Genomic DNA, 71815 nt, shown 5'->3' on the forward strand with positions numbered 1-71815 from the left:
TTTTTTTGTATCATCATCTTTGAAATGCAAGAGAAATGTCATAATGTATTATTCCAGCCCAGGCGCAATTTAGATGTTGGCCACTAGATGGCAGCAGTGTATGTGCAATGTTTTAGACTGATCCAATTTCTATAAAAAATGTATCAAGACTGCCCAAATGTGCCTAATTGATTTAGTAATAACTTTAAGTTCATAACTGTGCACTCTCCTCAAACAATGTAATAGCTACTGTAAATTGGACAGTGCAGTTAGATTAACAAGAATTTAAGCTTTCTGCCAATATCAGATATGTCCATGTCCTGGGAAATGTTCTTGTAACTTACAACCTCATGCTAATCACATTAGCCTACGTTAGCTCAAACGTCCCGTGGGGGACCAACCAATCCTGAATTAAACCATGCCAGACCTCGCTGTTTGTATCTATCAAATCAGATTTCCTCCCTCTTGCAAAGTTTGCGTCATCATCCCCTTCGTTTAAGGAAGACGACTAATTCAATATTTTATTAATCAAATGTGTAATTTCTCAAAAAATGTTAAAATATATCATATTGCACATTTAGTAATGACAATGCATTTTCAACTTCACGCAATGTAATACTTGTGTGACTTAATAAAACCACGCCGAAGCACACCAAGACAGCATTAACGACAAGTAATAAAATAAAGACGGCACTTATTAGCGTATTTGTGTCACCATAGCCTGCTGATTTTGCAAGACAACTTTTCTTTCCTTTTGATTTCGACCCAAATGAAAATGTGGCACTTACTCTCCCATGGATGGATGTTTCAGCATTGTCTCAACGAAGAGTTCGACGTTCGACTTGCCATGTGCTACATGCACGTGCATTTACAAGCCTGCTAAAATGTCAGTTCACCCTGATAAGGAACCTTTCAGACCTACTAGGTTGCCCAGGATGGTCCAGTTCCATTGCTAGAGGGCCGAAACCCTTTTATCTTCTACCTGGTACTTAATTGCACTCACCTGGTGTCACCAGGTGAATAAAGTCCCTGATTAGAAGGAGAGGATGAAAACAAGGAGTAGTCCTTTCTAGGGGCGATGGTTATATCTGGCAAACAGTGTAGAAATGAAACCGGAGATAGTCATTCCACATGACCATTATTTAACTTTATCTCAGTGCCCTGCAACTGTAGGTTTCATTTGCCTAACACAAACACAAAACATGGGTTCCAATGATCTACCAATCATTTTCATTGTCAGAACATTAAAAAGGCAGGTATCTATCGCTCAAAGGTAACGCTTTTTGTGTCATGCGGAAAAAAAACGGGAAAAAAAACAGGCCAACATTGTTCAACAGAAGAGGAAAGACAAAATATACAGGTTGTTTTCGCAAGATAAAAAATAAAAATGTATTTTTCAAGAAATTATCATATTATATACACTTCTTCTGAACATAAATATAATCTAACACCCAAAAAATGGAATGATATAAAGCATGCCCATTGTCACACACTAACAAGGAGGCCAGCAATATTACTTCTGCATTCTCTTAATATTGGCAGTAATCTACCCCATAATCCAACCTTTTAACACATCTGATCAGAGTTGGGAATGATTTTGGCCTTTGCATCCTATCAGAATTGGATATCGCGTCAGACCATTGGAAGATTGACAGTTTCGTACATTTCCTTAACATTAGTCAACTTATCAAAAGTGTTTGTGATATCTATACCATGCAATATAAAGTGAGCAGGATATTGTCGATGATAACTTAGTATATAGGTGTGAGAAGTTTGTGAGTTGAGAAAGATTACAACTTGGCTTGCAAAGGGGTCATGATGACCGACTTTGTTCAAATGAATTTCTTGCATATAGGATGCTAAATCCACAAACCTCAGAAACAAAAGGAAAATGTATACAATGCACCAGTGGACAGCGTACACATAGCACCATGGTAGCATCGCTCCTTGTGACATTGACTATTTAACTGGAAGCTCATGAAGATAGTTCCGTATGGTTCCTCTTGTAAAAGTTGTTGTCATGGTCTAGTTAGTAGAGGTACATGGTTTGGCTCAAAGAAGGTAATTGAAAGATAAAAAACGATGGGAAACCGCATCAGTCTTAATTTGGGTCCGGGCTGGAGCTTTTTGAAGCTTTGAGTCTTTCTGAGGACAACAGAGAAGCATATGCGTTTCTTCCCAGTGAATCTGTTTACTATCTCGCGGCAGCCATCTTGTCCCCTGTGCTTTGTTTCGCTTTGGCAGGGCCCGTGGATTTGGCTCGGATTCTGGCAGGCATAGTGGTGGACACCTGGGTAAAGGGGTCCTGTGAGTTGGCCCGTTTTATGGTGGTAGTAGTAGTAGTAGTAGTATTAGCCCTGGGATGGAGGGGAGGGGCAGTTGTGGGCCGGACAGAGAGGGACTGTCTAGTTGGATGTAGACGCTGGGGGGAGGGGCTGTCTGTCCTGCAGTGGGAGGTGCTTAGGCTGCGTTGGGTCACGAAAACGCAGCGCAGGGGCATTCGGGGGCTGCCGCAGGGCTGGGCGGGGACAGGACAGGGCCTTGGACAGGAGGAAGAAGAGGAGCCGGTCTGCAGAGGTTTAGACCGCCTCTGGGTTGGGAGAGTGCTTAGTCCTATTTTCTGAACTTGGAGCCTGAAATGAGAATATGTGGAATAAGAGTTAATCCTTCCCCTCGGAAACCTTTGATAAGTCATCATTTTCAAGTGTTTTCACAAAAATCATAAAACTTTACAGTAACATGAACGACAGAAATCAGACCATCTTTGACAGAAATGGCAATGGCTAAACTCTTGATATTTGGCACCGCAAAAAATAGTTCTCATAAATTATAGTAAAACAATCAAGGGTCTTTTCATTTACTATTGTAACCAATGAGCCATACAATGTTAGAATGTTATGTTTGCAAACATGATGTTGTGAAGACTACCTACCCATTACCAAAGGTGGATGCATCTCTACAAATGCCCGATCCTGGCAGAGCAAGAGGAGAGGACACGGCGGCCAGCAGCCGCCCTGAGGGCCTCTTGATGGGGGTGACAGGCCTGGGGATCCTGCTGTGCCACTCCGTCTGGCCCTGGTCTCCTCCAGCCCCTGCCCTGGCCTTCAGACAGGACCTCCTTCTGGCCAGAGACTCGTCCGAGGCATGGGTGTCTTCCTCCAAGCCGGTAGTGGAGAGCGTCTCGGAGGCCCTCCCGTCACCGGAGGACAGCGAGGAGGATGTCCCCGAGGGCAGCCTCATCCAGCGGCCCTGCTGCTTCTGCACCACCAGGCGTGCCAGGTCCAGTTTCCGGGCTCTCTTCCGTAGTCGCGCCCGGGCAGAGAGCGAGGCTGAACGCTCCGAGCCTGTGTCCTCTTCAGACAGTAGAACCGGGATGCGGCTTTTGATCCTCGGCCTGAGGGTGGTATGCGGTAGTTCAGCATTGGCAATACCTTCGGTAAACAATGGCCCCTTGTTGGGATCTGCAGAGAGAGTTTTGTGTTCCAGAATGGGCGACATGGCTTCCGGGACAGGCTCCAAAGACTTGATGAAGACCAGCGGTGGGCGGTCGTCCGGTTTGGTGCGCGTGACACCATTCTCCAGGGTCACGTCTGGGATAGAATGGGCTTGGGGCTCTCTGGAAGGACTCTGGGATTCCTCACCCTGTTCGACATGTCCGGTCTGTTCACGGGCGTCTCCTTCCCATGGTGAGGCCTCCTGGGTAACGGCTGAGAGGTCGCAGTGGTCGCTGCTCTCCTTTGCGGTCTGACCTCTGGAAGACATGATGTTAAAGTGGGAAGTCTCGGAGATGTGGACAAAGGTGAGCTCAACTTTGGTGAAGGGGGGAGATGCGGGGGCGATAGGGGTGGATGGCCTCAAGTCCGACCTCAGTGTGAAGGAGAGCTCTGGCTGGCTGCCCGCACCCACCAGAGGCATATCGTTCCTAGGGGTAGAGGCAGACGGTGTCCCGAAGTCAACCTCGAGCAGGAAGTGTTCTCCCCCAGTGGATGGAGACTTCCGGGGATCCCCCGGCGAGAACAGAACCAGGGTCTTGGAGCCGTCCTCCAAGTCAGGGTCAGCATCTGCGGCCGAGGCAGGTTCCCGGGGGCCGGCCATGAGGGTATCAGGGGCCCCATCCTGGCTCCGCTCTGTGCTTTTTTGGCTGGCCTCGCTGTTCGACTCACTCTTGGTCACATCATCGTCCCGCGGGCCCTGGGGCTCCTGGACCTCGTTCTCTGCCGACAGAGCTGCTGGGAAGGTTCGCCGCTGAGGAAGGGTGCCGGTCAGCATGACAGTGAGGAAGTCGGCCCTCTTGACCTGGAGCTGGGGAAGGATGTGGAAATGCTCCTTCTCGTCCATCTGGCCCTTGGTCCTGAAGTCTTGACAGGGCTGATATAGGCCATTGTGCTCAGTCAGAGACATGATCACCTGCAAAAGATGCAATTAAATAATTACTTTTGCACTTGGAACAAGAGGCATGCTGGAAATATGGTCAAGGCAAAAAATATAAAACCACAACTATTTAGGAAGATATGGCCCGTGTCACATGATGTAAATGGGGACAAAACTGTGAAAACACCCAAGATTGTGTAATGTGAACATATCTAAGATAACTTCATAAAGAACGAAACGAGGGACAGCATTTTCCCCCCAAACAATTTAATGTTTTTTTGGTTATACACGGGCTTTTAAAGATTGTCTAGATTACATACATTTTTAGAAAAGGCACAAAAATGCTTTGAAGAGTTTTCCCTTTTAGATACACAGTCCAATATCTTGTGATTTTCAAGTGTTTCAATCTTCATAAAGATTTAACACACAGTACTGTAATATATACACACTAAAACCAACTATCTTGCATGCTACTCCAGATTACTTGAGAACTCAGTAGTCAAACTGGTTAAAATTACGTCTTTTCAACCAGTTTTAATGTTAAAAATACATCATTTCAACCAGTTTTGCCCATTGGGAATGGAATATTTATTGAGTTGTATGTATATACTGTATGTACATACGTTTTGTTGATATCCAAAAAGTTTAAAATACATGCTTTTTACCTGTAAATATTACAAGCAGACTGTACAATTGTATTGTGATACAAAAAAATGCTTAGACATGTATATACAGTGTATCATACATCTAAAAGACAGTCATGGATCACACTTGACAAATACTGCAGTTATACTCACTATTTCTTTCTTTGACAATTATATCATACAGTACCTTCTACTATCTCATGAGCCCTCTATTTTTATTGCAAGTATTTTCAAGAGCTGACAAACACAGACAATGAATAGGCCAGTGTCTCCAAATGTGAAGATGAATGCTTATTCATTTAAAACATTTTGACAGAAATGTGTCCATTTCTTTAGGTTGTGCATGTGAATGTACTGAAATGGAGATGAGTGTTTTTTGAGGGACACCAAATAAAATAAAATAAACATACAGAAACTTAATAGATTATCCAAATTGGTCATTGCAGCTTCATTGAACAAATTCATAACATCTATCTCTACAAATGCAATCAATCACATGATGCACTATACCCTGTTTTTCAAAAAATATGGACGGATATCCACTTTTTAAATCTGGTCAGATGAAAAACTATGTACCGTACAACTTCAAGTAATAGACCAGGCATTTATGTGCCTACATTAGAGCCCTGCACGGGCATACATTTTGTAAACCTAAACCCATTTTAAGCCCAAACACTACCCAGGCCTGGTTGTTTCTGCCAAATTTCAGGCCCTAACCAAACCCCAAATCAGAAATAACCTCCTCCGTTAGTGTCCATTAGCTGCTCGTCTTTCTGTCACTCGCTCCCTGAGCTGCTGCATGCGATCTGTGCATGCACTCTGAATGCCTGTGCATACGACTCCGTGCATGCGGCTCTGTGCATGTGTAACAGTTTAACTTTAGTACGTCCCCTCGCCCCTACCCGGGCGCGAACCAGGGAGCTCTGCACACATCAACAACAGTCACCCACGAAGCATCGGTACCCATCGCTCCACAAAAGCCGCGGCCCTTGCAGAGCAAGGGGAACCACTACTTCAAGGTCTCAAAGCGAGTGACGTAACCGATTGAAACGCTATTAGCGCGCACCACCGCTAACTAGCTAGCCATTTCACATCCGTTACACATGTGCTTTGTCAATAGCAAAGCCTCTGCTTGCTGTTCTGCTCAATGACGAGACAGAGAGCAGTTAGCTGTTAAACTAGCTACTTTTCGTCACTCTAAACTCAAGGAACATTATTTTCAGTAAAGTAATCTCTCCTGTAGACTCAAACAATTTTATTGTCTTATATTTGACGAGGTTGAAGCACTTCTGACACCATGATATGTACTGTGCAGCAGAGCAGAAGCAAATGGCTCAGCTTCAAAATGTTAATGATACCCTAGTTATTTTTTCATTTCCTGCACTAATGTGTTATCATTTACACACTGTTCTTTTGTCTTAAAATGCAGCTATTTAAATTATAAAAATAAAACTTTTCCCTTGACAGAATAATTAATAATTATAATTATTTGACTGTTCATTTCCGGCAGTTCTTACTTTTCATCACTAGAGCACCCTCTAGTGACGAAAAGAGGGGTCTGTACTCCATGTTGTTGACTGTTTTTGTTCTCGCCAGTTAGCTAGCAGTTCTCAGCTGTTAGCAGCCAACGGCTAGCAGTTTCTTACTGGCCACAAAGATGGATGATTGTCATTTTTTTGAAGTCATTACTGAATTATTTAATGTAACAAATAAAATATGAAACCTTGTAAACAATTCACGGTAACCTTAAACAATTCATTTAGACCCGACGTTCATTTGAAACAAGCGTTTAATTTGCTGAAATGTGTGCCGTTGCCCAGCTATTAAAAGGGACAGGCGGCTATTTGAGACTGCGTCTAAATGAAGTTTTACGGTACATCTTTATTTTCAGGAAATTTTCCTTATGGAGATGCATAAAATATTCAAGCCATTCAACACCTAAGACTTATAGACTGAAAACGCTCTTTCAAATTCTAGGCTATGGTTGACAAACATGACTCTGCAATTCAAGTAATAACTGTTTACAAGACCAAGTCAGCTTTTATCTTAACTCAACTTGAAAGCCTTTTACACGGAACCCAAACCGGCTGTGCGCGCGTGCGCTATCGTGCATACATTTATTTTGCCCCCCCACACCAAACGCGATCACGAAACACAGGTTAAAATATCAAAACAAACTCTGAACCAATTACATTAATTTGGGGACAGGTCGAAAAGCATTAAACATTTATGGCAATTTAGCTAGCTAGCTTGCACTTGCTAGCTAATGTTAATTTGTCCTATTTAGCTAGCTTGCTGTTGCTAGCTAATTTGTCCTGGGATATAAACATTGAGTTGTTATTTTACCTGAAATGCACAAGGACCTCTACTCCGACAATTAATTCACACATAAAACGGCCAACCGAATTGTTTCTAGTCATTTCTCCTCCTTCCAGGCTTTTTCATCTTTGAACTTATATGGCGATCCATCTAAACTTTCATTGTATTACAACGACAACCGGCAACAAAGTTCGTCTTTCAGTCACCCACGTGGGCATATTTTCAATCACTCTTAGTCCATGGCTAAAAGGGATTTCTGCCGCAGTAAACAGTTTACAATATTTCACAACAGACACTTCGCCCATGTCCTGTGGATTTCACAGCAGATTTCTCAACCTATACTGCCATCTAGGTTGGACACCCAGCCTTGTGGAACAAGTCATTTTTCAGAATATAGGACAGGAAATGCAGAACATATGGAAGATGTGCTCATGAATCAGTGACGTGAACCGAATATGTTTAACTTGCAATCTGATCAATTCAAATAAGAAGGTGCGAATCACAGTCCCTCTTCGCTGCAACTTGAAATACATTTTTGATCCGTGAGTATACTCCCGAGTCAATATTCACATAATAATAATAATAAGGAATTGCACGCCCACAAATTCGTGAAAACAAACATTCTTTCCTTCGTCGTTGATTTTTAATTATACAGAAATAACAAAACATGCCGAAAAGCTGCTGTGTTGTTCAATGTATCATGTAACCAGATAAAAAAAATCCCAATTTATGGTTCGCATTGCTCCCGCGTAGGGAAATCGAGCATGCGAGAAGAGCCCTGTGGCTTCAGGCTATTTGGCGTGGGAAATGTGGGGAGCCGGTGTCCAAGTATGCTACACATAGCTATGTGTATGGAAAACGTTTCCTCACAGGTAAGACAGTTAACTTGTTAAATATAGTCTGCTTGTAACTCCATTCACTACTTGTAGCTGTATAGTCTGTGTTGGCTAGCTTAATGTCGCGGTCAGTAGCTAGCTAGCACCGTCATGAAAAGGGGCATGAGGGAAGCCCTACAATATTCTGTTTTTAAGAAGGCAATGTTGAAAAGTAATCTTTAGACATATTGTACTCTTCTTAAATGTAGTTTTGTAATTGACTAAAACAAGCAGACAAGAAAAGTGTGTTTGAAAAAGGTCACGTTTTTGCTGTGAGCCAATGGGGTAACCTAGGTAACTGCAGGTTGTTTTCCCCATAGGTGAGCAGGGCCGGGACCTTCTATCTCATACCGACTGGGACTATCCCTTTACCAGTGGTAATGTACTGTACATAACTCACAGAAAAAAAATACTGGGTTGTTCCACCAATTGGGTGCCCTTTGAACAAAACGAGAGTTCAGTTAACAGGGTTGACCTTAAAATAAGGGACAGAGGCACATAAATCACTGATCACATTAAATATATAATAATCTTTCAGAAATGACTTTGTCAAAGCATCAACATAACTATAGCTTTACAATGATGGTGTAGACTTGGGAATTTTGGGGGTTAAGTTGGTTAAAATCTTCCTAAACTCTGAAAAAGTTGAGGGACCTTTCAAAATGCTGGCACTTTAGCACGTCTTTATTTATATTATAAAACAGACTTATTGAATTGTCCATGTGGTCTATATTAAAGGGTACTTCATTGAATATAACAGGCTTTTAGAATTCAATTAGTGCACAATTATTATAATTGTTATATTTTATTTTTTACTTTTACCCCCAATTTCGTGATATCGAATTGGTAGTTACAGTTTTGTCCCATCGCTGCAACTCCCCTACGGACTTGGGAGAGGCGAAGGTCGAGAGCCATGAGTCCTCCGAAACGTGACCCTGCCAAGCCATACTGCTTCTTGACACGTGTTGGAGGAAACAGTCCAGCTGGCGACCGAAGTCAGCTTGCAGGCGCCCGGCCCACCACAAGGAGTCGCTAGAGCCGGATGGGACAAGGAAAAAATATTAAAGGGCACTTAAAAGGCACTCATTTCATAGAACAACCCTACTATACATTTATAGCCAGAGTTTGATCTTATTATATATCATGCAAATAGTGTTAGAAATATGAAAACAGTCTTGTACGATACAATTTCTCTGCAAGTCAATTTCAAAATTGCCTGCGTTATTTTTAGAGTTCGGTGACAATGTTTGACATCCTGATTGAGCGTATTATGGCGAGATTTGTTTTACCGAGAACGGACAAAAAAGTTCAAAAACAACATGTTTTTTAATAGCAGTGCCAATAATGTCAAGGAACAATTTGCATATGTGCGAAATTAAGTTTGGAGTTAGCAGCTAATCCACTCTCAGTACATTCACTGAGTAGTGCTCGTTGCGTGGTGCTACACACGCAAAACGACTAGGATGATTTGCAGAAAATCGTCAATCAAGCAGCGGGAAATTAACTGATGGAACAGTAATCTTTTCTAATCAGAGACAGAGGTGACATTCAGAGAGGGATGCTTGCTTGCTTCTTAGTGCCGTTAAGTAAATGCAAACGTCTTAAATGCAAAGCTTGGCAAAAGTAAAAGTGGTGCATATTTCTGTAAGCGTAGCCCTTTAGCGCATTCACAAAAGCAATCATAAAAGAAACATACGATCCTACTCATTGAGAATACCAAATAAGAAGGCTGTATGTGGTTATGCCATTTCAGAAATACAGTAGTATCGTTCCTCTTCACAATGGCTTCAGCAAAACAGGGAACACAAAGCCAAGAGATACATGGTTATTACAAGAAGACATCAGTAAAATATCAGCATTAAACATTCATTTAATGTTGAAAAGACGTCTAAAAAAACTTGGTGTCTAACAAAACCAGAATACAGTGCAGTGTGAAGCCTGTGATGTCACGGCTCTGAGGTGTAATTCTATACAATGAATTTCTATACTGTCATTTTATTTGCACTTGGCTACATCTACAATGCATGCCCTTTACATTAGAACTGCTACCCACTTAAGGGTCTGTTACCTCATTGGTTTTTCCGTTGGAGAGAAAGTGGCATAAAATGAGTGTGGAAATAACCAATACTCTCCCGAGTCTCCTTTCCTCTTAACCTTGTTTCTCCAAAATGGCGTAACATTTTTTCCCCCATAGCACCCTTAGCATATCTTATTTATTGCGTTTCTCATCTTTTGTATCAATATTTTCTACCTGGGCCCAATAGTGACCATGTTCTCCTGTTAAGTCCTTTATAAAGTGCAAAAGTGCAACAGTACAGTACTCAATGGACAATGGAGAAAGAAGTGCTATGCTGATGACTGATCTACACAAATATACTGTCACATACAACAGTCGATCCTGATATACAGTATGTAGCTCACTTCACTGCAAAAATGCACACCAAAACCCACAGAATTCCAATTGGCATTTTTGGCTAACTTTGGCTAATTTAATGAATGGTTATGCCATTCGAATGAATGGTTTATGCTATTCTGCAGGAAGATAGATAACACAAAGCCCCCCAGTGCAATCCAAACCCTAGCATTATCTATCTATCTATATGATCTAAATGATAAAGTTGAAGAGCTGAGCCAATACAATGGCAGAGATGCCATTCTATGGAGCTTAAACTGTAAGTGCCTGAAATATTTTGGAACCAGATTTCAATTCATAAAACACAGCTGTTTGCATAATACCTGCCTGACATCACAGCTCCTCTTGTTTAGCAGAAGTCCACCCTAACCACTGGTCCAGGGTCTACCCTCCTTATGGTTAAGGATAGGATTCAGGGTTGGGTGATCTTATCCTAGATCTGTGGTTAGAGGCAACTTCTATCTCAAGCAGGAAAATCACAGTCTCTCTGGGTAGAACTTTATACGTGCAAGTTTTCCTCCGTCAACATTCACACATAGCAGCTTTGCTACCGATTCCAGACGGTGACGTGATTTCACATTATGACCAAACGAACTTCAGACAACTGTGAAATAACTACTAGGGTGATCTGAAGCTGGAAGCAACGTCAGCACAAGAACTGTTCATCGGGAGCTTTATGAAATGGGTTTCCATGGCCGAGCAGCCGCACACAAGCGTAAGATCACCATGCACAATGCCAAGCGTCGGCTGGAGTGGTGTAAAGCTCGCCGCCATTGGACTCTGGAGCAGTGGAAACGCGTGGAGTGATGAATCACACTTCACCATCTGGCAGTCCAACGGACAAATCTAGGTTTGGTGGATGCCAGGAGAACGCTACCTGCCTGTATGCATAGTGCCAACTGTAATGTTTGGTGGAGGAGGAATAATGGCCTGGGTCTGTTTTTCATGGTTCGGACTAGACCCCTTAGTTCCAGTGAAGGGAAATCTTAACGCTACAGCATACAATGACCTTCTAGACGATTCTGTGCTTTCAACAGTTAGGGGAAGGCTATTTCCTGTTTCAACATGACAATGCCCCTGTGCACAAAACGGTCCCTACAGAAATGGTTTGTCGAGATCGGTGTGGAAGAACTTGACTGGTCTGCACAGAGCCCTGACCTCAAACCCATCACCTTTGGGATGAATTGGAAAGCCGACTGCGAGCCAGGCCTAATCGCCCAACATCAGTGCCCGACCTCACTAATACTCTTGCGGCTGAATGGAAGCAAGTCCTCGCAGCAATGTTCCAACATCTTGTGGAAAGCCTTCCCAGAAGAGTGGAGGCTGTTATAGCAGCAAAGGGGGACCAACTCCATATTAATGCACATGATTTTGGAATGAGCAGTTTGTCATGTACTGTAGCACATGTTAATAAATGCTATGCCACGTAACTGAATTAAGAACAGTTATATGAAAGGAGGTTTCACCATTTCTTGCATCATACCATTCGAATTCTGTTACTGTAGCAACAGTAACTTGTCATAAACTGACATGCCATGTTATAACAACATGATTTAGACACTGGTACAGTAAGTGTTATTACATTTGCAATACCTCAAGCCAAAGAGAACCATATAGAATTACACTAAAGTTATCTGTATGGGACAACTGATACGGTCTATAATTTCTATAGTTCAAGATGCCATTCTGGTCACAGTAGCCATAACGGAAATACAGCACAGATGTAGGATCTTAATTTGAGCCAGTATGCCATAGCATGAAAATAATCCTGCAGCAACAGGACATGCACATTATTATGTGGACATTTTTGTAGGGGTTGATACATTTTTCTGTTAGAACATTCAAATCTGAAATTCCAAAGCTTTTTTAAAAACTCAAATACATAACAAATTTAAATTCTCGGCAACAAAAGAGGTGATCAAATTAAGATTGTACATCTATACAGTACATTGAACTCAACCACGATAACGCTTGTTTTTACGACACTGAATATTAGAGAAAGGGAGTTTTCCTATTGCAAAACCCCACACCTAATATCCTCACCCTTCAGAAGCCTGCCCAATCCACTGCTTCAGAATTTCACCGCATAGAAAGCATGGATATGCAAGCAACCGACAGACAAAAACACCTCTATAAAAGTACACCAAAAGCAAGATAAGACATATAGAAAAGCGCCCTGTGCGATAAACATACAGAAGCTGAAATATTTCTGTTTAAACTCCACAAGAACTAGCCTGGTCCCAGATCTGTTTGTGCTGTCTTGCCAACTATGGTCATTGTTATGGTTATGGACGTGACAATGATCATAAGTGTTGGCAAGACTCCACAAACAGATCTGGGACCAAGCTACACAAGATCAGTGTGTAGACTGCAGAGCACTTATAGTAGCAACCTAGCATCACATGGCTTCTCTGGGGAATAATTTAACTCTAATGCTTTGTCACAAGACCCTCGTAACAGTGTCAGGAGCATGACCTAACTGATGCCTTGGGATAAACGAGGACAACGTATGACTCTACATTGTTATGACACCGTTGATAAAGTAGCTGGCCTAGTATGTACCTAAGTCACAGTTTCTGTTATGACTGCTTAAAGTCAGCTATCATTAGAGGCAGTAACTGCTTATGACATCTATATGTCAATATTATGACAGTGCACATAGGTCTTACAAGGAAATATTATTTAAGAAAAGTGTGGTAACTCTTAACTTGTGGCTTGCAGGTATAAAGCTTTATTACTAGTTATAAGCATGTATGAGCCTTTATAATGACTTACGTTGCATCATAACCTCATCATAATGCATTATACCTGCACGGGCAAACGGTGATTGGTACATCCATTTGAATATATACCCATTGATTCTTAAAGAATATAACTTATAATTGCTCAGTTCAACTGTCGTACCCCGTCAGAAGCCAAAATATAAGCCTGGTTTACTCCATTGTTTGTAAACAATGTCATTGTTAAACAGCATCCAAACATGGCTAAAACTACAAGTTTGATATCATGGATCTCTGTCTAGGAATTCAAGAATAGTTCTTCATCCCCATCCCTCAGCTGTTTACCAAAACAGTGGTGGGGTGTCCGCCTTGTTATTGTTTGATCAGAAGAGGACTGGCCACCCCTCATAGGTTCTGGCCTTTCTAGGGAGTTTTTCCTAGCCACCGTGCTTTTACACCTGCATTGCTTGCTGTTTGGGGTTTTAGGCTGGGTTTCTGTACAGCACTTTGAGACATCAGCTGATGTAAGAAGGGCTTTATAAATACATTGGATTTGATCTACAGATTGCCCCTTTAAGCAAAGTGTTACCGAAAGCGTTACTGAATTCCTTTAGCTACGCATCGCCGACATGACCTGCATTCGACGACAATCCCTCAAGCCTTCAGCATGAATGGAAAAAGAATGCAATGAAGTTGAACAGTCTCTTAACAGTCTCGGTTTTGTGACTCCTCCTCCGCACAGTACCATTAAATGATGAAGAGGAAAATGGGAAACCTCAAGTTTATACTTTATACCACTTTTTACTCAAATTGCACGCGCAATTTGCAAGGAGCAGACTTTTACGAGTTTATTACGCCAAAAATATTTTGCCGTCAGCACTTTTCTTATCTTCCCATTCACTAAAAAAAAAAATTAGTTACATTAAAGTGAGTTGTTTGAACTGTGTTTTAGTTCAGCAGGGTTTGTGTGTGTCTGAAAGATAATTTGTGTGCAAGCGTGCATGTGTTTGTGTTCTAACCAACCCGACAAAATAGGGCTCTTTGGGCTTCAAACTGCGAGTACGCCCCTGTGTATGTACATAATGGGTGAAAACGAGTCTACGCTAATGCATTTTGGCATGCAGAGTGCCCCTCCCTCAGCTCGTGTTCTTATTCATGAGCTTGGCAAGCAATTGCTGGATTTGCGTGCGCGACACGTTCAGGACCGAGTGCCTGCTCCGTGGGCTGCCCGGGCTCTGCAGGGGAGCGTGGCGCCGGTGTGTGGAAGAGTTCATGTGGGCGGGGCTGCTCTCGGCTGAGCGGCTCCGCTGGATGAAGGACCCTCCGGGGTGCGGGTACTGCTCCGTCTCCAGCGTGGATGATGAGAAGACGTAGGAGGCCAGCCTCCGCAGCTGATTGGGCCTCGGGTGGTGCCTGTCATCCTCCAGCTGCAGAAGAGACCAATCAGAAAACAGAAGGAGGGGCATTAGGATGGAAGGGGGAGGGACAACAAGGTCATGCTAACAGACTATAGACTAGTATTGGGTCACGTCCCAACACTCCTGAAACGGCTTCATTTCCTTGTCTTCTTACCCTTCCTCACCAGTATTCTAAAAGGGTTAGATAGTTGAGAGTTATAGGCTTGGGAGCTCAACTATCCAGTACCTTTCAGGTCAGCTGATAAGAGGGTAAAAGAAGGAGTCAAGAAAAGGGATCCATATGGAGTATTGGAACATATCGTCATACATCTCTCCTTCCCTGTGTGCATGCTGTAAGGGCTCTCGGATGTAGTCCAGAGAGAAACAGGGAGAGGAAGACTCTATGGTTGCCATTACAGCATGTTAAAATGATAGAAGACAGTATTCTACAAAAAACACTTAAGTAGGTTGCCAGATTGGAAGCAAATGAGAGTAGGTTTCCGTCTATCTCATAATCGAGGCACAGAGCACACATTCCCCAACAATGCCATTAAAAACACACACAAGTACTGCACATGTTCTTCTAGTATGTAAACACATTGAACCTGGGAAAATGCCTGGACACGATCAAATTTCATTACACTCAATTTGCAAAAAGTTTTTTTTTTTTTTTTTTTTTTAAATCACCAGTGGAAAATGCAAAATGAATAACACAAAATATAGATGGTCTCATCAAGCACACGAAACACAAACACACGACGAAGAAAAGGGGATAAATATGGCGCAACAAAAACAGGAGGAGTTCGAAACAGAAAGTAATTGAGGAAAAAAAACAACAGAGGTAAGGACTATCCTAAACTGTGCTTACCCCAAAACACCACTTTATTTCTTCGCTTGTTGTTCCCATGGCACCCTCGCTTTTTCTCCTCGGGTGAGCGCAACTTGACATACTGTACTTTTAAGTGATAGGTTGAGCAAATGCATCAGTTATATGTCAAGGAAGAGGTCGCAGGGCAAATAAAACGAGGGTCCTTGATCATGTATGCGATAGCGAGGCCTGCCGTACTAGGCACTTGCAGTGAAATCACAAATAAGGCTGGTAAAACGTGATTGGTGAGGTAAGAAAATCAACATTTTGGTTTTCTTTTACAGTAATCCATGACAAGGAAATACAACTGGCACAGGGCCTTGTGGTTTTGAAGGGTCCTTGTGCATTCAGGTTTTTATTCTTACCATACTCCTGAGCAAAACGTTCTTTAACATATTTCATGGACATACTGTAACAGTCAGAGAAAGACACTTACAAAAACGTACAAAAAGGTTAAATAGACATAAAATATAAACTTGATCAAATGGTACGCAGACTTGCATAATACAAGAGACCTTCAGGACTGGTTTCTAATTGATGCAGTGCTAACGGACCCTAGTGGTACATGGATTCTGGGTAATGTGTATTCAAAAAACAATCTGTAAGATTTCTTGTTCAAAGGTTTTTAGGCAGGGCAACAAGGTCAACAATTTTAAATTGTGGGAAAAACTGGTTGCCAGTGGGAAAAACTGGTTGCCAGTGGGAAAAACTGGTTGCCAGTGGGAAAAAGCCAGTGGGAAAAACTGGTTGATGTCAGGTTGTGTTCTGATTAACGTCTTTAAATAGTTGAAATCATCTGACCAGATAACAACCAAATTATGGTGCCTTTCCCAGGGCTGGATTACCGAACGAGTATGGAGGCACATGCCTGGGGAACCAACCTCCAGGGTGTCCTCCCCCCAAAAACTATTGAACACGTTGATTGGGGGCCCCCTGGAAATGTTCTCAGCCTCATGGCAAAATGTATAGAATAGCATGAAATTTGCTATAAAACTGCAAATGTTTCTGTCTGCCCCATGGCAAAATGTGTAGAATTGCAGGAAATTAGCTTTAAATCAGGTTTAATATGATCTGAGCTAGTTTATGTATTTTTATTCAAATTGAAGAGATTGCAGTGGGTATAATCGGTTGAAAAGACATCAAACTAACGTTTGAGACATTATGGTCAGGTTGATAAAGGAAGGATTACATGTCTTTTTGCACCTGGATGTAATCTGATGTTGGTTCAACAACATAACCTATATAGTCTACATTTATCCCAGGGTTGTTGATGTTGTCATAACAAAGATGCCTTTTCCTGGTTGTAATCTGATTATCTGACTTCGCTTCAACCAGATTTCAACAAAAGGAAACCTTACAAAAGCATGTTGTGTGAAGTTTTGGATTTGTATACAAAATAGTTTGAGTGTGTGTATTTTGTTCAATAAAAATAATAAAAACAAATTTGATTTCGGTTTTCAAAGTACAAGGATTTGCTCCAAAATGAAAATAAAAAATTTGAAAAGTAATTCTTCCACAGTGCATTTAAACTCCATTTAAATTCCACTCAATCGAGCCAATGAGTGAAAACTGGGTCGTTACATGAAATGAGTCCCTTTTGGGTAGTGTAATTTGGTGAAAGTTTTATTTTACCTCATTGTAACATTGTCATGATGAGCACATGTTCAACTAAAAAAGAGGACTATAGTAAATGCCTATTAAGTGCCAAATAAAGTAACAGGATTAAATCAGCCATAAAACCCCTTGGAACAGGGGGAACGAAAGCTTGTTGTGTACAACAGGGAAAGGCAATTGAATGCAAGCTTCAAACATTTTTTTATTGTTAAAACATTTCTAGCCTGTCCACCTATGGGTAACATGGTTGACGTGTTATGCTCGACGTACTCAGTTCTCCACTACAAAACATGTCCAAAAAGGGTAGAAAATGGCCAAAAAGGGTAGAACCAGCTCACCTGCCTTACACTATGATTTGACTATATATATTAAATGTTCTTTAAGGGGCCAGTGCAGTCCAAAACGAGATTTTCGTGTGTTTTATAAATATTTCCACACTATGAGGTTGAAATAATACTGTGAAAATTATGATAATGCACTTTTAATGTGTCAAAGCTGTTTGAAAAGACATTTCAGCTTGTTTGGCTGGGTGGGATTTTTGAACCAACTGGTGACATCACCAGGTGGTACAAGTTAATAGCCCAATAAAGCGAGTTTGCTCTACTCTCTGCCAATAAAAGCTAGTTTTAAAGTTAAATTAGGCTCTTTCAAATTAGGTCCCTCTCTCAAACCACTTCCAGACAGTCCTAACTAAATTCTTGCTTGAGAAATTTCATAGCTCAGGAGCTATTTTGGTTTCTTTTTGGCCATTTTAATTGAAAACAATCACAGTAAGGTACCCAATTGTTACCCAGAAATGATTTTATATTGAGATGAAAATGGCTGCATTGGACCTTTTAAGAAAAAATAATAATAATCATATTTAAAAAGAGAGTTCGGTTCCTGTAACAGGGTGGACCTTAAAATGAGGGACAGTTTTTTTTCTACTTAAAATTAATCACAAAATAAATATGAATCTTCAGAAATGACTGTCAAAGCAACAAAATAACTAGGGCTTTATGAAAACGTGGAGAAATGTTGCAGTTAAGTGTGTTAAACTCTGAGATGTCACTGAGTGCACATAGGAACATGTACACATTTTGTCCCTTTTTCATTCATATAAAAATCGAATGAATGTATTTACCATGATGTCTATATTTAAAGTCTAAGCCTTGGTTGGGTTGGGGGGGGTTGGGGGGGGGGGGGGGGGGGGTTTAAACAGACGGATTTTGATGGGAATATCGGCCCTAGGGGATGGGTACTTTTTAATATTATAGGCTTTTAAAATCCAATATTGGTGCACAATATCTATTTGAAATATCAAAGGAACACAACATGGAATCATTTTGTGGAAGGACCCAACTACACTATTGTCTCAATTAATCAATCTGAACTAACTGGATTTAAAACCACATCTCAGTGACTACTGGCTGACATTCTTGTTACTTTTGTTCTTTTTTTGTCTGTTGTCCTTTATCAGTGAGGGCCATTGTGTCATTCATATAGAGCTGTATCCCATTTTCCATTCAAACCTTTCAAATGATCTGGAAGTTATTGCTCACCCTAACCTCATAGATAAATACACCTGTTCGTCGAACATCTCATTCCAAAATCATCATAAATATGGATTTGGTCCCCCCGTTTGCTGCTGTAACCTGCCTCAACTCTTTCTGGGAAGGCTTTCCACTAGATGTTGGAATATTGCTGCAGGGACTTGCTTCCATTCAGCCACTAGAGCATCAGTGCGTTTGGGCACTGATGTTGGGCGATTAGTCCTGGCTCGTTCCAATTCATCCCAAAGGTGTTTGATGGGGTTGAGGTCAGGGCTCTGTGCAGGCCAGTCAAATTCTTCCACACCGATCTCAACAAACCATTTCCGTATGGACCTTGCTTTGTGCATGGGGGCATTGTCATGCTGAAACAGGAAAGGGCCTTCCCCCAACTGTTGCCACGAAGTTGGAAGCACAGAATTGTCTAGAAAGTCATTATATGCTTTAGCGTTAAGATTTCCCTTCACTGTAATTAAGGGAAGTAGCCCGAACCAGGAAAAACAGCCCCAGACCATTATTCCTCCTCCACCAACCTTCACATTTAGCACTATGCATTACGGCAGGTAGCATGCTCCTGGCATCCACCAAACCCAGATCCGTCCGTCGGACTGCCAGATGGTCATAGGAAGGCCAAAACAAATCATCAAGGACATCAACCACCCGAGCCTGTTCACCCCGCTTCCATCCAGAAGGCGAGGTCAGTACAGGTGCATCAAAGCTGGGACCGAGAGACTGAAAAACAGCTTCTATCTCAAGGCCATCAGACTGCCAAACAGCAATCACTAACTCATCACGCATACATTGAGATCCAATCACTGGCCACTTTAATAAATGGATCACTAGTCACTTTATACAATGCACTAAATAATGCCACTTTAATAATGATTACATATCTTACATTACTCATATCACATGTACAGTGGGGCAAAAAAGTATTTAGTCAGCTACCAATTGTGCAAGTTCTCCCACTTAACTTCTTCTTTAAGAGGCTCCTCTGTCCTCCACTCGTTACCTGTATTAAATGGCACCTGTTTGAACTTGTTATCAGTATAAAAGACACCTATCCACAACCTCAAACAGTCACACTCCAAACTCCACTATGGCCAAGACCAAAGAGCTGTCAAAGGACACCAGAAACAAAATTGTAGACCTGCACCAGGCTGGGAAGACTGAATCTGCAATAGGTAAGCAGCTTGGTTTGAAGAAATCAACTGTGGGAGCAATTATTAGGAAATGGAAGACATACAAGACCACTGATAATCTCCCTCGATCTGGGGCTCCACGCAAGATCTCACCCCGTGGGGTCAAAATGATCACAAGAACGGTGAGCAAAAATCCCAGAACCACACCTAGTGAATGACCTGCAGAGAGCTGGGACCAAAGTAACAAAGCCTACCATCAGCAAGGGCATTGAAGATGAAACGTGGCTGGGTCTTTCAGCATGACAATGATCCCAAACACACCTCCCGGGCAACGAAGGAGTGGCTTCGTAAGAAGCATTTCAAGGTCCTGGAGTGGCCTAGCCAGTCTCCAGATCTCACCCCCATAGAAAATCTTTGGAGGGAGTTGAAAGTCTGTGTTGCCTAGCAACAGCCCCAAAACATCACTGCTCTAGAGGATATCTGCATGGAGGAATGGGCCAAAATACCAGCAACAGTGTGTGAAAACCTTGTGAAGACTTACAGAAAACGTTTGACCTCTGTTATTGCCAACAAAGGGTATATAACAAAGTATTGAGAAACTTTTGTTATTGACCAAATACTTATTTTCCACCATAATTTGCAAATAAATTCAATGTGATTTTCTGGATTTTTTTTTCTCATTTTGTCTGTCATAGTTGAAGCGTACCCATGATGAAAATTACAGACCTCTCTCATCTTTTTAAGTGGGAGAACTTGCACAATTGGTGGCTGACTAAATACTTTTTTGCCCCACTGTATATACTGTATTTTATACCATCTATTGCACCTTGCCTATGCCGCTCGACCATCGCTCATCCATATACTGACATGTACATATTCTCATGCACCCCTTTAGATTTGTGTGTATTAGGGAGTTGTTGGGGAATTGTTAGATTACTTGTTAGATATTACTGCACTGTTGGAACTAGAAGCACAAGCATTTCGCTACACTCGCATTAACATCTGCTAACCATGTGTATGTGACAAACACAATTTGATGAAGTGTGATTTGTCACTCCAGAGAACGCATTTCCACTGCTCCAGAGTCCAATGGCGGCGAGCACTTCACACCACTCCAGCCGACGCTTGGCATTGCGCATGGTGATCTTAGGCTTGTGTGCGGCTGCTCAGCCACCCATTTCATGAAGCTCCCGACGAACAGTTCATGTGCTGACGTTGCTTCCAGAGGCAGTTTGGAACTCGGTAGTGAGTGTTGCAACCGAGGACAGATGATTTTTACGCGCTTCAGCACTCGGTGGCCCCGTTCTGTGAGCTTGTGTGGCCTGCCACTTCGCAGCTGAGCCGTTGTTGCTCCTAGACGTTTCCACTTCACAATAACAGCACTTAGTTGACCGGGGCAGCTCTAGCAGGTCAAAAATTTGCCAAACTGACTTGTGGCATCCCATGACGGTGCCACGTTGAAAGCCACTGAGCTCTTCAGTAAGGCCGTTCTACTGCCAATGTTTTCTATGGAGATTGCATGGCTGTGTGTTTGATTTTATACACTGGTCAGGCTGATATAGCCGAATCCACTAATTTGAGGGGGTGTCCACATACTTTTCTTTATATAATATTCATACTCTGCTCTGAGTTAGGTTGTTTTGAGCACAGGGATGTTTTGTGGCACCCTCTAGTGTTGGGCGCAGGGGAATAAAAATAAACAAACAGTGTTACTGTACTTACACCATGTGTACGGGCCTCCCATTAGACATACACAGTAGCACATAGTTAGCAATGTATGACACTTTTCAGCATGCACAGTTTATGCATATCAGGGTTCTACAACTCTAGGGAGCTACTGGATGGGCAGGTTCTTTCTTTTTCCCCAACCCAGCACTAACACCTGTTTCCAATAATCAACTCATCATGACCTTCATTCAACCAGGGATGTGAAACTCAAAACAGTCCTCTATCCATCATTTTGGGACTTTTTGATGCTCCCTGATTGTCTAGCTTTCAAATTCTGTGATTATTAGTGAGCTGGACACAGTCAAGAACATTTATGTATGTCCATTATAATTTCTACACATTTTCGATCTGGTTTTAGTCATTTTAAAGTATATTGAGTTTGTTCCCCCTCCCACCAAAAAAAAAATATTTATATAGTTTTTTAAAACTCAAACCACCCGTGGGCCGGATTGGACCTCCTCGCAGGCAGGATCCGAGGTCTGGGACGTACGTTTGACACCTGTGCCATATGCCAACCAGTGATTGAGCGTAGGAAAACAAAGCATTTATGAATCTCTTTGAAATGATCATGGATGTGTCTTTGGTTCATACTTAAATGCCTGTGTCTTGACACATATCTGTGTACAAAGCGGTATTTCAGCGTTGAAAGTGTAACATGTGACAAAAATAAAATATAATACATATATCATTGTTGGGAAAAATCGTGTGGTTGCATTACATTCTCATCTAAAAGACCCCTGAAGAACTGAAACACTAATGGAAGCTACAGGCTGAGACACATTGGTTTTAACAATAAAAAGAAACATTTTGTCAACTTCAATTGTTCTCCAAGAAATTGCTGAATTTCCTCTATAATTCACCTAAAAAACTTGAACATTCCCCATATTTTCTTTATACATCTTTTTATGTATGAGGTAACGGTCAGCTTAATCACATTTGGTGGCAGCGGTGGGATAGGTTTCCCTAGCCTGATGGGAAGACCCACGGTTTAAATGTTTTAATTTAACATTTCCAACCAAAGGTTTTCATGTCAGGGACTTATAACACTGACGTCAAGAACATGTTCAGTATGAAGAAAACGTTTCGAAACTTGGTGGCACCACCTAAACATGTCCAAAGATATTATTTCTGTTACAAAAACCTTTCGCTACGGCTATCTGGATGTTTGTTACATTATTCTCATCAGAATGACAAAGTGTCATCATGTATGCGTATATCTTGTTTCATCGGTGTGTCATAACGAGGGCATCAAGTGCAGTATAACCCTAACAAATTTCAACCCGAATACAGGGACGTACTGGGACCAGGAATCTTCCCGGGGTATGGACCAGCCCGTCTGGCATTTGCCGGAACCGTACAATGAGAAAATGGACTCATTGCGAAAACGATTGAGAAAATATTGTAGAAATACATTGGGGGGGAAAGAACCTATCAAAAATAACCGCACTCACCCAAAAAACATAAACTGTTCAATAATTATAATATGTAAGGCTACATCTGATCTGATGCTGGAATATGCAGTTTGCAAAGCCACGTCTTCCCATTCATACCTTAGCATTACAAAACAATGGTTAAAACCAAAAGTCATGGGCAAAACCAAACTGATGGAAAGGAACAATTTGTGCCTACTGACACTTTTTCTTTACACTGGCAGGATATGTCACACCAATGACAGTGTGAATGACACTAAAATGGCTGCGGGAATAATGGTCGCCCCCCCCCCCCGCCAAGGTATTCAGTTCCCACTGGCTTGCAAAATTCTAGGGTTGCAAAATTCCCAGGTTTTCCAGAAAGATTACTGGAATTATAAGGAAATAAGATGGAAATCCGTGAATCTTCCAACTGCGATTTCTGGAAAAACAGGTCATTTGAGTTAAATTATCGGAATTTTGCAACCCTTGGCTTAAAACCCTACCCCCAGGTTTAGCACTGCATGTTAATGGACATCCCGACCAGAGGGGTCACCGAACAGCTCATCTTTACATAATCTGGATAGATCAACAACACCCACCGCTTAGGTGGGTCTCATCCATATCATCTAAAGATGAATCGCACTGTGCAGCAGGCGACCCAGCTCTGAGCCGACTACCATGAACATGCAAGGAGAGAAGCCTCCCTCCACCGATAGGTCGGCCCGATCTCTTACCGGTCTTTGGGGTCCGACAGGACGGCCTGACGGGAGTGAATGACAGGGCGACATGGCGGGGCTTCCCCCACTTCGTCTGGAGGCTTCCTCCTCGGTGAGCGTGAGCATGCCCCGGCTGCTGTTGGTCGTGTGGGTCGTCTTGGGCCGCACCACCATCTCCGCCCCTAAAAAAAAGGATTGGTTAGGAATCTAGTACCCTTTTCACACCGTCACGCCAAACCGGAACCAAACTGTGATGGGTTGAATATTTAATTTTCACATTGTCCTTTTGAGCACGGTTCCAGCAAATGTGGTGGATGCATAATCAGGTCAGCTCAGTAGAAATGGTTTGGTTCGGCCCAGTAGTGTGAAAAGTGTTTGCCGGATTAAGTCAAACGTCAAATAATATTTTATTGTCAGAGGAGAGATGAGCATCATCGTCAACACAACTTGTACAGAATAGAACAGAACTGAATAGAACAAAATTGAACTGACTGAAATTTCACATCATTGAATGTACATAAAACCTTCAGGCCCACCTCCTCCCCGCAGCCTCCTCCTCTCCTCCCCCTCCTCCAGGGGCCTAAGCTCCTCAGGCTCCTCATCGGTGGTGCCCGACGTGGTGGGCTGGAAGTCCCTCAGCTCCGTCTCCTTGTCGATGATCACCCACTCCTTGCTATCAAAGTCTTCCTCCTCTGCTAGCGGCACCGATCTGATAAAGGCATTACTGTGGGCTTCCTGGTCTACGGACGCCACCGAGCCCTCGCCGTGCCGCCCGCGCTGCAGGCCGTCGTCCACAGACAGCATCATGGCCGGTTGGGACGAGTACAGGTGGCGCGAGGGCGAGCCCAGGATGTCCATGCGGGACCTGATACTGTGGCACACATATATGTACACGTACACACAGGTACAAGCATGAGGATGTACAAGTGCACATAGATACACAAGCGCCCACAAACAAATGCGCACACACAAACAAAAGAACACACATTAAGTATTGAATTAAGTATTAAAGTGGAGGGCTATAATAGATAGGCTTATAGCAGTTACACAGACCCTAACCCAAAGGACTTTCCTGGAACGCCTAAGAGACTTTAATGTAGCTATTTACAATACTAAATGTATTTTAGTATAATGCACTTCCTGGTTAACTACTATACTTAAATACTATTATACTAAAAGCTAGTACAGGTCTGTAACTAACGCTAGAGCTGGTTTGTAGTGGTCACCTTTGGCCGTAGCCGTCGACGGCCCTCCCATCAGCGGCCGACATGCGGTCTGACTCTGGGCTGTTGATGCGGCGGTACCGGAGGGAGCACACCTGGCCACTGAGGGACTCGGGGGCCCCTCCTGCCCTGCACGGCGACATGGGACAGGCCCCTCTGCTGGGTTCATCCCCCTCCTGGGCCCCCTGCAGACACAGAGAGGAGAGGAAGAGACAGGAGGTCACGATGATGTATGCTAAAAAGTAATTAATTCTAAAATGTGTCTATTACCACTGCTAGGAGTTTAAAGGGTAGGCCTTCGTCTGTCTAGTGTACACATTTTCTGTCTGGATGTCCATCTCGGTCTGTGCATTTGTATGTCCGTCTATCATCCTCTACCCAGCCAACCATCAATCGATCCCATATTTTTCATTAATTGAAAAATGCTAAAAATACTGTATCAACAAACAGTATAAGCTACGTTAGAACAACATCTACATAGATGCCATACAGTAAAATGTTGTGTTCTCCTTCCCCTCACCCCTCCCACATTTACATTTACATTTAAGTCATTTAGCAGACGCTCTTATCCAGAGCGACTTACAAATTGGAAAGTTCATACATATTCATCCTGGTCCCCCCGTGGGAATTGAACCCTGGTCCCCCCGTGGGAATTGAACCCACAACCCTGGCATTGCAAGTGCCATGCTCTACCAACTGAGCCACACGGGACCTCCCCCTTGCTCACCTTGCCCAGGCTGATCCTGAGTTTGTTGCGGTTGAAGTCGCTGTCCTCCCATCCCTCGCCCTTGGCGGGCGGTGGCCCCACCTGGCGGCTCCCGCTGGGAGGCAGGGCCGGAGGGGCGTTCTCCTGGTCGCTGAGGTGCTCGTCCTGGAGCACGTTCTCCGTGTTCTCTCTCTGGAGGTCTCCGGGCACCGGGGTGTTTATGGCTCTGTGGGAGAAGATGGGTGGGAGTGGCGGGATGGGTTCGGGTTAAATCAGTTGATTAAGATCAGCGGCGGCCCAATGATGTACACAATGTATATTATAAACACATGTATAACACCTATATGTGAATATATGTCCACTGGGAATGCAGGTTTTTGTTCCAGCCTTACTCTATTCCAAAATGTTTCTTATTATTTTATTTCCTGAATTATGCATGCACTTAACTAATGCACTTTGTACAGGCCACCCTCAAAGTTCAATAAACATCTATTTATTCAGTGAAACATTGATTGTAAACTGGTATTTTACAGCCTAGTTTAGAATTCAATATCATGCGTTTCAAAGGGTTTGGATGAGGAGTGTGGCAGTAGCCTCGAGGTGTGACAGCAATACCGGACGGAGACAAAACCCGTTACCTCTCTCATTTGCACCGGGAGGCTCAGGATGCCTCCGAAAATGGCACCCTATTCCCCACACAGTGCAATATGACGTCAAAGTGCATTACTTAGGGAATAGGGTGCCATTTAGGATAGAGTCTCATGTGTGATGACGACCAAAACACTAACGATGTCTCCGGGAGATGAGGATGTCGTGTTGGCATTGAAGTCATGCAGCTGTGTGTAGTGTGTGCGTGTCTAGGCAGCCTGAACAGTAAAGAGCCTCAAACAAGACAGTCATCAGAGAGAGCGAGAGAAACTTCAAAAATAATATATTTGGGTGAATGAGTCAAACAATTGCTCCCATAAAAGACAGAGTAAAAATAGAGCACTGTGACTGCACTCTATCATGTTGTGGCACTTTCAGGATCTAATGTATTGTACCATTGCATTGTGATTTGATACTGTAAATGTCGAGTATCAAAGACAGCCGACGGGTGAAAAAGACTCTAAGATAAAGGAAGATGCAGAAATATGACATCATCGTACACAAATGGGGAAAACGTTCTGCTTACAAACGTCAACAACGACAAAATGTGAATCTGCCACGAACGCCTCTATTGGCTCTTCCCATGCGAGCACGCCTCAAGGGAGGCCATTTCAGCTGGCACATTTACATTGATGTGAACACTGAAATGTTGATTAAATGGTTACCGTCCCTGTTAACACTAGAACCGCTAAAGCAGTAATTGACTGCTCATTAATATAATTTGTTTTATTACTCTGCCATTTTTAAAGCCATGCCCCACCACCGTCCTTGACTTCTCCTAAATAAGTCTATATAACCGTAGGTAGAATGTTAATATCACAAACAGAACTGGAGTTACAACCAGTTTAAGGAGGGCATCTCATTTTTTGAATGGTTTTCCCCGTTGCCCCTCCTCCCGACAGTGGAAGGTGCCGTGCCCAGTTGATAATCAGTATGTCATTCCCAATTTTGAATGAAGAACAAGGCAGGCCATTATATTGTACTGGTATAATCTAATTAGAATCTGAAAATGTATACCCTAAATATGTACCCTATACCAGTCCACCAAATCCAAGCAATCTTATCAGTCTACTCTGGCCTATTTGGAGTACACAGTGAGAGGCGTGTGTAATTTACAATAGGCAAGAAGACAACGACGAATGGATGCACATGCCGTGTTAGCACTGCTACTAGATCGGAATGAAAACAACTCATGACAGCTGATTATTCTTCAGACTCTGAGCCTCAGCGTGAACCTACGCCTCCAAGGTCTTAGTGCAAAAAAAAGGCGGAACGATGCGCCATGCAGCGGGTGTCCTCGCCGCCGTTGAATGAAATGTGAGACGAGAGAGAGGAAGAGACGACGCCGTTTGGATACAACAAGCCAGTGACAATGCTACAGGCTGATTATCAGCACAAAATGTCAGCACAGAGAGCAGGCCCCAGGGGTGTAGCAAGAAATTCGATGGTAGGTGGGCCTGCTGACATTTGGATGGGCAGGGGTGGGTGCTGAGGAGTATTTTTTTTAAATAATAATAATAATTTAAAAAAAATTTTTTCGCTCAATCTGATTGGATGGGTTTGGCAGGGCCTGGCACCTCTGTGGTGGGCCTGGCACCTCTGTGGTGGGCCTTGCTTACGCCCCTGACAAGCCCTACATCTCAAGCAAAAAACAACATCAGCAACAGCAGTCACCAGCTGGAAGCGTTCATTTCAATCCTGTGGAGCATTCGATGAAAAGAGTGTGTAGGCTATATGGAGAGCTTCAGGTCAGACATGTAAGCGATACCTTTCTTTAGAGAAATCATGCCACGGGATCGCTTCAGAGAGATCATGTCACGGGATCGCTTCAGAGAGATCATGCCACGGGATCGCTTCAGAGAGATCATGCCACGGGATCGCTTCAGAGAGATCATGCCACGGGATCGCTTCAGAGAGATCATGCCACGGGATCGCTTCAGAGAGATCATGCCACGGGATCGCTTCAGAGAGATCATGCCACGGGATCGCTTCAGAGAGATCATGCCACGGGATCGCTTCAGAGAGATCATGCCACGGGATCGCTTCAGAGAGATCATGTCACGGGATCCCTTCAGAGAGATCATGTCACGGGATCGCTTCAGAGAGATCATGTCACGGGATCCCTTCAGAGAGATCATGCCACGGGATCGCTTCAGAGAGATCATGCCACGGGATCGCTTCAGAGAGATCATTCCACGGGATCGCTTCAGAGAGATCATTCCACGGGATCGCTTCAGAGAGATCATGTCACGGGATCGCTTCAGAGAGATCATGTCACGGGATCGCTTCAGAGAGATCATGTCACGGGATCGCTTCAGAGAGATCATGTCACGGGATCGCTTCAGAGAGATCATGTCACGGGATCGCTTCAGAGAGATCATGTCACGGGATCGCTTCAGAGAGATCATGTCACGGGATCGCTTCAGAGAGATCATGCCACGGGATCGCTTCAGAGAGATCATGCCACGGGATCGCTTCAGAGAGATCATGTCACGGGATCGCTTCAGAGAGATCATGTCACGGGATCGCTTCAGAGAGATCATGTCACGGGACCGCTTCAGAGAGATCATGCGTCACCTTCATTTTGGTGATAAAGAAATGAGAATGCGATGCCTGGAAACAAATTTGCCATGGTATCCGACGTATAAATAATTGACTCTTTTTTTACTGCTGTCATATCGATACTTATATTCATTATAATGACGTTAATACTTTTGTGCAGATTTTCACCATTTATCAAGTACAGTTGGTGCTGACCATGCGTCTTGGTGGTTGGAATATTTTATTTTTATTTTATCATTATTAAAAGAAGCTGTTACCGTGTTCCAACACAAAGGGATTCCACAAATAAAACTGATTGAAAACGTGTATTTTTACATATAGCCTACAGCAACATAAACAAATTAAAATGCTATTGTGTTATTTGAAATTGTTTTTTTTTATTACTCAAATGTTACCTTCATAAACACAATCAAATTAGAATTTTTGCGATATCATATATGAAATGTATGAATTACACTGTTAGAGTGTTGCAGTCAGAATGATGACTCATCAGCTTGAAGGGGGTCCCTCGAGGCCCAGCGGTTCCAGTGTTAAATGAATTGCAAGCAGAAAGTTGCCCTGCGGTGTATGATCATGTAAAATTGTGGACTTTCCTTTCAAATCCTAACGGTAAATATATCAGGGTCCTTACCCCACCATAGCGACGGTGGGCCGTGTGTTGTGCTGTGGTTGGGTGGAGGCGCTTGTCGACTGCGTGGAGTCTGGCCCTCCTTTCTCCCAATCAAACGGCTCATTTTTCGTGATGATGCGCTCCTTCATGCTGTTCTCAAACACCGACATCAGCAGCTGGGAAATAAAGGACATTTGACTTTGGCCACATCCCAAATGACACCCTAATCTTTAAATACACCCTTTTCCCTTGACCAGAACAGCAGCCGGCCAAACAGAAAACAACTCCAAATTAGACTCTGGTTGTGTCCAAACGGCACCCTACTTCCTTTCTATTGGTCAAAGTAGTGCAGTATGCAAGAAATAAGGTGTCATTTTAGATGCAATTTCGTAATTGGAAATAGCATAGGGAGAACTAGGAAGCATTGATGAAGTCAATATATCAGTGTGTGTGAGCATACAAAAACGTCCCCGGAATAGTGAGATAGTTGTAACGGCTGATTTCCTCCTCTTCGTCTGAAGAGGAGGTGTAGACCAAAACGCAGAGTGGTAAGTGTCCATGTTTTATTATAAAAAACTGAATACTACACAAAACAAAATAACAAAGAGAATCTAACCGAACAACAGTCCCGTGTGGCACAAACACTGACACGGTAGACAAACACCCACAAACCAACAGTGAAAACAGGCAACCTAAATATGGTTCCCAATCAGAGACAATGCAAAACACCTGCCTCTGATTGAGAACCATATTAGGCCAAAAGACAAACCTAAACATAGAAACACATAACATAGACTGCCCACCCCAACTCACGCCCTGACCGTACTAACTAAAGACAAAAACAAAGGAAAATAAAGGTCAGAACGTGACAATGGTGGCCAGTCAACAAAAAAAAGACGTTTGTGTGAGCATTTCAAAACACTTTCCTTATTCTCTATACTGCGAAGGTACCTGATAATCCGGCTTGGTGTAGTAGTCCAGGCCCAATACATGGTCGAGGAAGATATGAAACTCTGAAGGCATGTGTTTCAGCAACATCCTATGGTCATATCGCTCTTTTATCTGCCCGACTTGCTCCTGCGCAAAACCCCCCCAGAATAAAACATTATATATTTGTTTGACTTTATTTAATTGTTATTCATTAGCTGAACACACTAGTCCTTTCCCCTTCCCCCTCCATTTGCCCATTGCGCCATATGCACAAGTGTCCGAAAGCTGATGGAGTGAAAATGATCAAGGGTGTAGGGGCAAATTAGACCATCCTGTATGCAACTTCTACGGAGCCAACACGCACTGTGATATTTGGAGTTTGCACAATTTAATTACAAAGGAATCGAGAGGCGGGCAAAATGATATGCCACATGCATTTACTTCTGTCTGATTTCGAAGGCGCAACTCATATTACAAATGAAATACCTACTAAACGAAATGTTTAGTAATTGTTACTAACATTGTCAAGAGTTGGAAGAGAAGATCCAGAAAGGCTTGTGTTTTGTTCAGCTTACGTATTATTTGACCAGTTGACGCTTAACGATTCGCTAGAAATATGGCGGGTCCGTCGCGGACGAGTGAAGGGGACTCTACCTTGTCCTTGATTTTCCGCCACGGTAGCTGTCCAACTGCAAATTCCACCAACATGTAAAATAAAGACCATAGGTCATCATGGCGGCCCATTTCCTGGGGAGAGAAAAAAACAAAAGTAGAGATTATGAATGATATTCTTCATCCACGCTATATCGTTTCAATTAGTACAGTACACCCGTAATAGTGCCAAACCTAAGGTTGCCCCCATAGAGATCCTATTAAATTACTAGAGGAGGTATGTATTGTAATCCCTTATTATATGGTTGCCCGCCACCAATCGACAGTACAACAACATAATTAACAAGTTCTAAGTTCATTTCATAAGAGCAAAATTGGCAGAATACATTTTCCAGCATATACATTTCGACAACATTTACTTTGTTTTTATGTGCGTTGACTGAGGCATATCGGACAGTTCCTCGGAAACCTGCAACAGTTCTCGGCTGAAAGGAAATAAAAACGGTATTAGTGACGGACTAATATCAAGATGCACATACATCAACGTCTTGGAAAAAGAAAAATTCCAACACATCTTCCTTCTAGGTTTATCCCTACGGTTCACTCTCCAAAATCTGGTGGTTTTAAAAACAAACTATTCCTATCTAACACTTAAAAAAAAATTGTTTTAACTTAAATGTGAAGTAAATAATAAGGACAACAAATGGAATACAATAAATTACTGGTAACGATTTACATTGACACTACACTAGCATTCATCCCACATCCGTTAGCGCCAAATAAACACGACACAACAGCTACACAGAGGATACATGCAATACAAGCCATCTTAAGACCCGAAAGCACGTCATCGAACATTGAACATGCTTTATTTCGCCTTGACTATTCGATCTGACATGCTCCATAAGATGCCGAAGTCAAATATAGGTCATATCAATGCTTTTGTTGCCAGCATTTAGTGCCGTAGAGGAGCTATGGACGCTTACTGTCAACAAAGTGAATCTAAATAGTATAAATCAAATAAAAACGAAATAATAAAGTAGACAGAAGCATATGTGAGGGGTCACACCAGGAATCTGTACACTAATCCTACTAAAAGCTCATGAATGTATGTCTGTGTGTTTGGCTCAGTAAGCAACTTAGGTAAAACCATAACGGTATTATAATGTAGCTGAGCTAAATTCCATTTTAATCCAGTCAATATAAATAATTAATATCCAACGAACTTGAATTGAAATATTTCAATAACTCCTTCGAACTTTTTCCTAAATGTCGACTCACTTCCTGCACTGACAATCTGAAAATTGAATTGCGCCTCTCTAGCTTAGTAACTCAATCTCTTGTGTTTGGCTTGGGGTGGCAGTATCAGTGGCGCGGAACATGCCGTTCGTTCTCACATTGCCCTCGTGGTGTGCTGGTGCCATGACCTTAGCTCAGAGGGGAGCAAACTGAACGCTCGCGGTCGAGTCCCACGATCATTTCTCGAACACTACTGAGCCCTCAGAGGTAGACACTGGAGCTGCGTCCCGAATAGTACTATTTAGGATGCATCCTTGGTTTAGATTTGACAGGGAAGGATGCCCCGTTATTGTCAACAATAACACCACCTGTGCTCTCATCTGGTTATTACAGAGAGAGGCAGCCTGTATGTCAGTTGACACACTGTATATGTATGCAGACATGTGGCTGTTAGAGACTGTTGGAAACAGGAGAAACTTCCACACTTACACTTAGACGTTCTGTTGCTTTCAAGTTTGTCGCTTTCAACTGCGCATGCATCAGAATTAGGACCCTACTCTGACACATAGCTAAAACCTAAAAGAAACAGAGTATCTAAGTGTAAGTTAGAGTGTGAGCAATAATGTACAAATATCTCACATCCGAATGTGGCTCTAATATTATTGCTATGTGGATAGATACACTTATAGCTGTTGCTATATAAAATAGCTGCAAGCAATAACAATGGGGTCCTAGCAATATAAATAGCATCACTCGGTTAACTAGTGATATAAGTATAACAGAAAGGTCGAAGGTGGGTGTCCTTAGTGTGACCCCTCTACTCTGAGGAGAACAGAAAGCTTGGTGACCACACTCACGTCACTCTGTCATCATGCACATGACAGCCATGGCGGAGCAAGGATCTGATGGAGAAACGGGTTGGAGCATGCACTTCAAAATCAAATATCCAAAAGGAACTGTAAAACACAAAACAAAGGCAAGCACTGAAACAAAAGGAATTAATAAACGTAAGGAAATGTAACAGAAAAAGGCACACATCACATAGAAAAAGTGACATTCATAAAAGGTCCAAATTACACATAGTAATGGCAGTAACTTGTCAAACATTTTCTATTGGCTTTTATGTAACACAGAGAACTAAGTTGATAATAAGCAATGTCCTTGCTCACCGTCAATGGCCACAATTCTGGCTGAAATATTAACATTTACGTAAATGTGTTTCAACTTCCTGTAACGACCACATTCTGGCTGAAATATGAACATTTATGTAAATGTGTTTCAACTTCCTGTAACGACCACATTCTGGCTGAAATATTAACATTTATGTAAATGTGTTTCAACTTCCTGTAACGACCACATTCTGGCTGAAATATGAACATTTATGTAAATGTGTTTCAACTTCCTGTAATGACCACATTCTGGCTTACAACATCACACATTCAGAAAATGTGTCCGTTTGATTTGTGGCAACTGCTGGTGAGTGGGGATCTTACTTTTTTCAACTGGCTGTTTTCAAGTTTCAAAACACTGCATCCCATTTTTTCACCTACTGCAGGTATGAAAGTGGATTGAGTGGTATCCTATCCAAGAGGCAATAATGTGCATGAAACAGCCTTAACAATACCTATATAATGGCGTTATATAGTCTGCAATAACAGATTATTACAAGTTAAAACACCCAAAATACGTACAGGGCCGGTTTCCCAGACACAGATTAGGCCTAGTCTTGAACTAAGACGCACTAGTGAATGTGTAGAAACAGACTTCATCTGATTACACACAAAACTCCCTGAAAAGTGGCCTAATACAGCATTACACACTCAAAATAGTAAACCAGCTTCAATCAAATATAAACGTGTTAAAGCCATTTTTTTTATTTCACCTTTATTTAACCAGGTAGGCTAGTTGAGAACAAGTTCTCATTTGCAATTGCGACCTGGCCAAGATAAAGCATAGCAGTGTGAACAGACAACAACACAGAGTTACACATGGAGTAAACAATAAACAAGTCAATAACATGGTAGAAAAAAAGAGAATCTATATACAATGTGTGCAAAAGGCATGAGGAGGTAGGCAATTAATCAAATAATTACAATTTAGCAGATTAACACTGGAGTGATAAATCATCAGATGATCATGTGCAAGTAGAGATACTGGTGTGCAAAAGAGCAGAAAAGTAAATAAATAAAAACAGTATGGGGGGTGAGGTAGGTAGATTGGGTGGGCTATTTACAGATGGACTATGTACAGCTGCAGCGATCGGTTAGCTGCTCGGATAGCAGATGTTTAAAGTTGTTGAGGAGGATAAAAGTCTCCAACTTCAGAGATTTTTGCAATTCGTTCCAGTCGCAGGCAGCAGAGAACTGGAAGGAAAGGCGTCCAAATTAGGTTTTGGCTTTAGGGATGATCAGTGAGATACACCTGCTGGAGCGCGTGCTACGGGTGGGTGTAGCCATCGTGACCAGTGAACTGAGATAAGGCAGCACTTTACCTAGCATAGCCTTGTAGATGACCTGGAGCCAGTGGGTCTGACGACGAACATGTAGCGAGGGCCAGCCGACTAGGGCATACAGGTCGCAGTGGTGGGTCGTATAAGGTGCTTTAGTAACAAAACGGATGGCACTGTGATAAACTGCATCCAGTTTGCTGAGTAGAGTATTGGAAGCTATTTTGTAGATGACATCGCCGAAGTCGAGGATCGGTAGGATAGTCAGTTTTACTAGGGTAAGTTTGGCGGCGTGAGTGAAGGAGGCTTTGTTGCGAAATAGAAAGCCGACTCTAGATTTGATTTTCGATTGGAGATGTTTGATATGAGTCTGGAAGGAGAGTTTGCAGTCTAGCCAGACACCTAGGTACTTATAGATGTCCACATATTCTAGGTCGGAACCGTCCAGGGTGGTGATGCTAGTCGGGCGTGCGGGTGCAGGCAGCGAACGGTTGAAAAGCATGCATTTGGTTTTACTAGCGTTTAAGAGCAGTTGGAGGCCACGGAGGGAGTGTTGTATGGCATTGAAGCTCGTTTGTAGGTTAGATAGCACAGTGTCCAAGGAAGGGCCAGAAGTATACAGAATGGTGTCGTCTGCGTAGAGGTGGATCAGGGAATCACCCGCAGCAAGAGCGACATCATTGATATATACAGAGAAAAGAGTCGGCCCAAGAATTGAACCCTGAGGTACCCCCATAGAGACAGCCAGAGGACCGGACAGCATGCCCTCCGATTTGACACACTGAGCTCTGTCTGCAAAGTAGTTGGTGAACCAGGCAAGGCAGTCATTAGAAAAACCGAGGCTACTGAGTCTGCAGATAAGAATATGGTGATTGACAGAGTCGAAAGCCTTGGCCAGGTCGATGAAGACGGCTGCACAGTACTGTCTTATCGATGGCGGTTATGATATCGTTTAGTACCTTGAGCATGGCTGAGGTACATTTTGGCAGCTGACATTTTGGCAGATGATATGCAATTTGACAGATGCCTCAAGATAAAGCTAACTTTGAAAGCATTTTTTTCCAGCAGCACCTGATATATTTATGTATATATATTTTAAATGTAACCTTTATTTAACTAGGCAAGTCAATCATAATCTTATTTACAATGACGGCCTACCCCGGCCAACGCTGGGCCAATTGTGCGCCGCCCTATGGGACTCCCAATCACGGCCGGATATGATTCGAACCAGGGACTGTAGTGACACCTCTTGCATTGAGATGCAGTGCCTTAGACCGCTGCGCCACTTGGGAGCCCCAATAAGTCAATGTGAAAACGTCCCAAGAGTTTACAAAACCCATCAACATTTAACATGAATGCCAAAATCTCTACATAAATAATATTTTCTACTTCTCAGAAGTAATGGAAAACAAGATTTCGTATAAAACGCCTGATGCGTGCCACGAGAGGAAAAATAGCTCTGCTATTTATTACCCACAATGATTTATTCAGTTATCAGGGAGGGTAAGTGAGGGAGGATCCCTCTTCATTGCGGAGAGAACACTACAGTGTGTAGCAGCTGGTAGGTCTTTCACTGCACAAGCACTGAATGCGAACAGCTGAGTGCTAACAAATATTCTAACAAAAATGCTTTGTTGCTAATGGCTAACAGCTACATGCTAACAAAAATGCTTTGTGGCTAATGGCTGATGGCTAACAGCTACATGCTAACAAAAATGCTTTGTGGCTAATGGCTAAGAGGCTGACATAGTGGCAAGGTGAAGGTCATTTGGACAGGGGAGGCCCCTGACCCTTGCTTCCCTGGAGACCTGGCTGCCTAGGGGTAGGGGAGAGGCATTCACTGCTAATGGCCAGGGACTGGGGGAAGAGGGAGATGAAGAGAGGGAGGCGAGATGGAATGAGAGAGGGAAAGGGAATGAGGAGGAGGGAGAGAGGGAAGCGGTGGTAAAGAACGAGAGACAGACATGGAAGCAGGGGGAGTTAAATAAAATGAGATGGAGAGACAAACAGGCAGGGAGAGAGGTAGACAGAAAGAGGGAGAAGCAATGGGAGAGAAAAAGGAAGGGATAACGATAGAGAGAGAGAGGGAGCCAGAGCCTCACATTCATCACGAATCAATGAGCTGAAGCTGACTCAGCTGTACTAGCTAGAAGGGGGGGGGGGGGGGAATCAGAGAGCAAGAGAAGGGAAAAAGGAGAAGGGAAGCGAGAGCAAATTAAATCTCACACTGCTGCACTCACAGAGCTCCGAATGCAGAGAGAGAGAGGGGGGGCTGCTGCATGAGGACACGAGAGTGTTAGGGCCAGAGATATGAGAGGGGGGGGAGATGTAGAGGGGTAGAGAGAAATAGAGGAGAGCAGATAGTGACTGAGTCAAAGAGATGAGAGAAATAGAGAGATGGAGGAGAGTAGGAAAGTGGAGGGAAGGGGGAGAGTGGTGCCTAAGAGATGGGAGGCAAAAGAAGGGGAGAGAAATGTTAAGAGTGGATGGAAAGGGAGAGGAGCCGAAAGAGAAATGGAGTGGATGAGAGAAATTAATAAGAGGCAAGAGGGGGAAAGGAGAGAAGATAGAAGTTACTCAAGAGAGTCTATTAAAACGGAGGGGAGAGGAGAAGAGGAAAGGAGGGAGGAAAAGGAGAGAGATAAAGGGGGAGAAGAGTCCAGGGGAGAGAAGGACAAATGCATAAGCAATTGATGAGAGGGAGAAGAAAGGAGGAGGTGAAAGTGCTAGAAGAGATTAACCAACAATGCAGTTTTAAGAAAATACCAACAAAAAAAAGTATGAAATAAAATGCAAATAGTTTGGGTAGCCATTTTATCAGATGTTCAGGAGTCTTATGGCTTGGGGGTAGAAGCTGTTTAGAAGCCTCTTGGACTTGGCCCTCCGGTACCACTTGCCGTGCGGTAGCAGAGAGAACACTATGACTAGGGTGGCTGGAGTCTCTGACAATTTTCAGGGCCTTCTTCTGACACCGCCTGGTATAGAGGTCCTGGATGGCAGGAAGCTTGGCCCCGGTGATGTACTGGGCCGTATTCCTCTACCCTCTGTAGTGCCTTGTGGTCGGAGGCTGAGCAGTTGCCATACCAGGCTACTGGTAAGAGGGGATGGGAGAGGAGGAATGGGAGGCAGGAGGAGGGGGAGAGTTACTGTAAGAGTGATTGACTCCCACTTGAAGTGAGCTAAAATAAGACAAGACACCACAGATTGAGAGAAAGCACTTTGGATACCTCTCTCTGGAATGGTATGTGCATGTGCGTGTGCATGCATTTACTTGTGAGAATGTGTTTGAGAGAGAGAGAGAGAGAGAGAGAGAGAGAGAGAGAGAGAGAGAGAGAGAGAGAGAGAGAGAGAGACAAAGAGGGAGATAGAGACATTGAGAAAAAGAGAGAGAAGAAAAGAGTGAGTGGTGAGTGAGTGAGGGAAAAGGGAGACTGAGGTAGACAGAGAGAGGAGAGAGAGAGAGAGAAAGAGAGAGAGAGAGAGAGACAGACAGTGTGCCGGTAGGAGAATGGGGGAGGTTAGTCCTTCTTCGGCTTAGTTCTGGTCTCATATTCCCTAAAACTTTGATTAGCACGTACAGTTGAAGTCGGAAATTTACATGCACTCGTTTTCAACCACTCCACAAATTTCTTGTTAACAAACTATAGTTTTGGCAAGTCGGTTAGGACATCTACTTTGTGCATGACACAAGTAACTGTTCCAACAATTGTTTACAGACAGGTAATTTCATGTACAATTCACTGTATCACAATTCCAGTGGGAAAGAAGTTTACATACACTAAGTTCACTGTGCCTTTAAACAGCTTGGACAATTCCAGAAAATGATGTCATGGCTTTAGAAGCTTCTGATATGCTAATTAGCATGATTTGAGTCAATTGGAGGTGTACCTGTGGATGCATTTCAAGGTCTACATTCAAACTCAGTGCCAAAATGTGAAAATCTAAAGAAATCAGCCAAGACCTCAGAAAAAAAATTGTAGACCTCCACAAGTCTGGTTCATCCTTGGGAGCAATTTCCAAATGCCTGAAGGTACCACGTTCATCTGTACAAACAATAGTACGCAAGCATAAACACCATGGGACCACACAGCCGTCAAACCGCTCAGGAAGAAGATGCGTTCTGTCTCCTAGAGATTAACGTACTTTGGTGCGAAAAGTGCAAATCAATCCCAGAACAACAGCAAAGGATCTTGTGAAGATGCTGGAGGAAAACAGGTACAAACGTATTTATATGCACAGTAAAACTAGTCCTATATCGACATAACTTGAAAGGGCGCTCAGCAAGGAAGAAGCCACTGCTCCAAAACCGCCATAAAAAAGTCAGACTACGATTTGCAACTGCACATGGGGACACAGATCGTACTTTTTGGAGAAATGTCCTCTGGTCTGATGAAACAAAAATAGAACTGTTTGGCCATAATGACCATCGTTATATTTGGAGGAAAAAGGGGGATGTTTCCAAGATGAAGAACACCATCCCAACCGTGTAGCACGGGGGTGGCAGCATCATGTTGTGGGGGTGCTTTGCTGCAGGAGGGACTGGTGCACTTTACAAAATAGATGGCATCATGAGGTAGGAAAATTATGTGGATATATTGAATCAACATCAAGACATCAGTCAGCAAGTTAAAGCTTGATTGGAAATGGGTCTTCCAAATGGACAATGACCCCAAGAATACTTCCAAAGTTGTGGCAAAATGGCTTAAGACAACAAAGTCAACGTATTGGAGTGGCCATCACAAAGCCCTGACCTCAATCCTATAGAAATTTGGTGGGCCGAACTGAAAAAGCGTGTACGAGGAAGGAGGACTCAGTTACACCAGCTCTGTCAGGAGGAATGGGCCAAAATTCACCAAATTTATTGTGGGAAGCTTGTAGAAGGCTACCCAAAACGTTTGACCCAAGTTAAACAATTTAAAGGCAATGCTACCAAATACTAATTAATTGTATGTAAACTTCTGACCCACTGGGAATGTGATGAAAGAAATAAAAGCTTAAATAAATCACTCTACTATAATTCTGACATTTCAGATTCTTAAAATAAAGTGGTGATCCTAACGGACCTAAGACTGGGCATTTTTACTAGGACTAAATCTCAGGAATTGTGAAAAACTGAGTTTAAATGTATAAAAGGTGTATATAAACTTCCGATTACAACTGTAAACTAAAAAAGCCAGGGATTATGATGATGTGAATGACAATGGGATGAACATTTAAACTCAATTAGAAAATGATGGAGAGGCTTTCACTTGACACCAAAATGATTAAATAATAGTATGATATTGTAAATAAAAATAGTTTGAGTCATTTTAAAATACCTGATAAAAATAACCATAGCCTGCAGGAAATCTCATACAAAAATAAGTGTTCTGCAGGTGGTGACCACAGACCACTTCTCAGTTCCTATGCTTCCTGGCTGATGTTTTGGTCACTTTTGAATGCTGGCGGTGCTTTCACTCTAGTGGTAGCATGAGACGTAGCATGAGTCTACAACCCACACAAGTGGCTCAGGTAGTGCAGTTCATCCAGGATGGCACATCAATGCGAGCTGTGGCAAAAAGGTTTGCTGTGTCTGTCAGCGTAGTGTCCAGAGCATGGAGGCGCTACCAGGAGACAGGCCAGTACATCAGGAGACGTGGAGGAGGCCGTAGGAGGGCAACAACCCAGCAGCAGGACCGCTACCTCCGCCTTTGTGCAAGGAGGGGCAGGAGGAGCACTGCCAGAGCCCTGCAAAATGACCTCCAGCAGGCCACAAGTGTGCATGTGTCTGCTCAAACGTTCAGAAACAGACTTCATATTATATATATATTCGATTTCATAAACAGTCACTGGCTAATGCATTTTAACTGTTATCTGTTTGATCTTGTACATTACCGAAAGGTTTTCCAGACCCAGATTAAACCGATTCCTGGACATCAAAGCACTTTCAATGGCAATTCTCCATTGAGCATACATTTTAGTCTGGTAATAGGTTTAATCTGGGTCCGGAAAACCGTCCCTAAACGCTTAAAAAAAGACGATACCACCAGGCATATTGAACAGCATGTAAACAAGGCACAGCAAAACAAGGATTCAGATATTGGACTCCATCTTATCCAGTGTACAATGAATGAGCTCACTTTTAAATAAATTGTACTGCACCAAACCCAGTGTCTGAATGTAAACAAAACATGACCAAAAATGGCAGTCTGTTTTCTTCTATTTGCTGCCTGGTGAGCACGATGCAGTCCTGAGCTAAGAGGATCTTACAGCTCAGACACACCGGTAGGATTGTCAAACTTTTGCCTGCCTACAGCATCGGTGGTCAATCTCTTTTGTGTTCACACAGAAAAGACCTTGGAATTGTCAGCCGCTCAACCGTGTTAAAATACTCCAAAATCAGAAGGTGGAAATAGTGTTTTTTGGCAATGCATATTCGTGCATATTGCTTATGGTCTAGAGTCCAAACTATCTGCGTTAATTGTGTTATTTTTTTTGAAAGCCCTTGTTTATACTAGCCAGATGACAACAGCTAGATAACTACCTAGCAAGATGACGAAGAAACAATTTAATTCACTCTCCAATATCCCATGCCAGTGCCAGCCCATAACCAGATGTTTCGCTAGCTAGCTAATGTTAGCATATTCGCTAGCTAGCACAATATAGCTAAGGACATTGCACTAACTCGGCAGCTGTTTTATGGAAACTAGCTAATCCATTGTGATTTAATTATAATGTCAGTACTATCTTTAGTGGTTAGTTAGCTTGGAGGAAATATTTAGTGTTGTGTGCATTGCGTCTATGCACTTAGCTAGCTACCATCCCATAGCCTACAGTACATTGCACATGAAGTGTGACTGGCTCTTCTGTGGATGTACGAAGAAAATGCCCCAAAATGTTATCATGCTATCTGATTGGCTCAAAGTCAAGTTGTTGGCCACTGACAAGCGTTGCTTGCTTTTGAGCATGCTTTTGCGGCACAGTCGATAGCGCGCCGGACCTCGGGCTTAGAAGGTCGAGGGCTCGAGACCTGCTCCCTGCCTGTTTCATTACAATACTTTAGGGTGGGTGATGTGACGTCATTGATCCTGACGCACCATTTGGGGAACACTGGGTGCGTCCCAGGTCTTCTTCACTTCTGTTGCGCTGCACATCGCAGAACATGGATATATCGTACTACGGTTTGCCTTTTAGATCATAATAAAATGGACAGGGGGACCTGATCCTAGATCAGCACTCCTACTCTGAGATGGTTTATAAATACAAGCCCAGACCTGCTAATCTGTGCAGCCTCACCATTGCAATAAAGATGACCTGGAATTGACCCACGAGCTGGACATTATTCTAATAACATCACAATAACATTTAACTGGGCGGCAGGTAGCCTAGTGGTTAGAGTGTTGGGCCAGTAACTTAAATGTTGCTGGTTTGAATCCCCAAGGCACTTAAACCTTAATGGATAAGAGTGTCTGCTAAAATGTAAATATTAATATAATTTTGTAGGACAAACCAAAGCAAAGGAACAAAAGAGGAGACTTACAGGGCGGACTTCTCCAGTGGTGTTGGTGTACTGCCGCGCGAGTCCGAAGTCTAACATGTAACACTTCCTTAAGGTCGAAGGCAGCCTTCCCATGGCGAAGTTTGACTGCAGAGAAAATACATGAGTATCCAGTGCATTATAGATATGGTGTGGTGGCTCAGTTGGTAAGAGAGTGGGGCTACTGTAAGCAACACCAAAGAACCATCACAGTGCCATTAGTGTTAGCCAGGAGGGGGGCTTGTTCTTACGGGATGGGGCATTGTTTGATGAAACATCAGTTATAGGACCATCAAATAATGCCACAGATTGCCATTGTGCCCTTGAGCAAAGAACTTAACCCCTGACTTGCTCCAGGGGTGCAGGTTACTTTAGGGAAAGCCCACACCAATGCTGTGTGTGTGTGTGTGTGTGTGTGTGTGTGTGTGTGTGTGTGTGTGTGTGTGTGTGTGTGTGTGTGTGTGTGTGTGTGTGTGTGTGTGTGTGTGTGTGTGTGTGTGTGTGGTGTCTGGGATTGGGAATGAAACGAACCGATGGCAAAAATACACATTTCCGTTTTGATGGCCAATACAGATGCAGTCTTTTTTTTTTTTTTTTTTTACATGGCACAGCATTATGGAAGGTTATCAGTGCCAATTCTAAAATGCAATGGTTAATTGGAATGCGAAAATGACAACATTTGCATTTAAGCTTTGTTTTTTTAGAATTAGCATTGATAACCCTTCATAAAGCTGTGGCATGCTGTGCCGTGACACGTGCGACAAAAGTCTGTATCTGTATGTTACGTGATGTATGATTACGTACCGGTTTGATATCTCGATGCAGGAAGCCAACAGAGTGGATGGCCTCTATCGACTCCAGGATCTGTTTCCCCAGGCGGAGTGTGGTGCTCATGGTGAAAGTCCCCCGAGGCTGGCTCCTCCTCAAGTCCGCCAAATTGCGTCCCTGCTCCACCCCCCAAAACAAAACAACGCTCTAGGGTGAAGTTCCCTCTAGGTACAGATCTAGAATCAGCTTCCCTCCTCCAATCCTAAACATAACCTTTGGTGGGGAAAATACGAATCTCACCCAAAAATCTGCATTTGGGGGCAACTTCACCCTACTCCAGAAAACCAACCATACATAAACAAACAGGCTTTGTGTGAAATAACACATTTATTACCGGTACAGTACACCCAATTGCGTAGGTGTGGTCATATAATTACATATAGAATCCCTATTCATTTCATAAATTATGTCTGTGGGCCTGGTAGCCTAGGCCTAGTAAAGATTTGTCACATCACTTTTTACATACAATACCTTTTAACATAGGCGGCGGGTGCGTTTCAAGTTTGGGGAAGCAAATTTGAACCATAAACATGCACCTTTATAATACAGCATTCCATGCATCCTCACATTTTCAGACTTATGTAAGATAGGTTACTATTCCTAATGTGATGATTAGATTGGATAGTCAATTTAGGCTAATAATATAACTCAATCACTGTTCACAGAATAGACTGTTCAATGCAGCTCGTAGTGGCGTAGACTAGGCCTGGGCTACAAACACAAGATCGTATTTTTAAATATTCCGTATGCCTGGCTGGGTTTCTCTGCTTTTCACTGACAGTCGCAAATCAACAATCATTAGTGGCTTTTTTAGCTAGATGTAATCCATCTGCCCTTAATGATGGTTGATCTAAATTGTAACTGTATTGGTAAATGTATCGCAGCCTTCTGAAATGTATTCAAAGTCATATGGATGTTTACACCCAAGTACAATCGACAATGGATTGGATTAAGACTCTCCATAATATACTTTCATATTATAGAAGGCTGACCATGCTATGCTGGATCATGTGACATATGGCATTTGAATTACTATTCTTCATCAGTATGTGCTTTGTCAGCCTCTAACCAGCCGCTGCTCATGAATAATCTTTTTCAGTTAATATGGCCTATTTGCAAAGACCTCACATTTCACGATGCCTTATGCAAGCTTTATAAATTGCACTTCCTCAGAAAAACGTGTTTTAAAAAATAAATTGTGGTCAGATTCTCACAGAATGCATTTTGGGGATGGTGGTCAATCTTTATAAAAAGCAAAGGTCAGCTTCTTACCTGAAGTTGCATGACCACGTAGTTGAATTTGTCATTTCTCCCACAGCCAATAAACTTGCAAACATGGTTTTTACCTAAAACAAAAAAGGCATATTTTAAGAATCGTAGTTCAAAGATGCATATGCCAAAATATTCCATATCACTTCAACTTGATGATTGGATTGGTTTTCATTGGTTACACCAGGGAGATGAGAGTGGTGACAGGGCCTAGGTACGATCCAATTCAAATTCCCATATCAATCAATGAAAATACAGCAGAACCACTCATGTTGACGCTCAATGGCTGAAGAAAGGACAAAGCAATCTTTTCCTTTACAGGTTTTCTTCCGGCAACACCTGTCTTAGGACTGTTCTTTTCAGGACTTATTTTCTCTAGGACATGGCCTTGTGTTAAATATTCTATAAAAGATAACTTTAGATAAAATACTGCCAGACAAATAAAACTGGACAAATTAATGAGCTGGCCAGTCCAATGTTCCTGGTCTTCCTTTTCTTAGTTAGTTTCTAAGTTCTCAGTTAATCCCAATTAAAGTCAGTTGGGCATGAATCATTGTTATTCATCATGCAACATTCATTTTTTGATGCAGCACCCTGTTGATGTGACTCAGTACCGAACATTTTGGAATCTCAGACTTGAAAAAAATTCTGATTGTTTGATATTCCTTAAAAAGGTAGAGTCTGTAATATGACATCATCATACACCAAAGGGTGTCGTCCTGCTTACAACAACAGTATTGGCAAGTCCTGATATGGGCGTGCTGGGAAGAGCCAATAGTAGCAGTCTAAGCAGATTTGAATTTGTTTGTTGTTTCGCCCAGCTACGTTTCCTGATGTCATATTGCAGAGTCTTCCTTTAATATGTACATAGAAATACCAACACACACACAAGCTTCTTCAAAGACATAGTACATGTTGCAAACCGATCATGAGTCATCGTCACAATACGAGGAAAAAATGTACTTCGAAAGCTGTGTGTGACTGTCACCCACAGCTTTCGAGGTTACTTTTTTCCTCATGTAGCCAAAGTGAGTCACTTGTTACCCTGGCACATTGGCGTGCATACTCCAGGAGGAGAGAGTTGCTCTCCTTCTATGTGCCACGTGATCGCCTTCACGTCTGACATGCTACTGCTGCCCCACCCAACGTGCAAAAACGTGCTGTGAGTTCCACATAAAAACATATCGAGGGCCCATTATGGCAGAATTAAAGGCATAGTCTAAGCCAAAAGATTTGCTCTAGTTTGTTCACCGTTTTGGAAATACTGTTGGGACCAAGCAATCAAGCATCAATGATGTACTGTTAGGATGCATGTTTGGCTTTTGTAAGATATTTGATTGTTGGGACCTCTACTTCCTACCGACATACGTACAACCAAAAACAAGCAGCACTATATTGCTTATTTTCCCAGGCACATTTTTAAGGGCCTTTTTTAAAAAAAATCATGAGTGGAGTATTTTTCACTCCAGCTATGTCATAATGGCCTTGTAGACATTTTACCTACACTGAACTTCAAGGTGATCAAAGGCTCTTTAATCAATAACAACATGAGCAATGATGTGGAGTAGTTTACTAGGTTACCTACTGATTCATTAGGTCTAAGCTATTCTTAACCACTCTTCCGTGAAGCTACTATGGGCGTAGTAAGCGAGAGAGACATCCGTTTCCACATTTGCTTGAACCTCAAGCAAAAGATTCAAGGGCCATAATTCAAGCAGCACACCAAAATGCAAAAAAACAAAACAGACATGCTTAAAAATTGCATCGGTGACCCACTAAATAAGGCCAGGCGGAAGAGAAGGTTCCATTAAATAAGCTAAGTGCATGGCAGAGAGAGCTATTGTTGCTCTCCCTAGCCACTTGGACTAAATCTCTATTCAAAGTCCACAGCCACAATAGCCTGGCGGCCCACTATTACATATTTACGAAACAAAATGTAATTGGCTATTTATTAGGTTACAGATTCTGTCACAGTAGACTGCATGGCTCTGCAGCTTTTAACTCTGTAGGATGCTCAAGGGTGGTCGTGACAACGTGAGAGGAAATTCTGATTCCTTCTGACAGGATGTCTCAAAGGACACCCAAAGCAGTAACACTTTACCTGGTTTTACTCTCCTGAAACCTATGCTGTGCTGTCATGAGGAGAGGTGGTTACACTTTTCACTCGACTGTCGTGAGTATGACGTAGCAGATTTTATAACCAATCATAAGTGCCGTCTTCAGCAGTATTGATGCAACACATTTATCTTACACGGGAAAGATAGACGTTATTACTTGACTATGCACTGTAGCTGACACAAACTTGATATATTTGTCTGTCGTGACCACAACAAAGTATACTGACACATGGCGTCAGCGGTGGGATCTGAGTTCAAGTCATGTGACATCAACAAGGAATGCCATTTATTGAATTTAAGAACGGCTGAGCACCACCTTCACACTCATTGAGCCGAAACGGTAAACACAGAATGGTCGCCGCAGTGGCACCACCAGGCTCATTGACAAAACTAGCAGAAAGGTCCAAAATGGCCACCGCAGTGGGCCCTTACCCTGCAGTTTCTTCAGGACTGCCACCTCCATCTTCAGGACCTGTTTGGGCTGCTGGGCCGACTCCACCTTCAACGCCACGTTCTCCCGAGTCAACAGGTCCAGAGCTTCGTAGATCTCCCCAAAACCTCCCCCTCCGATTTTCTTCAGCTAGAAAGGTGTTCAGGATAAAAAAAGTGTACTAAACAACTTTCTTCTAGTGCCGTTTGAATGCTGGCTTATACTGTACTAATCAAAAAGAAGCTCAACTTAACAAACCCTTTCGCGTGACGAACACCAGTTTTGATGGAAGAGTACAGCCTGTTCCCAGATCTGTTTGTGCGGTCTTGCTCCAACAACTCCTATGGTCATTGTCATTGTTTGGCATGACAACGACCAAAATTAGTTGGCAGACCGCACAAACTGATCTGGGACCAGGCGATAGAGAGGTGTGTCTTATTGATCAAACAGTAATTGAGTGAATTCATTTTTGCGAGATAGTTGCCCTCCTTCGTCACCACCCCTCTTCCTCCAGCCCCACTTCCTCAACTCCTCCATTGCATTTTTTCTTTATTTCACCAAGTACTTAAGTGCTTTGAACAACCCTATTATTCATTTATGGCTTGATCATGACAGCCAAGTGCCGAAGACAAATATTAACCAGCCATGTGCAAACACCCTCTACTTTCTTCCTCAGCTCTTTGGCCTAGGGATCTATCGCTCCGTGATTGGTTCTGACAGGGTCGTCTAAGTGTTCACCATCAGAAGCACAGTAACTGTTACGCAATCACCGAATGCGTGGCGCTACGTATACGATACCATTATTAAAGGGGCAGAAGTAACCCCAAAAGTCAGATACCATTAAAGGGACATTTGACAAAAAATTTAAAGTAAAATGATTTAACAATTCTACATTCTGTTCTTTTCATGTCTGCTCTTGCTCCTCCCCTCCGGCATACGACGTCGCCAGAGTACTAACCACCGGTCCTGGGATTCATCATTACGCACAACTGACACTCATCATTACGCGCACCTGTTAATCATTGTGATTCATACCTAGACTCCATTAATTTCATAATTTCCTCCCCTTTATATGTCACTCTCCCATGTTCACTCACCAGTTGGTATTGTTCTTGTATATCGGCGTTCTGCCTTATGTTAGTGTCGTGTTATTGATTTTGTTGTTCTATTAAAACGTTTCACCTGCACCCGACTCACTGCCCCATTATTACGGTTCTGTAGATCCAGGAGTAGAGTTAAGGAGAAAATATTGTGGTCCCAAATGGCTGGGAATAAATGCTGCTGTGAATTAGTTACAATCTTTCCCATTCAGGCTGGATCGGGGCCTGCAGAATTCTGTAATATGCTTGACTTAAAGGTATGAAAACACCTGACAAACTGATTTGAGATTTATCTGCTCAACTTCAAGGTATGAAAACACAGATTTTCGAGTACACTATCCCTTTAATTCTGGCGAGACACAGAGAACCTTGGTGAAGGGGAGTCATATCTGTGTGTGTGAAGGTAATCTTGTATTTAGCCCCTTAGGGAAACACTGATATAGAGAGACCATACACCAAGACAAAACCACGACTAGATCAACTATGTAGCGTACTCACCACTTTCCATCGGTCCTTGACCATGCAGTTAGGCGGCAGTATGTCCGCCGTCTCCCCAGCCCCATTCATGTTGGCGTGGTCCTGGAGGGCTGGCACTAGGCACTGCATCTGCCAGCCCGACAGAACGCGAGCAGCTCCCAACTTAAATGAGCCATTTATCTGGAAAAGGATATTCAATAAGACATAAGTCAGTCTTATTCCATTTCTTTTAACACAACACCCAAGAGCAGGCATCACACAGCGCACTCAAAGCAAAAGACATAAGTTAGGGTTGTCTTATAAAGCCATTCGTTTTGTTAGCTCGGGCCAAAGTGGAGGAGAAAACAAAATGGTATTTTCCGTTATCCGTGCAAATACCATGGTCATACAGAAAGCTTGCTGGTATTGACGGTTGTAGTTTGACATCTAAAATGTCTTGAAAGAACAAGGGGGACAGACAGTACATACTCTTCATTTCTTGCCTCAAGTGAACGATGGAAAATAAGGCCTTGGGTATACTGTATGTTGGAGGTACATCAACTACAGAAACTACATATGTCCATGGATACTAAATGTCCTTCATATCTGAATAACATCAAGCCCAATAAGGAGATGCACATTCCTTAGGGTGTGGCCAATTTAAATTTGAAATTACTTTTGGCACATGAAGCACAGTACATTGCTCTGCTTGAGCGCCAAGTTAAGAGTTTTGTACAAAAGCTTGATTATGTAACAATGTATGCCAACAATGTACCTACAATATGTCATATGTATGTGATACATGGTTTTAGTGACCTACTACAAAGCGGGATCATAACCATTCTCATAGTCTTTGAACACTGCTGTGCAACAACAAACTGACAATACATCTATGAAATGAATTGTAGTGGATATTATAATTTGGCCTCAAATTTCTGGTTGTAAACTCATTTTGGGGGTTAAGAAGACGTCATAACTAGATTACAACCAACTGGTCTCTGTTACGTGACGAGATCAAGGCGTCACCAGGTAACAACCAGATTTGGTTGCTAAAAAGACTTCAGCAAAACGTCATTATACAACCACTATACAACCTGACCATGAGTTCATTGCAACCAGTTTTGCCTGATGAGATAGACACTTCTTACATTTGAATTGGTCTGTTTTTACGTTGCAATATCTGGCCAATCGCTGTTAGCCCTCTAAACTATTAGACAGTATTGGTATTGGGATTCGAACCGATATCTATCAACTTTTATTTTCTAGCTGCTTATGATTATTCTGGGTAAACAACATCGGGATAAGAGTGATGCATGTAAATAGGTTAGTACCAAAACCATGCTATTCTGCATGCAGGGCCATGGAAAATTAGTTATGCATGCACAGCTCAGCTCCATTGGCAGGGGGAGGGGGGGGGGGGGGGGTGTACTTAGTCATGCCTAGGCTGAGGCCAGTAGAGAGACTGTGTGTATTATCTAGCAGATTAGTCAGCTGTGAAAAAGTGACAAAATGCACTAGAACACATACAATAGGTTAAGACAGAAGGTGTTAGCCTACGAGGGTGGTATTGCCAGTGCTTATGGTTTTAAAGCAAGGTTTGTCAATGCACCTGGGTCGGTTCCCAACATTTGCATTGCTACGGCGGGAAGCATGTGAACGGAGGCTGTGTCATTGAACGTCAATATGCCAATAACTGGTGGTTATTTCAAGCACTCTCATAACACAGCAAGATTACAGGCTGGTAACACTGCAAATGTAGCAAGACCTGGGTCACGTTCAGTAGGCAAATGTTGTGGAACCTTGCAGCTAGAAATGTCATGAATAGAGCGTACGTGACTCCTTATTCTACATGTCAGAGGTGCATGTTCGTTCTACATGACATTTTATATCTGAAATGTCCCATAAACATTGCACCATGCTGAAAGCGACCCTAGCGCCCTCATCAGACTTGATCCAAAACCCACAAGAGCAGGCAATATTGTAAGTAGACAGTGAAATACAAGTGAAATACAAAGAGGTTTGTTCAGGGAGCATTTCCTCACACAACCTCCATATTAACTCCCACACACTACAGCCATGGAATTGGAATTAATATTTTACTTTAACCTTTAATGATTTAAGGGATAATTCACCCTTTTACAAATCATATTGGTTTCCTTGTCCATAGACTGCTTAAAGGGTAAGGAAATTCATGTAATTTTGTAATTTGAGTGAACTATCCCTTTAAGCTTATTTTATACTTTTATAAGTATGACTGACTAATAATGAATCAATCGAGATAATTGCTGATCAGCAGTTGTAGTGACTGCTCATCATGATGCCACCCTATAAGATCGTATGGAGTAGGCTTCATGTTGTATGGTTTAAGATGATATATAATGCTCCGTCTAACTATTATAATGTTATGGCCATCTTGCCAGGTGTTATGACAGATTCTGCTCATGTAGGGAAACACTGCAAGCCTATTCCCTCCCTTTAGGTGTAGTCCAATAATAATCTTGGAAAATGAAAATCATATTAGCATCACCATAGTTTCATTTTCACTGGGTTGTGATAGTTCAGGGTACAGTTGCCATAGCAAAAAAACAACACGTAGGGGGCAGTGCATCAGTGAGGATAGTGAGAGACTCATATCACTTATAACACACAACTGCATGTGTATTTGCTGTCCTATACTAACAATAGTGTGAGGGGATCTACTTTGCAAAAAAGCCAAGGGGTTGCATTCAAGTTTCCCAGAACTATAAAGCGAAATCATGAAATTTCCTTGAAATCCGCGAAGGAAGCCGCGACAGCCATTTTGTGTTCAAACTGGTGGCTAAAAGTGCAGCCGCATTTCCAACAGAACTTTGAAGAACACATTAACCTCTCACCATATTTACAACCTCTTCAAAAACCTTACGTCTGAGAAAAAATCCTGAACTTGGCCAATTTAGTCGATGCCAAAACCCTCCTTTGTAAGCCTACAAGCCAAAATAAATTAAAAAAATACAAAGAGGTTTGTTACAACTGCCTCCACAACCAAATCAATGATGTTTAGAGATATTTAGATATATAAATAATATTTATGAGAATGACAGTTTAATTTGAAAGAGTAGATAATGAAATGATGACAAATAATACTGTAATGGACAACAATACACGCAAACAATATTATGCAATAATTTAGCATAACATTCATATAAGACGATGATTAGAACTACGAGACAATCTTTTTACAATATATGAATTACTTTACAGGTCCCAGATCTATATTTGGCAGTATAAATGTTGTAAATAAGACCTGATCCAAGCGACTGTTGAACCTGTATCATTAAATGTAACATTGGCAAGTAAAAAGTTGAAACAATTAAACAAATCTGACATCTCATCCTAAAGTAATTTACAATAGCCTAACAATTAGACAAATATTTAGCCTTACTCTTTAAGCACAAACTGTAATAGTATTATGTTTCTAATGAGTTTAATTGATACTGCTTGATGGGCTATAAGCAAATTCACGCTCCACTGAGTGTGTGCTATAACTCCGTAGACCTATCTGCTACTAAGGCAACTTACTGACTGTTCAACATTCACAAAATACAGGCAGAGATAGTTTGATTTAGTCAATAACCAACACCAACAACGGGTCAGGTTAAGTAGTGCACATGCAGTATTTTTTTTAACTAATGGGCCTAACTGATGCTTTAAATATAGTTACATAAACAGCTATAGCCCTATCAAACAATAATTAAACTTAACTTTTTGCTACATTTCTGGACAACATTTCTGTCCATTTAGAGCACCCCTTATGGCTCAAGAACAGCCCCAGAGGCAAAAGTTATAGTCTCTTTAATAAAGCACCAAGCTAGTCCTATTCATGTCCGATAAGCCTAGGCCAACTGATATCTATTATGTGAAAGTTATTAGCCAAACTGAGATGTCATGAAGAATATTACCTGGCGCAGAGACGGCACGTAAGTCTTTTCCGTCTTTTTGGAATCTTCATTTGGGATTTTAAGGTGGCAGAAGACTTCCTCTGACAAACAGTAGCCCTACTGCTACAGCTATACACTCATTAATAGCATACTTTCCCCATGTATGACCAAATCCATTGCGAGAAAGGTCCATATAAACATCTACTCCGATGTCCGACGCTAAACTGAACCGTACTCCTTTGCATTTAGCAGGCAATTATCCCAAGCGAAACTTCCAATAAATTCAATCAAACATGATTTTCTTAAGTGTATTGGCCTAACACACACATATATTTTTCTACATTCGTTTGTCAAGTTGTTTAAATTAGAATAATATCCAATTTCTTCGACAATAAATGTGTCACGCAAGCGGATTCCTATGATTACAAACTGCAGTGTACAGGTGTATGCTTGGCATGAATGCACAATTAAAATACATTGGCGACGACAAAAATCCAGGTAAGCAGTGGGTCCAATTCCGGTAAACTATTCCGATACAATGCCTTCTCTTACTAATTGATGTTTTGGTTTAAAATACGGTTTTATGCTCTCCAACGCCAAGGCTCTCGATCCATCCCACTCCTCGGTTTTTGTCCGCACTGCAGCGTATACTCATGCTTGACAAGAGACCCACCTATTACTACCGCCTTTATGGCGACAGGTGGCGCACGACACCCCATAAATATTCAGCAAAATCACAAAACCTGTACCATTTTACAAATATTCTACCCTAATAACAGTCCGTTTCTTCTCCTCGCGCGTAATGGACAGAGTTTGCAATTGGACGTCAGCCTTTCTAATCTTACAATAATATTGCACATTTTAATGGAATTGTTTGATATAGCTAGACCTACCATTAAAAAAAGGATACCGAATGCAATGTAGCTTAAATGAGAGCAAAAACATCGGACTACAATTCCCAATATGAACTAATCACTGGAAAAGGCCAGCGCTGAACTTCATCATACTAAAATACGCACAATAATAGATATAGCTCTATAATAGCCCATTGGCATTAACGGATTGGTATCAAAATGTTTTGCTATATTTTAACTACATCTACTGCAATTCAAATCCACATTTCTATTCAGTAAGACAACTATAATTCCTTAAATCAGCCACCTGGGCCTTCCGTGTACAAACATACAGCGATATTTACATAACCCTTCAAAACTGGTGAATGGGAATAAAGAGAGGATAGTAAAAGCTTTTCTTTTTACCTAATTCTCTTCTGCCGCGATGACATGAAAACCTCGAAGACTTTGAAGTGACACATTGTTTCGCCTCTATGGTCAAAACCATTTCAGGAGGTTCGCTCCACGTACCACCATTTCTACGGCAGCATCCTCCTCCTTGCCCTCATTCGCGGCCCCAGCATCAGCATCATTTAGCAACCAAAGCGATCGTCCTCTGTGCTTTCCTCAGAGCGTTGTGGTGTAGGCTACACGGCACATACCGCCACCTACCGAAGTGGAGAAGAACATTTTAGACCTGGATGCACAATTAGGACTATACTTATGTTTTGAAAAAATTAACATGGTGACTTAAAAGTTAGGATGACGAATGAAAATGATTTTGAGCAAAACGTTTTGGGTGGATTGATTTTATTTTTATATTTTTATAAAAAGCCTTATCTATATAATTTTGGGAGTTCTCAAAGTCATTTTGAGGAGGACATTTCTCCCACAGATATTTCAGAAAAGGCTTGACTGAGTATACAGCAGCCTAAAATAGTATTACAGTAGTTTTAACAAGTGACAGCGCATACAAGATGGCGCTGAAGAACATGGCTGACGTTTTGCATTCTCCCAACCAAGTGTGCTATTTTGTATTTTTTTTGTGTGTTTTGTGTAACTTGTTTTTTAACTTATTGTGTACATAATGTTGCTGCTGCCGTCTCTTATGACCAAAAATAACTTCTGGACATCAGAAAAGCGATTACTCACGGCGGACTGGAAGAAAGTTTTTCCTTTAACGAGTCCGACAAGAAGGATATCCTGCTTTCACTGGAACAGGCCCAGATCCACACCTTTTGCGTGAAGAAAAGATGCCGGAAGATTCTCTTCTGAGAATCCGGAGGCAAGCAAGTAAACTCCCATTGCCTTCCATTCTTCTTGCTAACGTACAATCATTGGAAAATAAAATTGATGACCTACGATTAAGATTATCAAATAAAATTTTATTAGTCACATGCGCCGAATACAACAGGTAGACATGACAGTGAAATGCTTACTTCCAAGCCCTAACCAACAGTGCAGTTTTTAAAAATATGGATAAGAATAAGAGATAAAAGTAACAAGTAATTAAAGAGCTGACAACAGAGAGTGGCAGTGGTTTGGAGAGGGGAGGGTGGGGAATGCAAATAGTCTGGGTAGCCATTTGACGAGATGTTCAGGAGTGTTACGGCTTGCGGGGTAGAAGCTGTTTAGAAGCCTCTTGGATCTAGACTTGGTGCTCTGGTACCGCTTGCCGTGTGGTAGCAGAGAGAACAGTCTATGACTAGGGTGGCTGGAGTCTTTGACAATTTTTAGGGCCTTCCTCTGACACCGCCTGGTATAGAGGTCCTGGATGGCAGGAAGCTTGGTCCCAGTGAGGTATTGGGCCGCTCGCACTACCCTCTGTAGTGCCTTGCGGTCGGAGGCCGAGCAGTTCCCATACCAGGCAGTGATGCAACTAGTCAGGATGCTCTCGATGGTGCAGCTGTAGAATCTTTTGAGGATCTGAGAACCCATGCCAAATCTTTTCAGTCTCCTGCGGGGGAATATGTTTTGTCGTGCCCGCTTCACGACTGTTATGTTGTGCTTGGACCATGTTAGTTTGTTGGTGAAGTGGACACCAAGGAACTTGAAGCTCTCAACCTGCTCCACTGCAGCCCCGTCGATGAGAATGGGGGCGTGCTCGGTCCTCTTTTACCTGTAGTCCACAATCATCTCCTTTGTCTTGATCACATTGAGGGAGAGGTTGTTGTCCTGGCATCACACAGCCAGGTCGCTGACCTCCTCCCTATAGGCTGTCTCGTTGTTGTCGGTGATCAGGCCTACCACTGTTGTGTCATCGGCAACATTAATGATGGTGTTGGAGTCGTTTCTGGCCGTGCGGTCATGAGTGAACAGGGAGTACAGGAGGGGATGAGCACGCACCCCTGAGGGGCCACAGTAATGAGGATCAGCATGGCGGATGTGTTGTTACCTACCCTTACCACCTGGGGGCGGCCCGTCAAGAAGTCCAGGATCCAGTTGCAGTGGGAGGTGTTTAGTCCCAGGGTCCATAGCTTATTGATTAACTTTGAGGGTACTATGGTGTTGAACGCTAAGCTGTAGTCAATGAATAGCATTCTCACATAGGTGTTCCTTTTGTCCAGGTGGAAAAGGGAAGTGTGGAGTGCAATAGAGACTGCATCATCTGTGGATCTGTTGGGGCAGTATGCAAATTGGAGGTGGTCTAGTTTTTTTTTGTTCACCTTTATTTAACCGGGTAGGCTAGTTGAAAACAAGTTCTCATTTACAACTGCGACCTGGCCAAGAAAAAGCAAAGCAGTGCGACACAAACAACAACATAGAGTTGCACATGGAATAAACAAACATACAGTCAATAATACAATAGAGAAAGTCTATATACAATGTCTGCAAATGAGGTAGGATAAGGGGGGTGAGGCAAGAAATAGGCCATAGTGGCGAAATTATTACAGTATGGCAAATTAAACACTGGGGTGATAGATGTGCAGAAGATGAGTGTGCAAGTAGTGATATTAAGGTGCAAAGGAGCAAAATAAATTAAATAAATAACAATATGGTGATGAGGTAGTTTGATGGGCTATTTACAGATTGGCTATGTACAGGTGCAGTGATCTGTGAGCTGCTTTGAAAGCTGGTGCTTAAAGGATCTGAGATGATGGTGTTGATGTGAGCCTTTCAAAGCACTTCATGGCTACAGACGTGAGTGCTATGGGTCAGTAGTCATTTAGGCAGGTTACCTTAGTATTATTGGGCACAGTCACTATGCTGGACTACTTAAAACATGTTGGTATTACAGACTCGGACAGGGAGAGGTTGAAAATGTCAGTGAAGACACTTGCTTGTTGGTCAGCGCATGCTCGCAGTACACATCCTGGTAATCCGTCTGGCCCTGCGGCCTTGTGAATGTTGACCTGTCTAAAGGTCTTACTCACATCGGCTGCGGAGAGCGTGATCACTCAGTCTTCCGGTACAGCTGATGCTCTCATGCATGTTTCAGTGTTATTTGCCTCAAAGCGAGCATAGAAGTAGTTTAGCTCATCCGGTAGGCTCGATTATCCTACCAACGGGACATTAACCTGTTGGGGATGGGGGCGCTGTTTAGACTATTTATGCTAATTTGGCTAATTTTTGAAACGGCTTCCCACAAAATCCTTGATCGTACAATATGCATATTATTATTATTATTGGATAGAAAACAGTCTATAGTTTCTATAGGAGTTGAAATTTTGTCTCTAAGTGGAACAGAGCCCATTCTACAGCAATTTCCCTGACATGGAGTCAGATTTGAGAAATGTTGGCCACTCTTCTGAAGTCAGTTAAAAGGGCACTGTCATTGCTATGACTATACGGACACTTCTTACGTCTTCCCCTGGATGCCTTTACGTGATGACGATTCCAATGGGGTCGATTGCGCGTTCACAGGCACTACAAATGAAAAAAACCTGTAGCTAGCAAGTCTTTTCTTGCTGCGTAACGCGCGTGGAGGACACCGACCCTCTCCTGTTCCAAGCGTTAGTTTAGCCTGTTATATTTCTCCGGTCATCTTTTCACTCGTTATAGGAGTTAAAAACATCATAAGGTAGTTAATTTAAAGCGTTTTATAGCAATTTATAGCCGTTTAGTGCGATTTTGGGACATTTATTTCTTTAACGCTGTGAATAGGTGGACACGCTTTCAGTTCATCCCGAACGCAGTTGGCATTTTCACATGGCAAGAGGACAGCTTTCCACCAAAAGACGATTCCTCCCAAGAAAGGATCCTTTGCCCAAGATACTGATGGAAGAACAGCTCAAGGTAGGACATTTTTATTATGATAAATCGTGTTTCTGTCGAAACATTTTAGTGGCTTAGGACGCCATGTTTTTTGACGTAGCTTCGCTTGGCGCAAACTGTATTGAAAAGTAAGGATAAATTAAAAAATGTAATAACGCAATTGTATTAAGAATTAAATTGTCTATCAATCCCTGTCCACCCTATATTTTTTAGTCACGTTTATGAGTATTTATGTATAAGAGTAGATCACTGTCTAAGTGGCGCAAGGACTTTTTCTTTACCAACTTGTCTACATTTCACATTGTCTAACCATGATTTTGGTGGCTAAATATAAACATTTTCGATCAAACTGTATATGCATGTTGTAATGTGATGTTACAGGAGTGTCATCGGAAGAATTCTGAGAAGGTTAGTGAAAAAATTAATATCTTTTGGCGATGTTGACTTTTATCGCTCACTTTGGCTAGAAACAATGCTGGGCTGCTAATTGCTATGTGCTAAGCTAATATAACGATTTATTGTGTTTTCGCTGTAAGACACTTAGAAAATCTGAAATATTGTCTGTATTCACAGGATCTGTGTCTTTCGATTCGTGTATGCTGTGTATTTTTACGAAATGTTTGATGATTAGTAAGTAGGTAAACACGTTGCTCTAAGTAGTTTTTCTATTCCATTTGTGACGGTGGGTGCAATTGTAACCAATGCCATCTACCTGAAATATGCACTTTTTTCTAACAAAACCTATCCCATACCATAAATATGTTATCAGACTGTCATCTGATGAGTTTTTTTGTTGGTTAGGGGCTATAAATATCTTAGTTTAGCCGAATTGGTGATGGCTACTGGTGTTGGTGGACAAATAAAAGATGGTGGATTATGCTAATGTGTTTTTAGGTAATAGATGTACATCTTTACATATTGTGTCTTCCCTGTAAAACATTTTAAAAATCGGAAATGTTGACTGGATTCACAAGATCTGTGTCTTTCATTAGCTGTATTGGACTTTAATGTGTGAAAGTTAAATATTTTAAAAAAATATTTTTTTTGAATTTCGCGGCACTGGTTTTTCAGTGGGGGGGGGGGGTGTGCCGCTAGCGCCACGCTGATCCTAGACAGGTTAAAAACTGTAACATCTTATGTTTCAGCGAGACGTGGCTGAACGAAGATATGGACAATATAGAGCTAGCGGGATTTTCCATGCACCGGCAGAACAGAGACGCTACTTCTGGTAAGACGAGGGGTGAGGGTATGTGTCTTTTTGTCAATAACAGCTGGTGCGCAATGTCTAATACAATGATAAAAATTACAGACCTCTACAGACCTCTACATGCTTTGTAAGTAGGAAAACCTGCAAAATCGGCAGTGTATCAAATACTTGTTCTCCCCACTGTACCTCTCATTTCGTCATAAATGTCCCTCCTTCTCTCAGACAATATAATTCACAAGTCTTCTCCTTCTCATTCCCCACCTCTTTAAGGAATACCTAGGATAGGATAAAGTAATCCTTCTAACCCCCCCCCCTTAAAAGAGTTAGATGCACTATTGTAAAGTGGTTGTTCCACTAGATATCATAAGGTGAATGCACCAATTTGTAAGTCGCTCTGGATAAGAGCGTCTGCTAAATGACTTAAATGTAATGTAAAATTTAGTCATTATTCATAAAATTCATAACACTTAAGTCCTTCTCGGTACGAGTGCTCACGTCCATCACCTTTTCTGAGCTCTCTTGACATGTGTGGCAAAACCAACAGGTTGTTGCTCCAGGAAACGTTCAAGCATCTCATACGAGCTGTTCCAGCAGGTGGTCACATCTTAGATCTTGTGGGATGGCAAGGCAAGTAGCTTCTGCTTCTCCCGATGTATTTTAGTTGCTTTTGTGTTGCGATGGAAAAAACAAACTACCTTCCTCACTCTTGCCAGTAATCTCTGTGCATCATTGACGTTACTCTGGGCTTTCTGGGAGGCCCGATTTAAGGTCATCTAAATTTAGGATAGTCTGGGCCTTAACTACAGCAACGATCAAGTTAACTGCGTTGTCCTTGACCAGTGGCCTCATTTATAACTTTTGCTTAAATTTCACACTGAATATCTGCTTGTGCCATTTCTGAAAAGTCTGCTCACATACAAAAATATAGAGATTCATAAACTTGACACATGCCATAGTCGTAAAACTGTGCGGGCGTGAACGAACATTAAAGCTCTGCCTGGTAACGCACTCCATTCTCCTTTTATGGTGACAATAACTCCCTTTATTTGCTGTTTAATTTGGAACTATTTGGAATTAGATCACGACAGTTTCTGGAAGAAAGAGCAATGGCAATTTTGGGCAGAATGTTTTGATATTTTGCCGTGACTAAACATGCATGCTGCCTATAGCAAGTGCCTGCCCCGTCATTCTGCAAGATTGATTGTATATTCGAAAACTATTTAAAAATAGGCTAAATGCTGCAGCCCACACTTCTATACAAAAGACGAATTGATGTTCAATATTTAGTTTACCATAAGATTATTGGGTTTCTATATCCTGACTTGGTATAGGCGTTGAGATTAAATAGGCAAAGATGTCGCGCTCCTATCGCACAGCAATACTGTAACCTACCCATATTGTCAAATATTTTACACAAGCTACCGGTCTATTTAGTGTGTTAGCAGAATGTTTTAATATTTTGCAGTAATTTATGCTGTATCTGGGAAAGGACTGTGTCAATTTCTGAAAAGAGAAAACAATGGCAAATTATTGTAGACCTGTCAGCAGAACGTTTGAATTCAATTGTGTTTTGCATTAAACTTTTCTTCAAACCTAAATATAATGGACTGGCCACAAATTCTGAAACATTGTCTTGGGCAAGCTACAAAAAAAAGCAATTACAGTACTTACAGTAGCAAACATAGCCCTACTTCAATGTAAAATATCAACTGTATATTATAAACTTACTCTGCCTATGGGATTGCAATTTGAAATACATATAGCCTATCTATTTACTGGGCTACTAGGTCCAATTAAACGAGAGATGCACATACACAGAACAAAAATATAAACGCAACATGAAACAATTTCAAAGATTATACTGAGTTACAGTTCATATAAAGAAATCAGTCAATTTAAATAAATTCATTAGGCCCTAATCTATGGATTTCACATGACTGGGAACACAGCTATGTATCTATCGGTCACAGAGGAGGAAGGCACAGTGATGCCGAAACATTGGTAAATACCCATTAAACTGCTGGAAGTTTATATATGGAGTGTGCAACTTTCTTTATTTTGATAGGTCACAGATACCTTACAAAAAAGGTAGCGTGGATCAGAAAACCAGTTAGTATCTGATGTGACCCCCATTTGACTCATGCAGCACGACACATCTCCTTCGCATAGAGTTAATCAGGCTGTTGGTTGTGGCCTGTGGAATGTTGCCCCACTCCTCTTCAATGGCTGTGTGAAGTTGCTGGATATTGGCGGAAACTGGAACAAGCTGCCATACACGTCGATCCAGAGCATCCCACACATGCTCAATGGGTGAAATGTCTGATGAGTATGCAGGCCATGGAAGAACTGGAGCATTTTCAGCTTCCAGGAGTTGCGTACAAGTCCTTGCGACATGGGGCCGTGCATTATCATGCTGAAACATGGGGTGATGGCGGCGGATGAATGGCATGACAATGGGTCTCTAGATCTTGCCACGGTATCTCTGTACATTCAAATTGCCATCAATAAAATGCAATTGTGTTCGTTGTCCGTAGCTTATGCCATCCCATACCATAACCCCCCAATTGGGTGACAATGTTGACATCAGAAAACCGCTTGCCCACACAACGCTGGTTGTGAAGCTGGTTGGACGTACTGCCAAATTATCTAAAACGACGTTGGAGGCAGTTTATGGTAGAGAAATTAACATTCAATTCTCTGGCAACAGCTCTGATGGACATTCCTGCAGTCAGCATGCCAATTGCATGCTCCCTCAAAACTTGAGACATCTGTGGCATTGTGTTGTGTGACAAAACTGCACATTTTAGAGTGGCCTTTTATTGTCCCCAGCACTGTGTAATGATCATACTGTTTAATCAGCTTCTTGATATGCCACACCTGTCAGGTGGATGGATTATTTTGGCAAAGGAGAAATGCTCACTAACAGGGATGTATAGAAATTTGTGCACCAAATTTGAGAGAAATAAGCTTTTTGTGCAAATGGAACATTTCTGGTATCTTTTATTTCAGCTCCTGAAAAATGGGACCAACACTTTACATGTTGTGAGGACAGACGATGGGAGATGAGAAGCAAGTCCAGCGAGTGAATATTTAATTAATAAATAACGGACATGAAACAAACCACGGACAGCGTCTGGACAAATTAAACAAAATGACATTAATGCAGACACAGGGAAGAAACTGAGGAAGTGACAGATATAGGGGAGGCAATCAAAGACATGATGGAGTCCAGGTGAGTCCAATGAAGCGCTGATGCGCGTAACGATGGTGACAGGTATGCATAATGATGGGCAGCCTGGCGCCCTTGAGCGCCAGAGAGGGGGAGCGGGAGCAGGCGTGACACATGTTGCATTTATATTTTTGTTCAGTGTAGTAATTTGTTGTATGAACCCATCATGACCAGAAAAGGTAAGAAATTTATTCTACAATGGTTATGAAAATAAAATAAATAGGAATAAATAAATGTCTGTATTTTAGATTGTTCCATTTTTACACAGACTTTCGCTCTTCTCACTAACATCAAATGGCTGCATTCTTGTATGTTTCCCTGTTTTACATTTTTTTATGAATAATCTTTTCATCATATCCACCATTGGCAAAAATAAAATTAGGCTACTTGCCAGCTCGCAGAACAATATTTAAACCACTAGCAGAGATGTGTGTATGTACGGTGTAAAGTTTGCGGGGAGATGACCACATTCTCAAGTCAAGTTACATTTGTATAAATGCCAACTTTTGTGTGAAAACTGGCGCACGCACATTTTTGGGGTATATTTTGTACATACGCACAATTTATACATGAGGTCGCAGGGCAGGTTCTTTGTTGGTGATGTCCAATTCCACGCATGACTCCTTCAGTAAACCACCAAGATTTTTGCCTGTGTGTGACTCGTTGTAGACTCTGGTTTGTAACATGTGGCCCTTCATATCCCACTCTGAAGACATGTAATGTGCAGTGCTAGTGACGTAGGAGTCGGTAGCACATGAAGTCCACGAATCACTTGTAATTGCAATGCGCTCTGTATTTGCAAGGCCTTCTGTCACCTCATTCCTCACTTTTGTGTACATGTCAGGTGTGCATTTCTCAGTAAAATACTCCGAGCTAGGTATTTTATCTCCACAGTGGGGTCACATTATTTTGTAGGCCAAATGGTTCAGACACTACAAAGAGAAGCTGGCAAAACAATGGTACCGACTTCAGACGAGTCCCCTGACACTTGTGGGGGTCGTAGAGCAAAATGGAGAACAAAGCACACTGTGAGAGTCTCCACTTTCCATAGAGTGGTTCGGACGCTACAGACGTTTTCATGAGAAGTCACATCTTTGGGATGTCTAATGGTCTGACAAAAACCGCTCTAGCTCTGCCACCTTTCACCGCAGATGCGGAAGTGCCAAATTGGCAGATTGTGTTGGATTGAGACGCATCCAATGCAACAAAAAAAACAGAGACACTACAGATCAAAAGTTTGGGGTCACTTAGAAATGTCCCTGTTTTTGAAAGAAAAGCAAATGTTTAGATTTTTTATGGAATATCTACATAGGCGTACAGAGGCCCATTAATAGCAACCATCACTCCTGTGTTCCAATGGCACGTTGTGTTAGCTAATCCAAGTTTATAATTTTAAAAGGCTAATTGATCATTAGAAAACCCTTTTGCAACTATGTTAGCACAGCTGAAAACTGTTGTTCGTTCTGATTAAACTGGAAGCTTCATTAAATAGTACCCTCAAAACACCAGTCTCAACGTCAACAGTGAAGAGGCGACTCCGGGATGCTGGCCTTCTAGGCAGAGTTGCAAAGAAAAAGCCATATCTCAGACTGGCCAATAAAAAGAAAAGATTAAGATGGGCAAAATAACACAGACACTGGACAGAGGAACTCTGCCTAGAAGTCCAGCATCCCGTACTCACCTCTTCACTGTTGACGTTGAGACTGGTGTTTTGCGGGTACTATTTAATTTAGCTGCCAGTTGAGGACTTGTGAGGCATCTGTTTCTCAAACTAGACACTCTAATGTACTTGTCCTCTTGCTCAGTTGTGCACCGGGGCCTCCCACTCTTTCTATTCTGGTTAGAGCCATTTTGTGCTGTTCTGTGAAGGGAGTAGTACACAGCGTTGCACGAGATCTTCAGTTTCTTGACAATTTCTCTCATGGAATAGACTTAATTTCTCAGAACAAAAATAGACTGACGAGTTTTGTAAGAAAGTTTTGTTTCTGGCCATTTTGAGCCTGTAATCGAACCCACAATTGCTGATGCTTCAGATACTCAACTAGTCTAAAGAAGGCCAGTTTTATTGCTTCTTTAATTAGTACAACAGTTTTCAGCTGTGCTAACATAATTGCAAAAGGGTTTTCTAATGATCAATTAGCCTTTTAAATTATAAACTTGGATTAGCTTAACACAACGTGACATTGGAACACAGGAGTGATGGTTGCTGATAATGGGCCTCTGTACGCCTATGTAGATATTCCATGAAATAAAATAACGAGCCGTTTCCAGCTACAATAGTCATTTACAACATTAACAATGTCTACACTGTATTTCTGATAAATTTGATGTTATTTTAATGGACAAAAAAATTGCCTTTCTCTCAAAAACAAGGACATTTCTAAGTGACCCCAAACTTTTGAACAGTAGTGTACCTCTAGCTTAAATTGATGGATTTTGATGGAGATTTGATTATTATCTTACCAAGACGCACCGGTGTGTCAATCAACTCTAGGGGGTTAAACAATATTCCTGAATGTCAGTCATTTGTCGATACAATATATAATTTATAGCTAGCTAACTTGGACAACAGTAGATAGCTAGCTTAATTCATCTGAGTTGGTGTGAGCATACCAAGCTAATGTATCATTGTTCATGGTGCTAAATAGCTAGCTACACATTTACATTTGAGGCATTTAGCAGACACTAAGCGTGGGAGTTTGCTGTACATCAGAGTAGCCATATTAGTTAGTAGGTAGCTAACTAACATTAGAAATTGTAAGCTCATTTGACACTTATATAATTTGAGATGTATTGTTTAAACCAAAACGTATCACTGCAAAAACTGAACCATGACTCGCTAAAATTAACTGAACATGGTGGTGTACAGCGGTCACGACTTCCACCGAAGGTGGCTCCTCTCCCTGTTCGGGCGGCGCTCGGCGGTCGTCGTCACCGGTCTACTAGCTGCCGCCAATCCCTTTTTCTTTTCTGTTGGTTTTGTCTTGATTGTTTTCACCTGTTGCTTATTTTGGTTCATTTACAGTCTATTTAAACTTCTAGTGCCCGAGCTGCTTTTGTGCGGGCTTATCCTTACTGTCAGTGATGAAGTTGGTTTTCGCATGCGTATTTGTTGTATGTTTTTTTCCTGGTTTTTGGAAACATACGTGTTTTATGGTCATTGCCTGATTGTTGGCTAGACCAAGCGCAATAAACGCATTCATTTGGAAGTATTGCTCTCTGCGCCTGACTCTACACCCACCACTCCTAGAAATCCGTGACAACAGCAAACTTTCATGCCCATTGTAGCTAGCTTGCTAACTATTTAGCTAGCATCATGCAAGATGTTAGCTCTTGAAAAACATTAACATAACAATGTTGGGGTAGGGATGCAATTTATCGACTTATCAAGAAGGTAATCTTGGTGATTGTTGTTTCATATATATATCAGTGATTCCTTAGTGCTTGTCAGTTTACACCATGCATATATTAGATTATTGCTGGCAGTGAGACTTTTTTTTGTGGCCAAACAGCGTTTCTTACTGCCAATAAAAAATGATATCATATGTGATGGGTACTTTGAGTATCGATGTATTAGTTTCTCATTTAGTTAATAAATAATACATTCATTTTTAATGTCTTGCATTCATCTTCTGGAGGAATGTTAAGAATGTATAATTGTATTCATTCAATTGTTACTGCATATGTTTTTATGGAGGATTTGACATAATTGTCAGGTTTTTTGAGGACCTATTAAGTTAATTAGTGTTACTTGCTCAGCAGACTAAATATTGTATATATCAGGTAAGACCCAGATGCAGACCATGTCAAAGTAACAATGTTCATTATAGGGGCAAAGGTGCAGGCTCAGGTCAGGCAGGCTCAGGTCAGGCAGAGGTCGGTAATCAGTAATCCAGAGGTGGGGCAAAGGTACAGGACTGCAGGCAGGCTCAGGTCAGGCAGAGGTCGGTAATCCAGAGGTGGGGCAAAGGTACAGGACTGCAGGCAGGCTCAGGGGCAGGCAGAGTGGTCAGGCGGGTGGGTACAGGATCAGGACAGGCAAGGGACAAAAACCAGCGGGACGAGAAAAGAGAGACTGAGGAAAAGCAGGAGCTGATAACAAAAACAATGGTTGAGTTGAGAACAAGACGAACTGGGCCTGGAAATAGAAGACAAAGGGCTGTGAGACATGGGCTTAATTCTATACACATGGAATGTAGGATGAATACAAAGGGTACGGGGCAACAGAATATGGCCAGCAGAGGGGCTAATGATCTTGGAGATGGGGAAAGGGGCGATAAACTGGGGGTACAGTTTGGGAGACTCCATCATGGGTGGACAGCCATACCTTCTGCCCAAGACGATACTGGGGAACCGGGGTCTGATGGCGATTTGCTTGTCGTCAATACCTGGAGGCGGTCTTGAGGAGTGCCACCTGAGCCACGGCGGACAAACATCTGGGCAGAAGGTATGCCGACCTCCTCTTCCTGCTCAGCGAAGAACAGGGTCTGATACCCCAGGGAACAGTCAAAGGGAGATAGGACCGTGGCAGAGCAGGGAAGGGTGTTGCGGGCATATTTGACCCACACAAGCTGCTGGCTCCAAGTGGTGGGGTTGGCTGAAACCAGGCAGCGCAGGGTAATTTCGAGGTCCTAGTTGGCTCGATCCGACTGGCCGTTTGGACTGGGAGTGAAACCCGGAGGACAGGCTGGCCAACGACCCAATGAGGGTGCAGAACGACTTCCAGAACTGGGACGAGAACTGATGACCCCGGTCGGAGACCATGTCCACGGTCAGTCCATGGATCCGAAAGACGTGCTGCACCATGAGCTGGGCCGTCTCTTTGGCAGAGGGCAGTTGGCAGTTTATATCGTAAATGTTAGCAACACCTCCGCCTTTGCGGGATGCGTGGGGGATATGGTCACTAGTGTAACCAAGAGGTGAGGCCTCATTTAACACAGTAAATTCATCAGGCTTAAGCCATGTTTCATGCAGGCCAATCACATCAAGATTATGATCAGAGATTAGTTCATTGACTATAACTGCCTTGGAAGTGAGGGATCTAACATTAAGTAGCCCTATTTTGAGATGTGAGATATCAGTCTCTTTCAATAATGACAGGAATGGAGGAGGTCTTTATTCTAGTGAGATTGCTAAGGTGAACACCGCCATGTTTAGTTTTGCCCAACCTAGATCGAGGCAGACACGGTCTCAATGGGGGTAGCTGAGTTGAATACACTGACTGTGCTAGTGGCAGACTCCACTAATCTGGCAGGCTGGCTAACAGCCTGCTGTCTGGCCTGCACCCTATCTCATTGTGGAGCTAGGGGAGTTAGAGCCCTGTCCATGTTTGTAGATAAGATGAGAGCACAGCTCCAGCTAGAGAGAGCACCACTCAGCAGGCCAGGCTTGGTCCTGTTTGTGGGTGAGTCCCAGAAAGAGGGCCAATTATCTACAAATTCTATCTTTTGGGAGTGGCAGAAAACAGTTTTCAACCAGCGATTGAGTTGTGAAACTCTGCTGTAGAGCTCATCACTCCCCCTAACTGGGAGGGTGCCAGAGACAATTACTCGATGCCGACACATCTTTCTAGCTGATTTACACCCTGAAGCTATGTTGCGCTTGGTCTGACTGTTTCATCCTAACATCGTTGGTGCCGACGTGGATAACAATATCCCTATACTCGCTACAGTCGCCAGTTTTAGCCTTAGCCAGCACCATCTTCAGATTAACCTTAATTAAACGTCGGTAGGCTTGCCCCATGGTAAACAGTGTATGATCGTTGGATGATTCGTTTTAAGTCTAATACTGCGGGTAATGGAGTCGCCAATGACTAGGGTTTTCAATTTGTCAGAGCTAATGGTGGGAGGCTTCGGCGTCTCAGACCCCGTAACGGGAGGAGAGACCGACCCGTTTCTTAATGGGGAGAACCGGTTGAAAGTTTCTGTCGGCTGAATGAGCGACAACCGGTTGAGCATTTCTACAGCATTTCCTTCTAGAAGCAATGAGAAAATTGTCTGGCTGCGAGGACTGTGTGAGGGGATTTATACTACTAGCTGTACTTACTGGTGGCACAGACACTGTTTCATCCTTTCCTACACTTAAATTACCCTAGCCTAACGATTGCGTCTAAAGCTGGGCTTGTAGCACAGCTATCCTCGTCGTAAGGCGATCGTTCTCCTGTATATTATGAGTACAGCGACTGCAATTAGAAGGCATAATGTTAATGTTACAACTTAGCTTCGGCTGGTGGAGGTCCTGACGAACCACGTCCAGATAAAGTGTCCGGTGTGAAAAAGTTTAATGAAAAAAGTTGAGCGAGGGATTTTTTTTAAATATAAAACGATAATTAAAAAATACAAACCGTAATGTTGGCAGGTAGCAAAGTAAGGTTAGCAACAAACTGCACAGCAGCACGTAAACAAGTCTACAAGTTGTGTACAGAAATCGTAGACGACTTTTCTGTTATTTAAATCTGAAATCAGAACAGAAATAACTTCTACTAATCTAGAGGTACAGCTGTTTTAGTAACCGCATCAACTACTTTGTAACCCTTCATTTTACACATAGTGTCAATTTAGTCTTAGTGTAACGGATGTGAAATGGCTAGCTAGTTAGCGGGTACGCGCTAATAGCATTTCAATCGGTTACGTCACTTGCTCTGAGACTTGAAGTAGGGTTTCCCCTTGCTCTGCAAGGGCCGCGGCTTTTGTGGAGCGATGGGTAACGACGCTTCGTGGGCGACCGTTGTTGATGTGTGCAGAGGGTCCCTGGTTCGCGCCCGTGTCGGGGCGAGGGGACGGTTTAAAGTTATACTGTTACATTAGGAACCAAGGAAGTTAGTACTACATGAATTAGTATTGTCATGACATTGGCCTGGGGGTAGGTTTATGACAGTCATAAATACCTCTTTCCCCCTTTTTCCCTCTCCCTACTATAACTGATGTGACATAAGAAAACCCCTTGGTTAACATAGAGATTCTGGGAACATCAGAAGTTGGGGGGAAATGAACTATATTCTGGTAATCCGACCAACTGAACATATGCGGTGGTACTTAAGGTATATTATGTCAGTTCGGTTGCCCTCTGACACATTCTCATCAATGATAGAATGACAAACTCTACTGTGGAAAGTCTAAACGTCAGAGGTATCGGATTCACATGGAATTGTTGTTTAATTCAAATGTTTGAATATGAAATTATTTGTGAAGAGATTAAATGTAATTTTAGCTTCCAAATGAGAGATTTGGGTTTTCATAAGTTTGGGCCTCTGTTCAACCAGGGTCCCGCCCCTGTGAAGAGACATGGGTTACAAACTTTTCAGACACACCCCTCTCCCTCCACTATATAAAGCCATTGACAAAAATATAACTTCCTGTTCCGGGTACTTTAGGATGACGATCCGATGTCAGAATGGTTCAGATAATAATTACAGAACTAAGCCAACATCAGCATGGACTTTGGTTGTGAATGGTATGAACTTTGAACTCGTATTCACTACAGAAGTGATACCTCCTAGCCGTTGAGTTAGCAACAGCTGCTACAAACGCAGGTTAGGAAGGACAGTCAGAGTATCCCGTCTACTACACAACGACGTTACTCCAACGTATCCAGTGACCACCAGAGACATTCTTCAAAGGACAGAGGACTCGGTTTGGCAAGACGGTCTTCCATCTACCACCAACCTACTGAAGCGCAGCTCAGAGTAAATATTTATTGCATTTTCCTTTTCCAAATGGGCAGTAATTTAGAATGCATAAGATACTGTATTTACGATAGTACAGTTTCGCCTCTGTCCCAGTCTCCCGCGCTTTCACTAAAACTCAGCCCCTTCCCTTTGTGTAACAAGCTGTCATATCTATTCCGCCCGCTAGGGACGTTTTCCTTTATGACGGCAATTTGTAATCAAGTTATGATTTAATTGTGTATGTGTGATTCTGTGTGATTAGTTAGGTATTTAGTAAATACATAATTAAACCCAATTTTGTATTGCTGATTCAACTTGTTAGCCAGGATTCTTGCAGATAACCAAGGATTTACAACTTTCAGATGAGACTGAATAAAATGACGATTAATGTGACTGCTATGGATGTAAAATATTACTAAATCTTAAAGAGTTTATTCGGAAGATAACAGCTCTATAAATATTATTTCGTGGTGTCCCTCTCTAGTTAATTACATTTACATGATTAGTTCAATCAGGTAATATTAATTACGGAGAAATTATTTTATAGAATAGCATGTCATAGCAATTAATCTGGCATAGCCAAAGACACGACAGTATATACAAAGTCACAAAATGTAATTATATAGATAAGTACAAGTAAGAAGGTAGGTATAACTAAGTACCAGTTAATAACTATTCCTAGTAACTCCAAGGAACATACAAAGTCACAAAAGGTAATTATATAGCAAAACATTTGTCCCAAAAGTAAGTACAAGTAAGAACCAGCTTATTACTATATAAATACGTAGTCACACCAGCCTCTTTCAAAGTAATACCTAAGAATCACCAATGAACATACATAGTAATACATTATAAATTACCATGTAAATACCCCCCAAAATACCTTCTCGCGTTGTTTCTATGTACTTAACCTTTAGTTACCATGAATGTTCATAGTAACAGGGCTGAAAAATGAAGTCGTTTCTGTTTCCACGTAGATACAATTTAGTTACTTGAGGTACCATGAGGTACCATTGCATTGGAAGACTCTATCCCATGAAGACAACAGAAAATCTGTCCGTGATCTTACTCTGTTACAGGGTACCACCTTCACACTTACAGGGTAAGTAGGAGGTAAGAGGGCTGTAAAAAAAAAAAAAGTGGTGTCTATTTCCACATAGATACAGTAGTTATTTGTGAGGTACCACCGCATTGGACGAAGAGAACAAAATTAAATAGTTTGTCAAAGTGGGCACATTTTTCGCAATAAAGACAAGCACCCAATTCAGAGTGAAGTTTATTAAACGAAAATCAACCAAACAAACCTAAGTAGAAACAAATTTGTACTCACAATCATAAAGAGCTAGCATAACAACAAAAGTTTTTGATTCCTGGTTAGTCTCATGTAAATTCGTTTTTGGGATTGAGGGAAGTAGCAGCAAATGTGTTTTGACCTGTTATAAGCGATTGTGATCAACTGAAGCGTATGGAGAACCTCACAAGTTTGACTAAATCACCTTACACTCTTAGAAAAAAAGGTTCTCTGGGGTTCTACATTAGAACATCTTGGTTCTTTGTCCGATCACTGCGATACAAAAAGAGGGATAGCAATTTTAACCAATCAGCGCACTTTTACTGCATAAAATAGTTCAATCAAGCAACACGTCAACAAACTTTTTTTTATTTTGAAATAGTGTATATTCAAGTAACTTGTATACTCTAAATAGTTCCCTACTTTTCAGGTATCCATAAGATTAGTCTCCTTTGAGGAACAGTACATTTACCTGGATCTAGGTACCGAGGTTACCTTAGTGTAAGGAATATTCAGGGAGAAAAAGGTGTAGATTCACGCGCAGAGCACACCAGGTGTTTATTTCACCTTCGCAGAAGGCAGGAATTGTGGTCACAGGCAGGCAATGGTCATATACAGGTAGGCAGACAATGGTCATACACAGGTAGGCAGACAATGGTCATACACAGGTAGGCAGACAATGGTCATACACAGGTAGGCAGGCAATGGTCATATACAGGTAGGCAGGCAACGGTCATACACAGGTATGCAGACAATGGTAATACACAGGTATGCAGACAATGGTAATACACAGGTAGGCAGGCAACGGTCATATACAGGTAGGTAGGCAATGGTCATACACAGGTAGGCAAACAGGCAGGTGAATCAACTAGGACTGAAGGCTATAACTGGTTCTCACAAACGAGCTGGAAAAGGCTTAGTAGAGTTAGAAAGAACAATACCTCACAAAGGCACAAACAGAATGAACTGAACTAAATAAGGAGCTGATGAGACCAGGTGAAATCAATGATCAAAAATGAAAGACAGGGCTACGTTCAA

At 42.3% G+C, this 71815-nt stretch overlaps 1 protein-coding gene across 6 annotated transcripts; it reads right to left on the reverse strand.

Moving 5' to 3' along the window:
- Nucleotides 1-444: 444 nt before the first annotated feature.
- Nucleotides 445-53797, reverse strand: LOC129839686 (tau-tubulin kinase 1-like). Of its 6 annotated transcripts, none has more exons than XM_055907254.1 (16): nucleotides 53596-53797; nucleotides 48462-48620; nucleotides 46866-47013; nucleotides 44320-44393; nucleotides 43024-43164; nucleotides 42223-42327; nucleotides 31438-31503; nucleotides 31061-31153; nucleotides 30428-30553; nucleotides 29498-29652; nucleotides 25678-25882; nucleotides 24954-25135; nucleotides 24264-24598; nucleotides 23746-23909; nucleotides 2912-4386; nucleotides 445-2612 (listed from the first exon to the last, which is right to left on the reverse strand). In XM_055907254.1, the coding sequence occupies exons 2-16, from the start codon at nucleotides 48567-48569 to the stop codon at nucleotides 2174-2176; spliced, it is 3816 nt and encodes a 1271-aa protein (XP_055763229.1). In that variant the 5' UTR covers nucleotides 48570-48620; nucleotides 53596-53797; the 3' UTR covers nucleotides 445-2173. The 6 variants fall into 6 exon arrangements, with proteins under 6 accessions (XP_055763229.1, XP_055763228.1, XP_055763226.1 ...); XM_055907253.1 differs by having other exon boundaries at nucleotides 43024-43167; XM_055907251.1 differs by having other exon boundaries at nucleotides 43024-43175; nucleotides 44319-44393.
- Between the last annotated feature and the right edge of the window lie 18018 nt (nucleotides 53798-71815).

Source organism: Salvelinus fontinalis, chromosome 40, assembly GCF_029448725.1.
Source record: "Salvelinus fontinalis isolate EN_2023a chromosome 40, ASM2944872v1, whole genome shotgun sequence".
In the NCBI taxonomy this organism is placed as follows: Eukaryota; Metazoa; Chordata; class Actinopteri; order Salmoniformes; family Salmonidae; genus Salvelinus; species Salvelinus fontinalis.

Bases quoted from the DNA above. Each gene is read 5' to 3' on its own strand.
- LOC129839686 (XM_055907251.1), bottom strand. From the start codon at position 48,569: ATGCAGTGCCTAGTGCCAGCCCTCCAGGACCACGCCAACATGAATGGG. The intron at 42,328-43,023 runs GTACGTAATCAT...TTTTCTCTGCAG, and splicing joins TGCATCGAGATATCAAACCG to TCAAACTTCGCCATGGGAAG. The intron at 29,653-30,427 runs GTACCTTCGCAG...TTTATTTCCCAG, and splicing joins ACACCAAGCCGGATTATCAG to CTGCTGATGTCGGTGTTTGA.